This window comes from Leptosomus discolor, chromosome 3, assembly GCF_034619465.1.
Source record: "Leptosomus discolor isolate bLepDis1 chromosome 3, bLepDis1.hap2, whole genome shotgun sequence".
Taxonomy (NCBI): domain Eukaryota; kingdom Metazoa; phylum Chordata; class Aves; order Leptosomiformes; family Leptosomidae; genus Leptosomus; species Leptosomus discolor.
The window spans coordinates 21408409-21480497 of record NC_141393.1 but is presented as its reverse complement, the minus strand read 5'-3'; positions in this window follow the sequence as shown (position 1 = coordinate 21480497).

The window sequence follows — 72089 nt, the reverse complement described above, 5'->3', positions numbered from 1 at the left end:
AAGAATCACCTTGGGGAGAGTTTACAGAGGTCAGGTTTTTATTTTGAAGAATGAAGAAAAATTAAACTTTATTATATTGATTTTTTTTCTTAATTAAAAATGAGGATGAGGAGAAAGGAAAATGTATGGAGCTTCATGCACTTTTGTATGAAAAGTATTTTAATATTATTTTTACAGTTTTAATATAAATTCCAGGTTGACTGATAAAACCAGACTTTAAAATAAACAATTAACTTTTGTCAAAATTACTTCATTTATAATTAAAACCCACAATTAAAAAAAGCATAAATGTTGAAGATATATCGTAAAAATAACTTTAGTTTTATATTCTTTTAGCATCAAAACTGAATTACTAAAGTTTTGAGTAGGGGGTTAGTTTTTGTTTTCTCTTTTTTAAAAAGAACGTGGTCTGCATTTGTTACTCCCAGTTCGTGGGAGTTTATTAGGTGTTGCTGACAAATATACCAATTAATTTTATATTTTTAATAATACTTTTCTATTCAGTCTCATTTTACTTTTTATTCGACTCTGGAAGTTTTAGACAGTCTGTTACATTCTGTTGCCTTGTATCTGTTAAAATACAACTACTTGTTACCCCAAATAAGTTTTAGGTCGTGGTTTTCTTGTGAAGTGATAGATATGACAATGTACTTTATGACCAGGACTGTCCTCAAATGGCATCAGAACAGCTAATTCTAAAAAAAATAGAGCACAGCCTTATTCATGGAAATAGCATTGCTTATTGGTTCTGTTAGTGCAATAATAATTTTGCCTTTTCTTGAATCTTATTAAATATTCATAATCATTTAAAATTTCATTATGTTTAGTTAATATATCCACATAGCTGTAGTTTCGTTTTGTTCGTGGGGATTGATATTTTTTTCTTTGTAGGTTAATTGCTTATTCTAATTCTTGAAGTAACTGATGAATGTTTCTGCAAAATATCTCTTCCTGGTTTCTCTCAAGTACCAAAAGTATCACACTAGTCATGATAAAAGATATTTATTCATTCAAAGAATGTATATATTCATCTGAAAAAGTAGCTTCCAGACTTCTCTTTTGCTTTAGCATTCAATAATAGTTGTTCTTATCCTATGTGTTAAAATGTGCATATAAATATTAGTTATATTGATTTCTGTCTTTTATTTAATATCTTGTAGTAGTTGTTTACTGTAATTTGTAAGAATATGCTGTATAGGTAAGAATCATTTAAACAAAGAGTAGATAAGCTAAAAAATAATATTGTGAAAATAAATACGTCTCTCTCCTTATGCAAAACTAATCTGTTAGTCTTACCTTTGCCAGGTATTTACAATTTAGAAAGGATCTCCTCAATTAACAGAGTGTAAGAAAAGTGGTTTGAGAAGTTATTTCACAGCTAGAAATTAAAATATATAATAAGCATGCCTTTAGTCTCTTAAAAAAAATAGTAAAAAAAAAAAGAAAGGAAAAAGTTTTTGGTAAAAGCTCACAGAAATATTTCTAAAAATAATCTAATATCATAATTCTTTAAAAATTAATTTTCTATGGCTTGCATTTTATAAGGACAGGCAATATTTTACTCTTTAAGTTATTTTTGCTCTTTGGATCTAAATACTTTCAGCCCATGTGCTGAAGCTCTACAAAATTAATAGTTTTAAATTTTTTTTTCTGCAAGTATAACAAGGTTATTTGATGCCTGGACAGAGTGAAGACATGCACCTAAGGGAATATAGCCAGGTGGCTCAAATTAATTCTCATTATTGGAAGAAGATTGTGGCATGAGACGTATCTAAGAACAGTGAAAACCAGATCCAGTTCTTCCTAAAGGAAGAAGGGGAGTTTTGCCAGATGGAACTGTTTTTTAAGATGCATAGAAGATTACATTAAAATCTTGAGAGTGAGGTAATGTGCTTGAGGATAAAATAGGTATAGACAGAGGCTTTTCTATAACACCTTGGAGATGGTGGAGGAGTGAAAATAATGTGAGTGTGTGTGGGTGTAAACAAGTGTTTGTTGTTTCCCAACATTGTGTTGGGAAAAGCTTGTTATTTTATGTTTTGTGAGATGTCCTGACTGAAGAAGATTTTGAAGAAAGGGACCTGTGAGCAGGTGATGATTTTTTGCTTTATGTTGGTTTCTGATTGGTGTCAATTGTAAAGGCAATTTACTTTTACAAATTTCATTCTGGTGTTTTTTCCTCATTCCTGTGTGAGGATGTAGTATGTGATGTCTGACCATCTCTTATGTGGAAATTAATGGCAGGATGTTTTGCTAAAGACATTCAGAACTTGTTTTACTCTTCCTTGGAAAAGGTGAACTTTGAGACAAAGGTGTCTTTTAAATCTGTAATTTGGCAGCTGTTATTGGTGTCGGCACAGAAGCTTGTATTGAAAGAAGTGAAGTGATATAATTTCCTGGATTTTTTTTTTTTAATTGACATTCCACTTTAGCCAAGGTGAGAAGTAAATAAAGTAAACACTAAACTTTTTTCTTCTCTCTTGGCTGTTTACTGCCAAGTACTCCCAGAAAGCAGATGGGTTTCTTCCTTCAGAGAGGGGAAAAAGGAAAACAAAGTCTATGTATGAAATATATTGATGTAAAGTAACTGTGTTTATATATGCAACATTTAAAAGCTATGTTGTTTCCTGTTCTGATCTCAGCAGCAGGTGTCTAAGAAGTGAAATTTGAAACAAAGGTTTAAGTGTCTGATACTCCGTGCAGAAATATAATCTGTACACTTCTGAAGTACCTAAACTGGCTTCCGTCAACTGGTTTTTAAGCTCTAAGGAGGCATGTATGCATGCATCAGTGTTTTTTCCTTCCTCTCTTGTTAATTGTAGCAAATTTGCTACGATAAAGTATAGGAAAGGCAGATGTTTGTAACGAGGAAATTTTGGCCAAGATAAATACCCGTAGTTAAAATCTCTTCTTCATGACTTCACTGGAGAGATTTTAAAAAGAAAAACAAACCCACAATCTACTAAGAAAAAAAGTAAGCAAATCTTATTCTTATTTGTATTTAAATTCACCTTGAGCTTTGTCATTGCACTCACATTGTCCATATCATCAAAATGAATCCACCGCTGAGGTCTGAAGCAAATGTATTTACAGTGTCCAAAACAGTTAGTGTTTTTCTTCCCAACCCATCAAGTGTGCCAAACATTAGACCAACTCTCACATTTAAAAAGGTATAGAACTGGTTTTGTTGATGTGGATAAAACGGTAACCAGATGTGTTGTTTGTATAGTCTTTAGTTCACACGTGTCACAAATATGAGCCAGCCTATCTTTGTTATCTTTCAGAAAAAAAAGAACAATTTTCCTTTTTGCTGTGTTGTTGACTCCAACAAAACTGGCTCTTTCTGTTCTGCCAGCATGTTTAACAGGTCAGAGTTCGTAGCGGCAAGGTTATGAACATACGATTCTGTAATTGAACAGCAGAGCAGCATGCCAAGCATGTGACACGGGTGCAAGTTTTTCAAAGCAGGGAAGGCATGCCTCTCATGAATCCCTGATTTACCTCAGTGGTATAGCTATACTATCTCCCTTGGGTTTCTAGACAGCATTCCCATTATTAACTCAGCTTATACAGTCTTGTTAACATGCTTCTGCTGTTAGCTGTCACTGAATTGGTGATGTGTAAGTTGCAGAGATTTCACAGCAAATCCTAAATGTAGATGTTTATCTAAACAGTTGTTGTGGGTTTTTTCCCCTTAATATAAACACTGGTTCTCACCATGGTGTAATCATCACAGGCTCTTCTCAGACTAGATTCTAATGTCAGTGAAGGAATGACAGATTCCCCCCAGACATGCCTCTCATGAAATTTTTGTCGCCCCCACCCTGTTTGTTTACAGATAGAAAAAATGCCATTGTGTGACTGCATTTAGAGCTTGCTATAACATGTTTGTTTTGTGATGACCAGGCTGTTCTCATGTTATCATCTGTTTAATAAGGAAAAATTGTGAAGACAAGAAGCTAGCTATCTGCAACTCAGACAGTGTTAAACCATATTCTCATGGATTGTTTTGTTATTTTTACTTATGATAGGTGTGTCATGATTAAAGATATTCTCCTGAATATGTTAAAATCAACACAACTACTTAAGAATCACAGTTACAGGTGTGTGTCCCATTCCTAATTCCCAGTTCTCTATGCTTCAGAAGAAAGAACTGTAAGATAACAAAACCTGTCATTTTGATATTATGTGTGTCCTGAGAATCCACTGAAGAGGAGCAATATTTAATTAGCTTTACTTCCTCCCTCCATTTTGTTTCTATTTTGGTGTGCTTCTTATTATTCAGAACTTTGTTTCTTCAGGCTTACTTGCTAGAAAGAAACCTAAATTAATTAAACACCAGGTACCTTTAGACTTCTATCTGGACTAATAGAGCAGAATGGATTTTAAACTAAACAGGCATGCCATGTTTCCACTTGGTCAGTCACTGAGAATTTGTCTAGCAAGCTGTTAAAAGAAAACAAAAAGGCAGTCCCAGGATTTTCATTCTGTGCTGTTGGATCTTGTCCAGCATTTTCCTTTTGACTACAAAGAAAGGTCTCAGTGACCATTTCTGGTGATTCTTCTCCGTGTCACATCAGAAAAAGTTGTTCCTATCCTCAAACCTCAGAAGCTGACTATACAATTTTGCCCCTGATCTCAATAAACTTCCTGTCTCTCACTGAAGAGAAAATAATATTAGCTGTTGAAGAAATGAAGTGTCCGTAAGTAGCTGAAGCTGCTCACTTAAAAATCCTACTCCCCTTTGCAAATAAATTAAAAAAAAAAAAAAATCATATAGGAGGTAAAGCTGCTTTAGATATTAAGGCATTTTACATGTAAAAATATTGTCTTTAAGTGCTACAGTACAATAGTACAGTTTATTTCATCCCATATTTTTCTTGTGGCACTTGGCAAGTCATAAGCACTTAATGAATAATCGTCATTTCCCAACACTCATCCAAAGTAAGTCCTTAAGATTAAGCCTTCAAGATTATTGTCCAGTTATCTGCAGATAGACATCATATGTCAAACTTGGAAAACTGAACAATTTGATAGTCTGTGTAAAGATGTCTCAGCCATACGTTATATGTTTTAATCTAATGCTTGTCTCTGAAGGAGTGAGCCTTTCAGTTTTGAACTGGAGCATTTCATCAGAAGCTGCTCTGGTGGCAGCAATTCAGAAAACTATTTTGCTATGCAGAGCTGTTGATCTGACACGTTCTACAAACATGGAACTGACTTTTAAAAGCTTTTCTTAAATGGTTCAACATTTTTGTAACCTTTGAGTACTTAATATTTCACCTTTACACGTTGTACAGAAAGAAGGGTGGAGACAAGTACTGTGGGCAGATATTTGAAGCTCTCATACTGTAAGTCTTTCCACATTATTCAAAATAGTTGATGGCTAGTGATCTTTAAAGGGCCTCTTCACTACTAGTGCCTTCAGCTTGGGTGGGCTGTAGTTTTTATGTGAGACTACAACCCCTTCTACACCTGAAGAGAACAATTGAGGATGAGAAGGGGAGACTACAAATGGTGTTGAATGTTTTTTTCCTACCTGACCACCCACTGCAATTCAGCTACAGATTTTCCAAGGGTGATAAAAGAAGATTCAGAAACAGATTTAACTGCTGATGAAGAGACTACCTACACATGGGCCAGGGGATCAATTTTCTGTAATTAATATGAGGTAGATACACCTGAATAATGCAGAAGCTGTTACCTTCCCTCATAAAAGGGAATTTATTGAAAGTTTGTGTCAGCTCCTTTATGCTTTAAGTACAAACTTGAACTCTATCTGGAGAATGAATTATTTGGGGAGGATTTACTAATGGGGTTTTGTTTTTTATTTCTTCCTGCTATACATAATATAATTAAGTACCTTTTGGCTGAGGATCACTCCTGCTGTTTTTTTCTGTACAGAGTTTGGAAATCAAAAGAAGAAAAATAATCTTTCATAACTGACTTTTTATAAAGATTTCCCACATCAATTTACTAAAGGTAATCTAAACAGATTTTGATGCCTCCATTTACAGATTATTCTAACCTATGCTTATGCATCCAGGAGTTGTCAGTGCCCTGACTGTTGGTTGGCAAAACTTGTCTTATAAAAACTGATGTTTAGCATAAGAATGGAAGGGGCCACTAACAGAGCAGAGAAGGTAGCCAACACTATTACAAGATAATAATAGTCAGGAGGGCAAACTTTGGCCTGTTTAGAGGCCTGGTTAACAGAGTCCCTTGGGAGGCAGTCCTGAAGGGCAAAGGAGTCCAGGAAGACTGGGCATGCTTCAAGAAGAAAATCTTAAAGCTACAGGACCAGGCCATCCCCATGTACTGAAAGACAAGGCAGTGGGAAAGAAGACCAGCCTGGCTGAACAGAGATCTTTGGCTGGAACTTGGGGAGGGAAAAAAGAGTTTGTGACCTTTGGAAGAAGAGGCAAGCAACTCAGGAGGACTACTAGGATATCATGAGGTTATGCAGGAAAAAAATTAGAAGGGCCAAAGCTCAACTGGAGCTTAATCTGGCTACTGCTGTAAAAGGCAATATGAAATGCTTTTTATAAATTAACAACCAAACGTGGGCTAAGAAGAATCTCTATCCTTTATTTAATGTGGGGGGAAACACAGTGACAAAGGCTGAGGAAAATACCGATGTACTTAATGACTTCTTTGCCTCAGTCTTTACTAGTAAGACAAGTTCTCTGGATACCCAGCCCCCCTGAGCTGGAAGACAGGGACAGGGAGCAGAATGAAACCCCCATAATCCAAGGGGAAATGTTTTGCAACCTGCTACACTGCTTAGGCACACCCAAGTCTATGGGGCTGGATGGGATCCACCCAAGGGTACTGAGGGAGCTGGCAGAATTTCTCATGAGGCCACTTTCAATCATTTACCAGCAGTCCTGGCTAACCAGGGAGGTCCCAGTTCACTAAAAGTTAGCAAATGTGACACCCATCTACAAGAAGGGCTGGAAGGAAGATCTGGGACATACAGGCTTGTCAGTAATGGCAAAAATTCTTGGCAAAAGCACAGTCTGGACCCAAGGAGGTCTTTTGCTCCTCCTACTTCCCTTACCTTTGAAGGCAATGAACTGTTTTTGTGCTTCCAGAGGAGTGTTCTTGAAAAGCCCCCAGCACTCATTAGCTCCTTTGTTCTCCATGGAAGCTTCCCATGGAATCCCTTCCAACTGAGCTCTGAGCAAGCTGAAGTTTGCTGTTCTAAAATCTAAAACCTTTGTCTTGTTACTACCCTTCTGCATGCTCAGCAGGATACCAAACTCCACAGTATTGTGATCATTGCAGCCAAGGTTATCACTAACTGAAATATTACAAAGCAGGTTTTCCTAGTTTGTGAGTAGCAAGTCCAGGAGTGCCTCGTTCCTGGTTGGCACAACTAACGTTTGTGTAGGAAGCAGTCCTCTATGCATTCCAGGAACTTCATGGATGACATGTGAGCTGCTGTATTGTCCTTCCAACAAATGGGTAGTTGAAGTCACCCATAAGAACCAGGTTCTGTTGACCCAAACCTTCCTTAAGTGACCCAAATATTGCTTCATTGGCCTTATTGTCTTGGTTTGGAGGTCAGTAGCTGATGCCTACTCTAAGATCCCCTTTGGAGACAGACCCTCTGATCTTGACCCAGAGGTATTCAATGGGGCTTCCACAATCACCATGGTTGAATTCTATACATTCAAGGTTCTCCTTAACATAAAGCAGAACTCCTCGACATCTTCGCTTCCTGTCTATGAAACAGCCTATAGCTATCCATCGCAATCCTCCAGTCATCTGAGTTTTCCCACCATGTTTGAGTTATTCCTGTGATATTGTAGTTTTCTGACTAGGTGCAGAGCTCTAGTTCCTCCTGTTTGTTCCCCAGGATGCATGCACTGGTATACATACACTTGAGGTGTCTGATCTTTTGTTTCACATCCTGGGAGGCAGCTAAGGAATATCTGCCACTGCTCTCCTTGGCCTAGATTATTCCCCATTTTGTTGCACCAGCATAAGCGTTGCCACTTCGGACCTCGCCCCCTGAGTCATGCAGTTTAAAGCCCACCTCATCAAGTTGTGCAGCCTGCTGCCAAATATTCCCTTGCCTCTTCTAGACAGGTGGATCCCATTCCTCCCTAACAGGCTATATCATCAAAGAATGTCCTGTTGTCATAAAAGCCATGAATCCAGAAGTTGATTTGCATTATACATCTATTTCTGGCTGCACCCTTTCCTCTAACTGGTAAAATGGAAGAAACAGGAAATTGAGCACCAATGCTTGCACCACTGGGGCTTTGTGGTGGTCTTCTGCGCTGGTTCCAGCTTCTGGTGTCACTTGTGCTGACATGAAAAAGTAGCAATGGATAGTAGTCTGTGCTCTTGACAAGTTGTGGCACCCTCTCAGCAACATCTTAGATGACAGAAGACAGACTTTAGATCCCAGAAGACAGCGTATGTCTCATACCTGTCAGGCTGGTAGATGGATGCCTCAGCACCCCTCAACGGAAAGTCACCCACTACGAGCACTTGTCTTTTCTTTTTGTGGTATACACTGTGTGCTGCTGGTACAGCTTTTTCTTGCAGACCTTGCTCATGGGTGTCTACAGCTGTTAAAGCTTCATATCTGGTGTTGGTTGTAATGCTGGGGGTGCGGAGTAAAGCAGAGTCCTGCTTTTGTGAGTCACCAGGGTCCAAAGTGCCTCATTCTCTGTGGTGTCTGCCACAGGATCGTGTTGTGAAACCACTTACTTATCTCTGTCTCAGACCATCTAATACTGTGCAGCTATTTAACTCTCTCCCACAACTCAGCCACCTGATGCAATAGATCATCAACTTGTGCACATCTGTTGCAGGTACTTATCTTTTCTTCAGGAGAAGGGTCTCGGCACTCATTGCAACCTGCCAGCTGTACTGACATCTCCTTCCTTACCAGTACCGTCTGGGTGGAAGCATCAGACACCTCGGGGCTTTCTCTGTAGGAACACTGCCTTTAGCTCTGAGGTGAGTGCCCACCGTCCTAGCAGAAACCTAAAGTACTTCCCTGGGCTGCAGGCCTACGAGCAGGGTCCAGGGCCCCTCTTGTGCACCCTGCCAATGGACTGCAGCACCCTGCCAATGGACTGCAGCACCCTCCCTGTGTGCCCTCTCGATCCCTGGTTGCTGGTACTCCCCATGGCTGTTTAAAACTCCCATGCTTGCTCCTGGTTATGCCCAAGGCATGTCAGTCTCTTTCGCGAGAGCAGTTGGCTCCTGCAGGGTTCTCTGTTCTTCCTTGGGTGTCCCTGGCTCCAGCAATGTCCCCTGTATCCTCAGTCTAGTGCCCAGCAACAGGACTGACCCTTTCACTGCTGCATGCCTCGCCAGCTTACACCTTCAGCTTCATAGGCACAGTGGCACCAAAGGCTCACTTAGGCGCCTGAAATTCCATTGCCAACATTGTAGATGATTAAGACTTCAAAATTGTTGAATATTCACTCTGTGTTTTAAAACTGACAGGAGAGAAACTGCTGGGGATGAGAAGGCATTGAGTCTCTGTACAGAACCTTTAGTTTAACTCTGTGCTCAATTTTCTTTATCATGCCACTCAGTAATAGTCCTTATTAAGGTTAGAAGAAATACTGTTTTCTTCTCACGCTCCCTTTTTAGACGGTTTACACAAAGTCTGCATGAAGACCTATTGACAATAAGTCAACAGAAGAGGACAATTGAAATAATTTGTTCAGAATAGGGTTCCAAATGATTACAAAAATAGTAGAACGAATATTTCTGAAATATAATGTATAAAATACAACAGCAACAGGTCTTGAATTCTCTACTTTTTAAGTACTAAATTTTAGTACACCTCCTCCACCATGGACCTCCAGGGTCTTCACCACAGGCTGCAGGGGAATCGCTGCTCTGGCTCCTGGAACTTCTCCTCCCCCTCCTTCTTCACTGACCTGGGTGTCTGCAGAGTTATTTCTCTCACATCTCACTCCTCTCTCTGCTGCAGGTTCCCCAGCAGGCTTTTTTCCCTTCCTAAATATGTTATCACAGAGACACTACCTCTATCGCTGATGGGCTTGGCCCTGGACAGAGGCGGGTCTTACTTGGAGCTGGGGAAGCTTCTAGCAGCTTCTCAAAGGAGCCAGGAGTAGCCTCTCACCCTCTAATAAAACCCTGGCACACAAATCCAATACAACAGTGAATTCCCCAGAGAATGATCATAACTTGTGACAGTCCATTCTCAGTTCAGGGTCGCTGATACAACAAGTGTAAGACTGTGCAGACACAGTTGCTACTTTCCTATGTTAACTTTTTTATTTGTCCAAACCCAGATTACCTCGTAATTGCATTTTAGTTTCTGTATCTCTCAGCCAGACAAAGCTCTTTCACTTTTTGCCTTTGGCTTTTATTATTAAACTGGGTACTAATTTTGTATTATATACATATTTTATTTTTTTTTAAATGATTGTAACTATTAAAGTAATACCAGTATGGAATATTTTTGCACCTTGTCCTGGAGAAGTAGAATCAGTGTTAGTTCCAGACAAAAACAATTTTTATTTAATTACACATGATATCTGTACAAGTAGAGCAAACAAAATGATAAAAGCAAATGTCTTGAGTTCTTCACATATAAAGAAGTGGGAGAATGAGAAGACTTAAACTAAATTACATTAGGGTCAAGAAAAAGCTTACTTTATTAAAGACTTTCTTTGGGCCACACAGGGTGTATCCACAATGTAAATAAATACGCCATTGCATAATGAATAACTTGTAAATCTAGCTACAGAAATCTGTTTCTGTGGAACTATACTGTCAGCTTCATAGATCTCCTGCCAAGAGAGGTAAGATGGATTCAGTATATATTTACTCAGAGATTGGTTTTAGCTTAGGACTGTGTCCTGGCATTAGATACAAGAGCCAAAAAGTTTCTTCACTTTGAAAATGGTCTCTGAAAAACTCTGTGACAACTAGGGTTGCCAAATATCTCAGATAACAGATTGTCTTTTTCTGTTGCTATCTTCATATTTCTAAAGTGTCTCCTAAACCAAGGGAGGTTGTAATGTTATGTTTGCTGTGTGACTTCAATTATGGTTGTAGGCGCACAGGATCCTTTTAGGTTTCATGGTTTGCTAGATTTGTTCTGAAGGTCTCTGTACAGTAGATAGAGGAAATCAAACTTGATATGATATTATGTATGCAGCCACTTGGAGAAATCTCTAAAGTTCATCACCCTCTGGATCATGCTTAGGCATCATCATGGAGGGACAATCCTAGACATGAGCTATTAGATATCCAGCCTGCAAATTAATAGATCAGGGAGCAAAGAGGCAAGTAAAGTTATTTGCCAGTACAGACTTAATCTGTATGCTTGGTGACATATCTTACGTGAAAGGCTGATAGGATACAGCTATGCCTCTATATTCATGACAACTGCCTGTTTTAAAAATACTCTGCAACCAGTAGGAAAAATGGCAACTGTGCGTGAAGAGATAATTAGAGTCTACACAGTTGACCTGCATATGTAGGGAGCAACTTCATGTAGCACATAATTAAGCAAGCTCAGTGCCTTGGATTTCCTGGGTATACAAAAAGCTGAGCACACACAATTTATTTGTCTATAACTATCATAGATATCAACACTTAAAATGAATGCTGGTTTTTAATTGCTTATGTATGTAGCAGTCCATAATCAACAGTCATTCTCAAATAAGCGTGAAGGAGTGTGGTCATTATTACAGAATGCAGTACATCATGCACATGACAGATGACATAATCACTATGAAGGCAGATTTTATAAAGAAATAAATGCTAATTTCTTCAGGGACAGAGGAAATAATTCGTTTTATTAAATGGCTTGTTAAACCTATTCTGCCAATGCTTTCATTTTTGATTGGCTTGACAGTAAAGCATGCTAAAAACACATCTAGACAGGATTTTAAATAAGGACTGGACTTTGCTACTTTAATACATTCAAAGGAATGACTTCTATTTCAAATAGTCCTATTGTTTACATTGACTGTTTTCATGGAGAAAGTTGTTACACAACCCTCATAAGTAGATTACCATATGGCCTTAAATTAATGAACAATGTGGACTCTGATAGGAATGAGTGAAACTCAAATGTTTGGACTTGTATAAGTACCTAAATCATATAGTTAAAAGTCAAACTCCGTTCAAATATTGTCTGATTTAAATACTATAAGAATAAGATTTCTCAGTTTCCTTCTAGCCTCGAGAAGAGTAATATGTTTGTCTTTGAGCTGCATAACAAAGGAAAAACAGACAAGTAAATTTTATCTTTCTCAGGAAAAATTCCACAATTGAAGGCAATACTATGCTAAAAAAGTTACTATGCATACATAGGCAATATGAATGCTAAAATTCTATTCTATAGAGATACTGATTCATTATGTTTCAACAGTGCATACACATTCTAGTGAATATGAGCCACTGTAAAATCAACCTAGTGAAGAGTAAAGAATGTGTGAATGATCCCTAAGTATTTGTGAAAATGTTTATCAGCTTTACAGTTTGGTGGCATTGTAGATCCTTGACCAGATTTCTCATGGAGCTCTCCATTTAAAAACACAAAAACGTCAGCTTCTTTTTGAAACTGGACCTACTATACAAAGTAGCTTTAACAATCTTTGGAAAAAAATTTCTTTTTGTTTGTTTGGTTGGTTTTTTTCACATTTGGAACAGTAATCCTAAGGAGTATTGATCCACTAAGTGAGGTAACAAATTCAGTTGTGGATATAAGCACTCAGCTGGTCAGGTCTGAATCCCGCCAACAGAGTGTAGCAGTTTGCCTATCAACTTGACCATATTAAGATATCCATTTCACTCATTCTGAAACTCTTTGATGCATAAACATACAATACTCATTAACCTCAGTAACATCCCACACTATATTCCTACTTCATGCTCATCTTGAATGTGTAATTAATCACAAAATTATCCTTTGCCAGCGCAAGATAATCAGATTACACATAACAGCATCCCAGGAAACACTGCAAAGGTGAAGCTACAAATTGCAGCTAAAAATGCCATGTTAGAATTATTAATTTATAGATTTGGGGTTTGTTGAGAAATGCAATAGATTTTCACTGCAAGACCTAATTTTAAGATTCTTATTTCTCATGTCTAAAAGAGCAGAATACCTAAAAAAACTCAAACAGATTTAATGCACAGTGAATGTCAGTCCTTGATAGAAAACTGTCCTTAGACAAGCTAATCAATCTTCTAATAGGGCACCAGTGACTACAGGGTATTTCCTTGTATGTATTAATAATGATATTCAGCTTTTATGAAAAATATTGAAGTTCTTTGCAAAAGATGTTGGTGTCATTAATCCATTTTGCAGGTTAAAAAGTGCCAGCCAATACACAAGAAAAGTGACGTGCCATGGCCACACAGCAACCGCAAAGACAGGACTGGAACTTAGTCCAGTTCACCACTGCAGAGTACTGAACTCTGCCCATTTCTTGTGTTTTCACTGACCTTTCAGCTAGGAGATATGTATGTTTGTTGCACCACAGATGCTTCTAGAAGGAGACATTAGTCCAGAAGCAGAAAACATTATCCTAAAGTGGAGTGAAGATGACAGCTGTTATGCATTCTTCCCATGCACATTTCCTGGTAATCAGTTTAGCATGTGGGCATAATGTTTTTCAAAGAACTATTTATGAAGCTAGGTCTCTATGCAAGTGTTTCAAGACTAGCCCCATCAGCCCCATCAGCCAGTCGTGCCCTTCAGTGTTACTTCCAGAAATGCTGAGCCTGAACCATTGGGTTTGAAAATGGCTTATCTGGAAATTATTATTGTGAGGTGAATAGAACTAAATTAATAACATCATTGCTGCTTGGAAGGAATGTGGCAGTGCTTAATAACTGCAGTAGTGCCTTCCAAATTCTCTCACAAATTGTTCCAACCAGTAGCTGTTACTATTACTATAATTGCAAAATAGTTTCACGGTTCCATTAGTGGTATTTCAATGTCACTTTGGAATGACATGAAATGGCATAGGATAGAATGAGTCAGTAACATTATATTATTGATTTTAATACAGCCTTTTTTTCCTTACAGTCGCATAATAAAGAATTAGGAGACATTGAGTCACATCCTCTGAATTATATTTAACAGGAAAAGATTTAGAGGTTACAAACATTCTTTATATACTTCACTGTCGCTATTGAATTTCATGTGTATTTACTGACATCCTTGGAGTGAACTGAGTGAAGGTTTGACTTAAATCTATAGTATCCAACTCTGAAACAAAAAAAGACGTGGTAGAAACATCACTAGGGTACTGGGAAGGAACAGGTAAACTTCCCAGATTTGGCTTGAAGTAGTAGTGTTCACACACATCTCTCCATCAATAATAGTGTGGGAGAAAGAGAACTTCTCACAGAGGAGGGGATAGCAAGCTGAAGGTTGTTAATATCTTCAGATAGCACAGCTGTTTACAGAATGAACATCTGCCTATAGCCTTCTCTTCCAAAATTTTACAGTTGAAGAAATAGTTAAATTGCTTGTAGTGTGACGTTAGACTACAATAGGAAAAGGGACTCAAGCTTCTTTTAAAATCAGGAGCAAGACAATTTTGTTCCAGCTCAGGGAGAGCTTTTGGAAAAGGTACTGAAATGTTGCATTTACTTTTTTTAGCTGGGATGTTCACCTTTTTCACAATCCGGTTGGTTTAGCAAGTAAACCTGGACTTGTTAGTTTTCTTTCTAATTTATTTGCAGATGAGGATAATACCAACTGTAAAAATTATTTATATTTTTATCAAATTAATCTCTTTTTTAATTGCATAATACATCCTAATTTCAAAGTCTCCCAGAATAACGCAGAGTGCTTTTAGAGGGAGATTTATTTTTTTTGTGTATTCCAGCCACAGGCACATCGTGTAGCCTTTATGGGGACAAAATATATCCTGCACCTTAAAACATTTTAGTCACTTGACTAAAGAAACTGGTCTCTGGATGGAAATGTTAAAATCTTAAGAAAATTATCTACCTACAAAGTAACCAGTATCTCATGGAAAGGTAAGGTAAGTAAATGTTCATACTCAGAGGAAACGAGCATTTTGGTATTTAATCAGTCAAACAGATCTCTGGTATTTCCAAGCCTACTGAAATCAGAATAGATGAATGTTTGACTATGTCAACCTTTCATCCTACTGTTGTGAATCAAGACATTACTGCCACCTTTCACTCTCCAAAAGCTGCTGAGAAAACGTATACGTTCAAAACACATGTGACTCTATTACAACAAATATTAACAGTTGACTTTTATTTTCCTTTTTTTTCTTTTTCTTCTTTTGGGAGGAGGGGGAGGAGAATGGAGATAATTATGTCTTCTTCCTTTAAACAGATCCTTTATCTCAAAGGAGATCTAGTTCCTTCCATTCAGACCAATCTACTATCATTATGAGTTCTGGCTTTATTTGTAGTTGTAAAAAATTGCTTACTGGCTGCATTCCATCCTACAAAATAATTCTGGATTTCTTTATTAACAAAAGTCTTTTAGGACAAGATTTTTAAAAAATGCTATTGATTTTTATGTATTTTTTTAGATAATTAATTGGTGGGTTTAACTTGTAAAGGTTTTTAACTTATAAAAATACAAAAATACAAACCAGGGGCTACCTTTAAGTAACCTGCTATTAGACTTTCTTTTCCTTTGATTCAAGCATTTTACGTTAATGACGTTAGATTTACACCTACTTTGAAGAAGTCTCTGACGTTCCTAATGGAGAAGCCCTCAGAGACTCGAACTGTTGTTGTTACAAGGTCATTTTGGTGCACATTGCTCTTCTGAGGTGGGCAGAATTGGTTTTGCCATTCTGTCTGTGCCTTTTGTTTAACATTACTGTATCAGTTTCTGCATTGCTTCTCTTTTTCTTCAGTTTTGGCAAACACAGTGAAGGTTTATGGTACGCGTACAAGATCATTTATTGAGTGTTATAAGAAGCACATTCTGCTTGTAATTTGATACAGGGGCTACTATGGTAGATATATTTTGATTTTAAGAGGTAAATAAGTATGGTAAAACCCACATAACTTGTCAGTGTGTGAGTTGCTTGGGAACTAGGCAAGGATACACCCTGGGCTATTCAGTTAATTTTGTTATTGACCTGGTAAATCAGCATGTGAAAATCCACATAACCTGTCAGTGTGTAGGCTAAAATTACTTGAGAACTGGTCTATGATACACACTGGGCTATTTAAGTTATTTTTTTAAATTGTGTTGGTAATGCATAACTTTATTTTGTACACTGGAGCTGTTGACTCCTTATCCTGTTGACTTTGGCTCCTTTCCTGTCACACCACCCAGCCCAGGCTGTGTGATGAAGAAGCTAGCACACTCTCAAGGCAAATGAATCATCTAGGTACTCCCAGATTTTTCAGGTTAAATATGTTATTCAAGGCCCCATATCTGAAGTTGATGGTGACAGAAAGAAGGAACTACATCCAACTTCTTTTTGTGTAAGAAAGATTGATACCTCCATATATCTTGTTGCTGTCTTTGATCTTCTTTAGAATTTGCTTTCCACATTAAATAAATTGGTGAATATGATGTCTTCATGGTTTTCATCCCCCATCCCATCAAAATAAAAATTTTTGTCCTTATGATCATAGGATTGGACTGAATACAACATGACTGAACTTTAATTAGAGTTTTAACTACCATTAACTGGGCTTTGAGTTCTTAAGTCTGCTGAATTTTATCCTCTTATTAAGCAGCCTTTCCCCTGTATTTTCTTTTTTATTTTTCCTTTCCTGTTTTATACCAAATGCATGTTTTAGCAAAAATCCAAGATTGATAAGCCTTTGGGGAAGAAGAAGTAAGAGTGTGTACAACATAGAAGTATTAATGCATGCCTCTCCATCAGCTCTCCTATCAGAACAGCTCACACATGACCTGCTTGAGATCTCCTGAGTTACTGTGATCTCTGCTGGGACAACCAAACCCTGCTTGTTTGAAAGGCTCCTTTTTTTCAATGTGATGTATGTACAGCTTCACACCTGCAAGCTAAGCCACTGCCTCATTCAACACAGTCCACTGCACAGTCAGATTTGTTGTGGTATCAAACGACACCGACAAAAATATATGTAAGAAGGCAGCCTTTATTAAGTTACAAAAAGCCAAGATGGCCAAGAGGGCACAAGCAGAAAAAGCATACCCTTTTATAACCTTTCTTATCTGTCCACTGGTTCATGCACTAAGGCTGCTGAAATGATTCGCTCAGTAGCTCTGTCCATTCACCTCTATTCACATACTGACTGGCTGGAGCTCCTACGGTATTTCCCACTTCATCTACTGTTCTCTTGCCAAATTTCAGCTCTGTGGTATTCACTTGTTTAGTCTTTTCTTGCTCAGTCTCTTATCTCCTCCTCAAACCTGTTTACAACATTCTTCATCCACTTCTTTCATCTTCTCACGGGTATACTGGGATGATGTCGAGGACAATTTTATCTTCCTCAGTCAGGCTATCCCCGACAATTCCCCCTTTTTGTTTTTGTGAAAGAAATATTGCATGAACAGTCTTCTGCACAGGTTGACAGAAATTATGTTTAATCATTAACAACCTAGGCTAGAATTGATTAACTAACAGTGATAAGACTTTATCCCAGTCAGCTCTCTACTCCCTCACCCCAACTTTTCACCTCAAATTTTATGGAACACCTGTCTTATTTAGTTGCTTTTCTTTCACAAAGTTTCTGTATTTTTTTCCTAGCAAGTCTGGACAATATGCAGTGGATCTGCACAGATGGCAAGCATATTTTGGATATGCTGCAGTTGCTGAGTACGTGGCTCTGGACTCTACCTCACACTTGTGATGAAGTCAGAATGTCCAAGATGACCACAGAGAGTGGTCATTTCCCCATGACTTTCAGACATCTGTTGTTTTGATCGGAGCTGCTGCTACAGTTTCTGCAGGAATGCTAGTGTCCTGGTTTGGGCTAAACCAGAATTAATTCTGGTTTAGTCCTTTAACTTTTCAGTTAAGTCTCTTTTAACTAACTGCGCTTTCTGAAACCCAGCAGCATGTTTTTCCAGACAGCAACTGCTCCCAGCAGTGATAAGGCCTGATGTTTATAGTTCGTACCAAGGAATGGGATGCAGAGAGGCCCTTGCTTATACTTGTTCTTGTAGTGACCAAGGTCACTGCTAAATCTTGTACTTCGTGTTGGGGTGCCATAACTGAAAAGAGTCACAAGCACAAAAAAGGTCACACCTGCAGGGAGGAGCAAACCGGATAGGTGACCCAAAACTGACCAACAGACTATTCCATCCCTTATACGTCATATTCAGTATAAAGCTGAGGGATCATGAGGCTCAATCTCTTTGCTTCAATGGCTGACATGAGGAGAACTCTGTCTTTGATCCTGATCCGTGCGTCCCTGAATCCAGTGCCTGAGTCCAGCTCCTGCATCCCGTCCCTGTCTGCTGCCGAGTCCAGCCTGGGACTGCCCTAGTGCCAACCCTGCAGTGTGGTGGTGACGTATCGTCATCAGGGTGGGGGGAGTTTGGTTCGGTATTGGTTTGTATCTATTTGTATATATTTGTATCTATTGGTACTTATTGTAGATATTTTATTATTCCCTTATTCTTATTATTATATTTTCTTTTATTGTTGTTGTTTCATTAAAGCTGTTTTAGTTTTCTTTTCCAAACCATAAAGTCTCTCTCCCTTGTTCTCTCTCTCCTTTTCCCTTTTGGGAGGAGAGAAGGGTTAATAGAGAGTGTCTATCATTTGTTAGTGGCCGGCCTATCCTCAACCCGTGACAGCTAGATAACAGAAAACCTAGCCAAATTCACTCTTTACTAGACACACAAAACTGCCAGGCCAAAATGAGGAAAAAATTAAGATGCATGGTAATGCAGTCTGAGATGTTAGATATGAGCACAGGTCTAGCTAGCACTTTGAAGGATTCACTCAGTGCTATGTTTGCCGACAGTACCAAGCTGTGTGGTGTGGTCCACATGCTGGAAGGAAGGGAAGCCGTCCAGAGGGGACTTGACAGGCTTGAGAGGTGGGCTCATGCAAACCTCATGAAGTTCAACAAGGCCAAATGCAGGGTGCTGCATCAGGGTCAGCGCAATCCCAAGCACAAATACAAGATGGGCAATGAGTGGCTCAAGAGTAGCCCTGCGGAGAAGGACTTGGGAGTGCTGGTTGATGCGAAGCTCAACATGACCTGGCAATATGCGTTTCAGTCCAGAAAGCCAACTGTATCCTTGGCTGTATCAAAAGAAATGTGGCCAGCAGGTTGAAGGAGGTGATTCTGTCCCTCTACTCTGCTCTCACGAGACCTCACCTGGAGTACTATGTTCAGCTCTGGGGCTCCCAACATAAGAAGCACATGGACCTGTTGGAGCGAGTCCAGAGGAGGGCCACGAAGATGATCAGGGGGCTGGAGCACCAACCCTGTGAGGACAGGCTGAGAGAGTTGGGGTTGTCCATCCTGGAGAAGAGAAGGCTCCAGGGCGACCTTATAGCCTCTTCTAGTACTTAAAGGAGGCCTACAGGAAAGATGAGCAGGGACTTTTTACAAGGGCATGCAGTGACAGGACAAGAGGTATTGGCTTTAAACTGAAGGGAGGTGGATTTAGATCAGATGTAAAGAAGTTGATCTTCACTGTGAGGGTGGTGAGGCACTAGGAGAGGTTGCCCAGAGAAGCTATGGCTGCCCCCTTCCTGGAAGTGTTCAAGGCCAGGTTGGATGGGGCTTTGAGCAACCTGGTCTAGTGGACGGTGTCCCTGTCCATGGCAGGTGGGATGGAACTAGATGATCTTGAAGGTTCCTTCTAACTCAGGCAATTTATGATTCAATGAGAAAACTGCATGTTGCAGAACCAAATGTCTTCTTGATATTCTTTTCTTACTTCATCTTGTGAGAACGTTTCTGGTTTAATCATTACATAAGGTTTCCTTATCCTAGCTTTGACACCACATTGATGATGAAGTGCCTTTGATTTCCTGCTCTCCTACCCCAATATCTTTCAACATTTAAAGTCACAGTACACTCACTGTTTCCTCCTGATGTTTAAAAGTCTAGAAACAGTTTGAAAAACACTCTCTTGGTCTGTTTACAGAGCTCACACAAAATGCACTTCACTTGCTGTTGATGTTGATACCTATGAACCTTCATGTCAATTCACCTCATGGCTTCTCGTTATCTGCTGGAGATCATAGTGGTTGAGGGAGAAAAGCTAAAGCCATAGGGAAACATACACACACAGAACTACCAGTCCTCCTCTTCACAGAGAAAATACTTCTTTCCTTCTTATTTTGGTGTGCACTTGAAACAAACAAGTCATCTGTTGAATTTATTTACAGTTTGGCAAAAGCTTATCATTTCATTACATTTGCACAATCAAAATGATTCTTGGCTTAAGTTTAGTGAATCCTCTTTGGCCTGTCAAATGTGGCAAGAGTATTTAGTCATTCATTTGTTCATTCATCCATTCATTTGTGTGTATGTACCGCAGAGGGTCTTAGTCCAGAGTACTTACTATTCAAGTAAATATAAAGTAGCAGATGCTCAATCACAGAGGTAGGTTGGTTATTTTTTTTATATTACAGCACAGAGTTTGCATTAGTTCAGGTTTCTAATGTGAATGCTCTTATTTATGAATTTTTACTTTCTGCACACAGAGTTTGCTTCAAAACCTATCAATAGGAACATAATGTGCTAGGTTAATGGTTGGATTCAATTACCTTAAAGGTCTTTTTCAACCTAAACAATTCTATGATTCTGTAAAGGTTTCTCTTAATTTCAAAGAACTGTCTTGATGAGACCCCTAAATGCAACTTTTTTAAAGTCGACCTTCAGTACCTTTCCAGAACTTTTTTTCCTAAATTAACATAAATATGAGCTAGAATTTAAAAGATTTTTATTCCACAAAGCATTCAGAAATGATCCCTTATTTTTGGCACCTCATGCCTCAGAATAACTTACTTTTTTTTCATTCTATTGCAACTTTTGTGATCATTTTTATGAACAATGTATATGATATATTAACATGTCAGAGGGAGACATGAATCAGTGTGCACAAATTGCTACAAAAGGGTACAGATTTCAACTAGGTTAAACTAACATTATATAAATCAGTGGAATATTTGACTCCTAAGATTTTTTTAAAAGAACAGTTGGAACAGGAATTCCAAAGGAGAGGAATATTGGCCTAATATAAATGTTTTGTTCAATTACGTTGATATAAACATGAATGGACTTCCAGAAAACATGATTGAGGGCCAACCATCTTGACTGTTTAAGAGCACCATATGAGGATGGCTGTTCCTTTATTGTGTGCAAGTGCCCTGGGGATACTCCTGTCTTCTTTTGCATTTGGGAGCCCTAGTCATGCCAGTGCATGGGAAAAATGATTCCATGAGGTTGATGACATCCATCTCCTTTTGGATTTCTAGCTTGTATCTTCTATCACTTCTGTCATCTTAAACCAACGACATTTGGCACTTTCATTTAGCCACCCCAGTGTGACCTCAGAATCCTTGTACGTTTGTGCTGCTCTTTGTTTGTCTGGCAGCATCTCAACATGCCTGTAAAAAGGCTGAAACTTTTAAAAAAGGAGTCTTCTGTCTGATATCTAGGCCAGTGAATTTTATGTTGTTTTAATTTTTTTAACTTCAGATAGTCTCAGAATTTCTTTCCAAATGTCCAAAAATTACATAGAAGTGAAATCTTGGTCTTCTAAAATTCAAAGCTGACAGAATTGGGTAGATAATTTTGAGCCCTTCACGTTCACATGAAATTTCATCAGTTCTGCCAATTTTGTACTTGATTTGGCATTGTTTATTTATAATAGAATATAATTTTTGTATGGAACAAAATAGCATACAATCAATAGCTCATACAAATTCTTCGTTGCCCCTGTCCAATACTCTGGGGTAATCTATGCTATTTCGTTTCAGCTGTTGTAGGAGGGGGGCCCAAAGGAAAATGAGCTGCACACTAACTGGTAAATAGGACACTAGACTAGGAAGAAGTATTTGGGTACAGACTGTGTTACGAGCCTATACATTAATCTTAGTCCTTTGTTTCAGTTCCTTACCTGTTAAGTATGGAATATGTTACCTGTCACCTCTGCAAGTTGCAGAAATCTCCATATAAAATGTTTTATATTATTAGTGTGCATATAAAAATAAAAGGTTTCCACTTGTTTGGCCAAAGACAATGCCAACATTTAAAACTGGTTGACTGTATTCCTAAAAAAAATTAAGCCTTTTTTTCTCTTGTTCAGCAGAAGGGGAGGGGGAAACTCAGGCAAGACGAAGAGTGAGAAGAATGTGCTCTGCAGAATAAAAAGACCCTTACGCAGGTATTTGCAGTAAAAACTCTCCTTTATTCTCCAAGCAAAACATCAAACTCCCCATAAATATCCCTGTAGCAGCAGCCAGGTCCATTTTTCCCTCTTCTCCCATTGAGTGCTGCTCTTCCAATTTCACTCATAAAAATATTGTTATAGGAAAGTGTAAAATCAGTTCCAATTTCAAGGTCTCTAATTCCAAGGCTGAAAAAAACTCTCCGAATATTGCATGTTTCTGTTTAATCCAAAAAGTAAAGCTTGCAAATCCTCCTGGGTTTTTTGTTTCTACTGTCTGGCTGAGATTGATGAAAGCATAAAATAGGAGAATGAAAAATCAAGGAGAAAATAATAAAACTGGACTAATCTTATTATTAAATTCTCCTATGGAACGCCATGACAGGGAATAATATATACCTGTATCAGTTAGACGTTAGTAGTGTTTCTTAAAACAATTTTTGGCATACATATCAGTATTATCTATGCTAAATTTAGACTGACAAATAAAACGTACCACCACGTGAGCTTCAAACTCTAATTTCAGAAGAAAGGAGTGTAGTCATAAATTCTGAGCATAAACCTACAGGTGAAATTACAGCCTTTATACTAGTCTAGCAGTTTCTGTGCATATATGTATGCATGTGTGCATGTGCATGTATGTCTGAGTTTATAGGCGTGTATATAAACCTATACACAGCTAAAAACATATTAATCGGCTGTCATCCCCTGCTGTTGAACACACAACATTAAGAACACAGTCCTGTAGCCACACGTCATACAAATATATGATCACAGTCAGGTCATTTTAAAGTCATGAAGAGAAATCCTGATGAAAATGGTGCTAAATGGCCTTTTGGAATTCTTACAGCTAAAAATAACTCACAAAATATCACAGTAGAGGAAAAAAATTTAAAAATTAATTTTAGAGAATTCAGATGAATCTATTTCAAGAACATTACCCAGTCAAGTGGAAGAATTATGCACTTTTTAGTAGGGAAATATATTCTTTATTAAAGAAAAGAGATTTTTTTTCAAAGGTCCTTTCAAAATAATTGATGAGAGATAAAGGTCAGTGGAATTTTGTTCTGACAGATAAAACGGCAAAAACCTTCCGATCTGAACAGTAAATGAGAAATATTATACAAGAGAACATGTCTAGGGTAGGCCATTGTGTTTCTAATCTGCTAGATTAATCTTGCAATTGAAAGTTGACCATCTTGATCCAGAGGTGCCAAACAATGGCAATCTCCCTCTTACAGAGTCCTGACCTTGGCCTGACGCTAGCTTATCACCAGCTGACAGTTAAGTCCTTTAAGTGGTAGCTGAAGTTTCTCCTTTTGTTTTTACTGTAATGTTTGAGTAAAACAAGCACAAGTGTGGGGTTTTTTTCAAGGCATCCAGCATTTTATTTATAGGTAGAAATGAAACAAAACATTAAATCTTCACACTGAAAAAAAAAAAAAAAAATCAATGAACCTTGTCTGACGACTCCACAGTGTAAACATCTGAGAGAAAATGATGCCAGCACCAGACAGATATTTGACTGCAAGATCAGGTCTTGCAGAAAAAAAAAAAAATTGTCTGGAACTAAACGTGATAGTTTTAAAACAAAAAATAGGAAATGTTTTAAAGTTTCATTGTACTTTTCTGATCATATTTATTGTTTGCTCTACATGGAAATGATATGAGAGTTTGCAGCACTGAAAGTTTCTCCTATAAGTTGCACATACCCACGTGTAAATACCCTTTTTTTTTTTTATTATGAAATCCATAGAAATTGTTTGGTTTAAAAAATACTGAAACCCTAGTTGGTCACAATTATTTGTGTATACTTATATTGGCAATAGCAAAAATGAAGCAGACAGATCTATAATATTTGCTGACAAAACTAATAAAGTTTAATTCTTGGTGAGTTTTCTTATTCATAGTTTAGAAACCATTGTTTGTCATCCAAACTGGAAAAACTGAAACACTCTCTGTGAAACGGTAGCACAGTGGAAATGGCAAGAAATTGCTTCTCATTACTTGTGGCCATCAGGCCTGACATTAAGAAAGGAATCCCTGGGCAAATCTTGCTTCTCTAGGTAATCCAGATTTTGAATTTACATTTTGGCTCTAGCCTGGTCAGAAGCCATGAGCCATGGTTCATCCAAGGATCATGACAAGCTTTAAGGGGAAAGGGTCTAATTTCAGTGGCTTTAAAGAGTGACACTCATTTAAGAATAAACTGCAGACTGATGATTGCTGATTATCTTAAAGTAACTGTAATTTTGTGATTGATTGCTCTCTCTTTTGAAAAAGAGAGCTCATAAACATCCTCATGTATTAATCTGATGGTCAATCTATTTTACTGTAAATATAATAGCAAACTGGATTCTAAAATGTCTTCTGAGTTGGGCAATGTGTATAGTTTGTGGATGTGAATTCATAATAGGAATTGGGCACCTAAGGGATATTTGACCACTAACTCCAAAAAATAGTCATCATCATTATCACCGTTATCATAAAGATATCAATACACCTGTTACTATTCCTATTCTGCCTGGGTAAAGTATGGGTTTTTTTCAAAACACTAAACTGCTGTAGCCATCAAAGTGCAAATGAGACAAAAAAACCCTCCTGCTTATGTGTGAATTCACATTAAAACACTCTGTTTGTCTTTTTCTGCCACTCAGTTATTCAGTCAAGAAACAATAAGCAAAAAGAAATCTTGCAGATGAAACAAAAGGCAAATGTTTGCACCTGCTGAAATGCTGTTTTTCTAAAGGGAAAATTGGTGATTCCTTGTCCATTGAATTACCTGATAAAATAAATTCACAACCACAAATATTCATACCGTAACTACAACATTTGGGCCTCTAATTCATTTATTAAAGGGCTTTTTAGTAAATACTGTCAAATGAATCCAGACTGTTGTTTACATCTCTGAAGAGTAATAAACAGGAGACAATTAACTGCTAATTGTTTCCACCTGGTGAACTCTATTTTGAGAAGTTTTGATTAATTAACAGTGGGAATCTATCATCATCATTTGCTGGTGAGAAGGGAAAAAATAACAATCTACATCAAATTAACATTAATCTGAAGTGAGGTCTTTGTCCATTTTCTGGGTCATTGCCACTAAACTCATTATAGAAATAATTGGAAAATGCAGCCACTGTTAATCAATATAACAATATGATTTCCTTTATGAAGCTGCTGGCAATTACGAGGAAGTCTGAAAAGAAATTTTAAAGAAGGAGAAGTAGAGAAGTATTTTCTTTAACCATTAATATGGCCTTATTCTCAGCCAGTCGCAGAGTAAAGAAAACTAGCTTTTGTTTGCTTTCAAGGTGGAAAAACTCTTTTTCATTTAAAAGGAAAATTTGGGGATGTTGTTTCAGTGCCGCTTCTTTCCTCTTTTCACTTCACTGAAAAAATTCTCTGGAAAGATTTTAGGCTACAGGATTTCTCTGGTCTTTCAGATGGCATCCAAGCTGTCTCTCAGTTTCCCTGGAGCAACACCGAAAAGATAATAAATTGTGCCAGGGTTTCATCTGGCAGTGTGCAATACTTGAAGCCAGTTAGCCCTCAGTAACACAACTTACCCACCCTAAATTTTCTTCAGAACCCATCTTACGTTTCTCTTCAGGTCACAAAGAGACACAAGTCAGCCAGCCCCACAGGACATTGGTTTAGGGTCCTCAAGGGGATTTTTTTTCAGGAGGTTAATTAACATGTTTGTTGTATTTACATTGCTGAGGAATGAGGTGGTTTGAACACAAAGATAATTGACAGTAATATTAGTTAGTATTTATTTAATTATGCTGAGAGTGCCCAGGGCATTGGATGAACGTAGCAGAGCAGTAAAAATCAATATAAAAATATAGCATAAGTATAATGTGTAAAAAAAAAGCAGGGGGGGACACCTAAACTCTTTTTCCCCCCATTCTTCCCAATGTAAACATTTTCTTACGCTTTTCAGCTGTTTTTCACCTCTCAGCTTTCTGACCTTCAGCTGTACGCATGTGAAATTCACCTCTGTGTCTACTACCTTGTTTATCTGCTGCTACTATTTTAAAACATGTTTGCTCTTGAGCATATGTGGGTGCCAGACAACGCCTGTTTGCTGTTGTAACAATTAAGATTTGAGGTGATAGCATTAGATACTTCCTTCCTTATTATTTTTTGCCTTTTTTTATGTAGTTAATAAATATAGCAGAGAGCTAGTGGAGATATATGGAGGGCGGACTGTTTTTAGAACACTCTTTGTTCTGTTAAAAAAAGAGGAACTAACAACATCTTCAGAATTTTGCGAGAAATGTTTCATCATTTCCGTAGGAAATTAAGAGAATCCTGTATTTCTACTGTCTTATATTTTGCAAAAAAGTCTTTCTGCTTCAGCAAAGTAGCATCCAAAAGAAGTTATATATGATGAACTTTGCCTGAAAAGCAAATTCTACTGTCAACTGTCCTGTGGGATAACTCATTTTTTTTTTCCCCTAAGTATATTCAACTGTTTAAAATACATTTTTACTACCAAAAAAGTTCAATATTTTCTAAACATTCAATTTTGTCTTTGATAATAAAATATTCTTCAAGTATATGAAAAAGAACATAGAGGCATAAAGGATAGAATTTTTTAATCAAAAATTAAATATGAAACCTATTTTTAAACTAATGGGACAAAAATTTAAAAATCAAAACTGTCCAGTAAGTTTCTTCTAAATATTACTTTTTTTTTGTTATTTGGCATTTCTTGCTTGTTCTCATAACTGTCCACTATGGTAATGCACAGAGTGGGCAAATTTGTAATTCAGCTCTTACATTTTCCTGGAGAAAATGGTCCTTCCCAAGCTCCAAGGAACAGATTTTGGTGTTGTTGTTGAAGGAGGAAAAAAAAAAAAAAAATAAGAAAAAAAAAAAGGAGAAGAAGAAGAAGTTACAGTCTTTTCAAAGCTTGAAGCAGTATAAGAAATACAAGAAACTGGGTGCGAATGCTCAGAGTTTGGAATGAAGAGTCTGTATGAGTGAATCACTACAATAGAAAGATTAAGGAAATTTATGACATCTTGCTAATTGTTTGTTCTTTCATTATTATTTATAGAGGAGTAGTTTGGAAGTGAGACATTCTAAATAGGAGTTAGTCCTTTTCACTCTTGTTGCTGTTAAGACAAGAGTGTAATAATCATATGAAAAAACTCATATTAGAACTTTTTGCCTACATTAAAAAAATTCAAAATAATTTCCTGCGTTTACAGCTAAGAATGATTGATGTTAAGTTAATAGCTTTGTTTTGGAGAAGAAAAAGAGAAATGGAATGAGAAATTTTAATCCTTTCTTTACCACTTGCTCTTTCTTTAAAAATATAGTTTTCTTATACTCTTCACCTAGCTAACAAGGCAAATACTGCTAGTTAGGTAGGTTATTTTGTACAAAGAGATTAAGAAGCCAAGAAAAAGTAGAACAGTTTGTGCATTAACTGGATAAGCAGCAGTCAGTGTACTATAGGTTTAATTCCCACCCTGCACTCATACTAGGATAGCTAATTGTTTCCGTTGCTCTGTAAGATCTCTGATCCATTTTCAATTATTGAGCTAATGGATAATTTCAAGTTTCAAACATAATATGGAAGACTAGTTACAATAAATACATTGTCACCATTCATAACAATGCCTCCACTAACACCATTATTTTTTTATTTAATAGGTAAAATGCAAATTCTAGTTCCTAATAGGATTCAGATCAAGGAGATGCTTGCACAGTTTACTATTTGATGTCTGGAATATACAGACTTACCTGCACAGAAATGTTTCCATTTACTGTAACTTCTGGATTTGTAGCGGATGTGCCTGACCCTTTTCTCACTCTCAGTAATCTAGAAATGCAACAATCCAAATGTGACTATTCAGTAAGCTTAGTTGTGTTAATAATCAACAGAGTTCGGAACTGGGAAAATTATTAGATCTGATCATGATCTGTAATGCAAAGGAAACACAGATATTGTACAGATATTTGACTATCTATATATATTCTAAGGGAAAATAAAAAAGAAAAAAATAATTGAGACATTAATTTTTGTCCATATGGGTGTGTAACCCCCATATTTTAAAAGCAAAACAGACCGTCTGATTTGGAATCTGAAACGACTGTATTCCAGCCTCCTGAATCCAAATCAAGTAGTCTCAGTGTTTTTTGGAAGTTTGGTAAGACTCCGTGATGATTACATTACAGAAGTCATCAAATCATATTACTGTCTGTTGCCAGTTACAACTTGGGATACATTCCTTATATCAGAATATTTCCTTTGTACTACCTGATTTGCTGATGTTTTGATGAGTTACTGAAACAATTTGGAAATTTCAGCCTCGTCACAAAGGCAACTTTCTTACTTACCTTATCTGCCGTGTATTATTAAATACTTCAGGCTATGTTTTCTATCCATATTTTCTAATTTTAAAAAGAAATTAAAAAGTTTACTTGATGTACTTTTAAAAAATTAAAATGGTTATTTACATATTGAAAAAATCTAGTAGAACATAAAATACTATATCACCTCTAAATTCAGGATAGAGGATTTTGAGGGAGTAGATCAGCTTTTTCAGAGTTTTTTAATGTTTTAAAGACCTTTAAGTCCATCAAATGTAATGGTCTAAGGATTATGTTTAAGAAAAAAGGACTTTTTCACTTAGCATTCAGGATCAAGATCAGAAACTGCGAATTGAGCCCAAGTCAACCCTGTCACAAAACACATCAACTTTTGATGTGAATAATGACGTACAATCCCCCTTTATTTCGATGTATCTTTAGCCTCTATCCTGATGATATAATACCACCCATAAAAAGTGCTGATAGAGAAGCAATAAACTCTGCATAGAGTGGAGTTTGCCACAACATATATACAGCAAAGCTAACACAGAAGAGTTGGAATAGGCTCTTGCAGCTCTTTTTTGCGATTTGATAAATATGTACTCTGTTAAGATCACGTTCTTGTCACACACTGATATAGGAAAAAAAAAAAGTAGCAGTAGAGAAATGTCAGGCCTAACTTATATGACTGAGAGCTGAAGAATTAGAGAGAGAAATGTGACTGTACTTTCTGTAACCACAACCAAGATTAATTCCCCTTTGCAAGCAACAGACAGAGAAAAAGCATCTCAAAGAAAGATAAAATTGAAGAAAATGTGTATCAAAATTTTTGATTGAACTTGTATTGTTCCTTCACCACCTTCACATGCACGTGCATCCGCACGCACGCACAGACATACACACACACACAGAGTCCTTCTCTTCAGCTCAGTTATTCCGGGGAAAAGCATTCAGGGACAGATTTTCACTTTCACTTAAATCCTTTTACATGACTTTGGAAATGGAAAGCACCAAGGGAATCTGTCCCTTCGTCTTGCCTAAGACAGAAGCTTTCCCAGTGTAATAAGGCAAAATTCACACTGTGCAGCTACTGAAGAAGAAGGGATTAGGTCAGCCACGTGTTGGGTGGAATGTAGCAGCTATTTACTAAAACACAGCAACTGTATACAACATGCTAGGAAAGGAAATTAAGAAAGCTGTCTCCATCTGAAACTGCAGGGGGAATTTAGGGAAGCAGAATGTAATTAGCCTAATTGAAATTTGTCAGGGTACAGGATTTTTCCAAAGCCTTACTGTTCAGAATGCCTTTATCATGAAACAAATGAGCCACTGTCACAGACATTCACTTTTTGCAAAGCAGCATCTTTGATCTTTTGATTATATCTACGCTAAAGTCCAAAGACTGTTCATGCACTGAGCATTCAGTCCTCTGTACTGTACTGTTTGTTCTTGGCAAACAAACAATAAAATACAGTTGGTGTAACAGGACATCTTGAACAAACAGTCTATAATTGTAAACATTTTCACTAGTGACATAAATGAGAGAAACTGATTATTTTCAGGGTCTTAAAAACTGAAGATTTTGATATTGCTGCTGTAAAGTAGAGACACTGTACAGAAGACCAGAAAGAAGTCAACAATACATCACCTATACATTTTTCAAAGTTTCACTCAGCAACATTTTTACAAACTGCATTATTTTTAATATGAATAACTATGGGACAGGAAGATCACTGTAGTCACTGGCTACATTAGCTTTTGGATTTACAACATTTCCTCTTCACCTCACTCCTCTTCATTAAGAAAATAAAAGATTGGGAAAATTTTAATACACTCATTGTTAAACAGATGGATTATGGAGTTAGTGACTTCTAAAATTTATACAGCATTTCAGCAGCAGAGCTGAGAACGCTGAAGCCTGCTTTAAACACTTCCTTCGCTAGTTCCCTAGATATGCGGTACTGAACAATGCAGTCTGGATTAAAAAAAAAAAAAAAACACAAAAACCCGCAAGAAACCTGTTCTGAATTCATTAATTCATTTCAGTTGTGATTTCTCCAACCACACATGCAACTCAAAGATTTATCTACAAAATCTCCCAGGTCCATTTTCTAAGCCATATATAGAGCAATATTGTGGTTCTATTTAACACATTCTCAGTTTCGATTCCTTGCCCCAGGCTACTAGTTTTATCTTTCCCAAACTCATACTGCCTTTTCTTCTTACTGGTCTAGCTACCTTACTAAAAAACTTAAGCCTCAGTGGCTCTAGTTGCATTGTCCTTTTTTTCTTAATATATCTCTGGTCTTGGTATTACTGGAGACTATAATGTCTTAGAGGGGGAGGAAAAAAATTCCGCTATTATTGTATAATGAGAGACTCGTTTGTGTTCTGTAATGTTGCTATCCAATAAAGTGTGGTCTCTAAGGCATACAACAGAATCCTTCATGTCACACAGTGAACGAGAATGGGTAGGAAATCAGCAGTGAGGCTTGTTTTACAAAGGATTTGGAACAGGAATGCTTTTACCAGAAATTTTGCAACATGAGTTCAACTAAGCATGTCATAATGTGTAAGATGCAGATGTTAACAACATCTGTATCTTTAAAAAAGTAAGTTAATTCCTCCTAAGAATGTAAGCTACTAAATGAGAGTGGGGGAGAGGAGCAAGAGGTACTGCACTCCAGAAGGCAGCATGGAGGCAAAGGCCTCCTGCTGATCCCATGGTGACTGGGAGGGATTGTCAAAGAGTTTGGTCATTGCATGCAAAACTTTCCACAACAGGAAAAGGAAGGGAAATCTAAGAAAGAACAATGCCATCCAGCAGTTACCTCACAGTTCTGCCCATAGATGTTTCTGCAGGAATTATTCATTTGGAACTGGTATGTAGAAATATATAAAAATATACTTGGTCAACCTTGGAACTGGGAACAAACTTGAGACTATAGCTCATATTCTGTGAAGAAAGAGAACCTTTACTACTTCACTGCACTCATTGAGACTCCTTGATACACTTCTTATCTCATTAGATGGGAAACTCTACATGTGAGTATGTCCTGTGTATAAGGGGGGAGCATTCTGTTGTCTACATGGCCACAGAAAATAATAATCGAGTTCCATACAGCCTGCAAACTTCTCTGCACTTGAGGAAGGGTTGGTAGGAACGGTAAATGAAATTACTAGAAATTCTCTGAATAATTTTGAAGATCTGAACCTTACTTCACTATACCTTAATTTCTCATGTGTAAGAAAGGAAAAATAGAACTTTTTTTAAAAGGACAACTTTTCTGAGTTCCGTAATGATAAATATTACAATGTTCAAAATATTGACTAAAGAGTTCTGGAAAGTGGATGAAGATGAAGCCAGAAAATGTCACTTAAAGAGAATAATTTCATTACCAGAATAACTTACACAATTATTTTCTAATTTTCAAATTCCATTATTACAGAATAATTTGTTTTATTTCTTAAAATTCTGCTTTTTCTTTTATCTCCTGAACTAAGTCAGAGAATTTCAACAATTAATTCTGAAACAACTGAAAGGTCTTTGATATCTATTTTGCTTACACTAATTAGTCTTTTAAAAATCCTTCTCAGTTTTCATGTACACATCAATTTGTCTCTTACCTCAACTATGCTTTCCATAACGTCACTAAAGATTTTTTACAGAATTGGTTTTCTGTGTAATGTGTTCAGTAAATCCTTCCAGGCATTTCTTGCTCTTCTTAAGGCTGAGAAACCAAATTATATGTCATCAGACTGACATTTAGCTTTCTTCCTCTTTTTTTTTTTTTTTTTGTTGGCAAAGAAGTTCAAGATTCTTTTTATAAAAAGAGGAGTGAGTCTCATTAGGAATGTCAACTTTCTCTCTCAAAGTTTGATTGTTCTTTATTCCATTTCTTTTCTGGTACCACAAGTTCAATTCACGGTCAAATCTGTGGAAGACTAAGTGCTGAAAATGGACTGTCTGGTCTGTAAACACTAATACATTCTGTATGAGTGAACCAGAATGACAATAGAAATAGACAGTTCTATTATCATTCAGTGATTTTCAAACGTGTTTCTTCTATACTACCTAAATTGGTAAATGTCCAGCTGTAAATTCCCCAGCTTCTTGAAAAGTGTCTATCAAAATAGCAGTGCTTGTAGAGGCAACTATTTAATTTCAGAAACCATCTCCAAGTATTTATGAAAGCATTTTGTAACTACAGAATGCTAAAATAACTCTCATCTCAACTGCATAACAAAAGGTATTTGCATCCTCTTACATTATCCACCATAAGAGCTGACTCTGTCCCTTGACTTCTTAATGGGAAGACAGTCACCAATATCAGGTGGAAAGGTGATGGGGGAGTTAATGCTTACAAATGTATTTTAAGAATATATAGATGGAATAGGAGTATATGTGTATGCATGCTATCAAACCAAATTAGTAGTTTGGTTTATCAAACTAAAACAGTAGAGATTAACAGGTTGCAAACCTATCGAAATTAAGGAAACAACATGCTAAAGATTGTTCCAGCAACCACAACAACTTTGCTCTTTATGAGTTTGTTTGCCAGTCACGAAGTCTTCAGTAACACAATCGTCTTGTCCATTATATCCATTACAATGCCCTCATCAATGAAATTTGAAGTTTGGACCATTGATCTTCAGCGCACAGAAGTTCCCCAGATTTCTAGTACTTCTTTTAGAGTACTAATTATTAGAGTTTGCTATAAGCTGTTATCTACAGTGTACCAGCTCCTCGTCATAATGCATGGAAATAGTGGATTGCACATGCATACACATTGCAGGACAAGTTACATATTGCATTAACTTTCAGAGACATTTTCTTAGAGGCATTACAGTTAACAGAAGGTAACCTATGCCTATCATGTCAGACATTTGGGTTCTAATCATAGATTATGTGGGGATTTTGCTAAGGTATATAACTCTGATGGACAAAAATGTCAGAAAGGGCATATTATTAATATTAGTACAACATTGAATACATGGTCTTTCATGAGTTAGGAAACAGGTAGATGACAGTTGCTGAAGATGAAGTTAGCTTGTCTGTGTCTTTTCTAGAAACTCGGTTACATGCCATACAGAAGTGAGTTCTCAACATCATACTCAGTTTTTATTGACCAAAGAGTAATTTTAGCAGCACTTTTATCTAATCATGCAAAGCAAGGAGTTTAGATGATAGTTCTGATGGCTGTAAAAATCTGGGTGGATTTTATTAAGATAAAGAAAACGTTATTTCTTCCATGACCTCCTTGTCAAAATCTGAAGATACTTTAAAAGAATCAAAATACCAGGATGTTTCAAAAGTGATCAGGCAGAATAAGCAACCACAAAATAAACACTGAAAAGTAGAGAATAGACTTAGTTTCAAGGCCACTACTATGATCCAAGTAGTGCTGCAATGTTACAAGAAAACTGTATGTATAGCAAAGGTCTGCTTCAGTTTTGGAAACTACACTGTTTTAGAATTTTAACAAATACTTGTTTTTAGTAACACTTTAGTGTTGCCAGTATCTTAGTGATGAGCTAATCTGTGGAAATAAAACATCTGCTAGAGCTATAAAATTAAAAATAATAAGGTACTTAAAAGTTTCTTTTTGAAACAATATGGTTTGATTGTTTAAATCCTCTTATCACTTAAACTGTCTATTGTGTATTCAGTCTGTGAAAAGTTTATTGCTGCAAGTTTGTCAGTCATTGTGTTCCCAGATAATTCCTTAGCTAAACTTGGAGATTTGAAAGCAGTGGTATCAACTATTATTTTGTTTCACTCACAACATCCATGAATAGATATTTAGGATCTTTTCCATGTTGAGTAATAGGGCTTTCAAATTTTCCCTTTTGCTTTAGCGTATCGGTACCGTATATTGGATGCTTTTCTGCTTTACCTTCACTCATTTTCTGCATAGACGAGAACCCAGCATGTAGCTTCCTTAACAGGATCCAACAAAACACTAGTCTAATGGCAGATGAGACAAAGAATATCCAGATAAAAATATAATGTGGCTATATAACAGTATGGTTTATATGGTTATCGCATTCTAAACACAGGATACACTTGTCAAATTTTAAAAGGTATCTTCTGAGTTTAGAGATAGCAAAAGCCTGGTCAACCGAAAATCTTTTTAAAATATCAGGTATACTGTTGCTCTTCGTGTGTATGCTTCATGCTCCTCATTACTCCAGCCCTTACCTCCTCCTCTCAGCAACTCTACCATATATCAAGCTGCAGGGAAAGAATCCTCCTCGTAGCAGAAGGAGCCATTAGGACTCCATGGGATCACTGCATCCCTCACCAAAGGGGAAATTTCATTACATTTTACAGCTCTTCCCTGGAAGCTGCAAAGAACCTCCTCTCCTCTCCACAGGCATGCTGCAGTAAGGCACTGTGCTGCTTGCAGGAGTTCTTCTTGTGTTGGTTTGTTTTAGGAACAATGTTCTCACAGGACTTCTCCATTATCTTAAGGAAAGAAAAGAAAATGTAAAGTTTCATAGAACAAAAAGGTCCTTTTGGAAGAACAGGAACTAACAGAGGATGACTGAACAGCTAATTTTCCCTCTGTCCTGTTTTAAAGGACAAGGGAAAGGTAGATACATTTTCACATTTTTTCACTAGTACATCCAAGTGTCCCAAGTCAAATATTTGTGTGAGGCACATGGAACCTCCTGCTTTTGGAGGGGAAGACTGATAACCTTTCATTATTATTATATTTTTAGATTAACAGCTGATGTTGAAGTAGTTTCTAGTCTGAAAAGGTCCTGCTTGCATATATTACTTGCTTGATGTCTAACACTCTTGATGAACAGAACTGAATTGGATGAAGATGTATTGCTAGAGAGAAGAAGCACTAGTTTGTAAATGCGAAATGCTAACTCAGTAATGCTAAAGAAAGCTATTTACTCCTGCAGCTTTACAGATTACGAGATGTCATCTCCTCTGTTGTTTCTGATTGAGCCTCATAAAGAACAGAGAAACTGGGAAACAGAGAAATAAGGTTAATTTCAAATGCTTGCCCTACAGTGGGACACAACTACTTTGGTTTATGGAGGTGGAAGAAATTATCAGAAGCTGGATCCTTGTAAATTTTAGTCAAAGCTGTTATACTGTAAAATCCTGAATGGTTACTTTCAAAGATATCATTTCCTCTGTAGCTGTAACTTAATTTCAAAATATATTTCAAAATATAAGAAAACAATTGTGGGAATGGTTATTTAAATTCTATTTTTTCTTTGAGAATGTCTTAAAATGCTGCTTTTCCTCCCTATTCCAGCCTTTGAACAAAACTGGAAAATATTCTGGGAGAGCAGAAAATGAGAGCAAAGCTGATGCTTTCTGCATGCAATTACAATGCTGACAATCAAACCAGAAAAGCAGACCCCCTGTTAAAGCACAGGTTTTTGTAACGTAAGCTCAATTCAGACTTCTAATCCCCTAGAATTTTTTTCAAAATTTACTTCTGATCATAGATGAGCAACACTTGAGTCAAGAGGGATTTGCTGTTTTCTTGTTCTGTAGTTTTCTACAATTTCATCCTTGCTTAAAGTTTAAAGCCAGAAAAGACTACTAAAACCTCAGGTATGACTTTGTTTTCATTACAGCAGCCATTATATTTTAAGTCTTGCATTTAGCTAATTAGTTGACATTGGCAAAAAACATTCCCATCCTCAGAGGTTATTCTTTTTCCTGTATCTGGAGTCTGAGGTCCACTTGATCATACAAATTGACTGATACGTGATACACCCATTGACTGCACAGGGAGACGTGTTTCTATCTATTTGATGGGTTTTTCATTTATTTCTGTAGTCACTACCAAGGCTCATTGGTTTGTTTCAGGCTGTAGGACTGGAGGAAGTTTGGGTAGGATCTCCATTACTTTGACAGGCTGTTGTCAGGGTTAGTTATCTGTTCAGAAAGAAAAATGAACAAAATATGTACCTGTTATTGGAATACACATGCCTTGATATTTGCCTTTATGAATACATCTTGGGTACCTCAATATGGCCATCGAATAGAAAATCATAGTTATTTAAAAACTGGGCAAAAGGATGACACTGTAAATAAATATATGGAAGAGCTGAGGTGGATTTATCTGGGATTGTGATTTGGGGTTGCTGTCCCCTTTCCCTATGTACACTGTTAATCACCTGATAGGGAAGCACCTGCCTTCTGCCTGATCAGCTGTGTCCAGCCTTGGGAAATGTTGACTCGGATAAAAGGATGCTTATTGGTAGGTGGATGGAAACTGCTTTACACCATCTTTTGTGCCTGTACTTTTTTTCTTTTTCCCTTTGAGTTTAGTACTGAGATGTCATGCTGAGAAAGAACTAATCCCGTGTACATCCACCATTGTGACTAAAGCTGGGATAAAAATCACCTATAAAGCTGCTGATTAAAAATTAGTTCCCTCATCCTCTTGGGGTTAGATTTTCAACTTCAAAAGATATTACTTCATTCATCTGAGGATTATGTAGTTTAAGAGAAACACCCAAAAGGAGAATTAACTCATATTAAACTAATAAAGCAGGCAACAGAAATCAAATCAGTTTAAAGATCACAGTTGCTTTGGAAACAATTAGCATTAACACAGATCCCATTAAATATTATATATTACTCACCTAGAGGGTCTAAATCAGGAAAGAGAAGAAGGGAAACAAAGGGAACTTCAATGAAAATTAAGTAAATTGATTAGTTTCATAAAGAATTGTGTATATTTTTCATTACTTTTATTTTAGCATTTTTTTCAGTTCACATAAACACTGCTGTGATGTTCACACATCATGGGCTGATTCTCTTTGTTTTGCAGCAGTGTGACTTTTGCTTCAGGCCAATATACAATAATGGAGAGGATGATCCATTTTTTTGATTCGCAGTCTGGGCTCCACCACCCTCGCCCCGAACACAGTTTTGTGCTACTTCACGTATTACAAAGAATTCTAAACAGCCTCATGCTTTCATCTCTAAGCCAGACTGCCATTTGATAGTGGTGATGGCAAGCAATAGTCTTGGTTTAATCCATTCTTTGTTTATTGCTTGTTAAATAGAGGAAGTTCTTCACTGAAGTTTTCCTTTAGACCCAATATCATTGTCTGTAATATTTTAAATTCTGAAAAGAATTTTTAGGCTTCTTTTACTGCTTCCAACCACCAGACATAGACCAGGATGACAAGCTCTTCAGTCTTTCTGTCACCATCTTACTTAGCTTAAAAAACTCACTTGAGTGCATTTGCCGCCTTTTTGCCTTCCATTTGACAATGAAGGTTATCATGTTCTCTCTGGATTTATATTTTTAAAGTGTCATCTTGCAGTGATCAGTATGACAGCATGTTTCATACAGTGGCCCATAAAACCTTTGGAGAAAACCCAAGAGAGGATTAGAGCTTGTGAAAGACAAAGCTGGGGGAGGGAAGGAATTGAAGGATTCTTTTTTTTATTTCGTATTTCATACAGAAAAAAAAAAGGACAAATCCTCCTCTTCCCCCTTGGAATTTATTTGATCAGTGCTGCTTGCGGTACTTCCACAATACCCTAGGTAGCACAACTTTTCAATCAGAATGAAACATAATATCATTTTATTGCACATAAGCTTAAACACTTTAGACAGGGAGACACTGCTGCTTTGTACAGAAAAAATTTAAAGTTTAATATGAATTGCTTCATATTAATGGGATAGAAGACATTGGTAAATAACTTTATTGGAGATTAAACAGTACCAAAGCATTTTAGCTGGTAATGCGTGCTATATGATGATACAACAAGTATAATGCAGGCTAGATATTTGACACCGAGATGTATCACATCATAAAACACAGTATTTGGTGTGGTAGGTTGACCCTGGCTGGAAGACAGGTGCCCACCAAAGTCACTCTATCACTCCCCTCCTCAGCTGGATGGGGAGAGAAAATGTAATAAAAGACTCATGGGTCAAGACAAGGACAGGGAGATCACTTGCGCATTATGGTTACAGGAAAAACAGACTCAACTTGAGGTAAAATTAATTTAATGTATTACCACTCAAATCAGAGTAGGATAATAAGAAATAAAACCAGATGTTAAAAAAAGCCCTTCCCCAAACCCCACTCTTCTTCCCAGGCTTAATTTTATTCCAGATTTCTCTAACTCCTCCCCCTGAGCAGCACAGGGGGATGGGGAATGGGGGCTGCGGTCAGTTCATCACACATTGTCTCTGCCACTCCTTCCTTCTCAGGGGGAGGACTCCTCACACTCTTCCCCTGCTCCAGTGTGAGGTCCCTCCCACAGAAGACAGTCCTCCATGAACTTCTCCAATGTGAGCCCTTCCCACGGGCTGCAGCTCTTCATGAACTGCTTCAGCATGGGTCCCTTCCATGGTGCACAGTTCTTCAGGAACCAACTGCTCCAGCGTGCGTCCTCCACGGTGTCACAAGTCCTGTCAGCAAACCTGCTCCAATGTGGGCTCCTCTCTTCACAGGTCCACAGGTTCTGCCAGGATCCTGCTCTACCATGGGCTTCCCATGGGGTCACAGAGTCCTTTGGGCATCCACCTGCTCCAGCATCAAGTCCTCCACGGACTGCAGGTGGATATCTGCTCCACCATGGACCTCCATGGGCTGCAGGGGGACGGCCTGCCTCACCAGGGTCTTCATCATGCGCTGCAGTGGAATCGCTGCTCTGATGCCTGAAGCACCTCCTCCCCTTCCTAATTCACTGACCTTGGTGTCTGCAGAGCTGTTTTTTTCACGTATTCTTGCTCCCTTCTTTGGATGCCATTGCACAGGGGTTTTTTCCCCTTCTTAAATATGTTATCACAGAGACACAACCACTGCCACTGGTGGGCTTGGCCTTGGCCAGTGGTGAATCTGACTTGGAGCCAGGTGGCATTGGCTGCCACCAGACATAGGGGAAGTTTCTGGCAGCTTCTCACAAAATTCACCCCTGTAGCCCCCCGCTACCAAAACCTTGCCATGTAAAGCAATACATTTGGTTTACATAGACTACTTCAAACTCATTTATGTACTATGTGTAGATGTAATGCACTACATTATTAAAAAAAAAAAAAACATACAGTTTCTTTAATTATGGGAAACTGCAAAAAGCCTCTTGAGAAGAGTTAAAATAGTCATTGCTTTCTGACACATGGGCTTTATTTCTTTTGACCTCTGTGGGCATTACTCTGCAATGGTCACCACGGCTACTGCTTGGATCAAGCAGCCGGAGCAGATGTACAGGAATTGAATATGTATTTTCTAACACTTCAGCCTCAGTTGCAGATTTTCAGTCATTCCTTGTATCTGCATTGTAAATGTCTCCAGGTCAACTTCTGTTCTCTGTCACACCAAAGCCCATCCAGACTCAACTGGAGCCAGTGGGAAGTGAAAGGCAGAGCAGGTTAATGTAGCCTAACAAAACAGAGAAGAGAATCCTCCCTGCTACCATTAGTGATAAAGCTCATTTTACTCCTTTTGTGAGCTGGATGGAGAAGTTCGTCACATTTTACTCCTGTTTTCTAGCAAGAAGTTGTAGTCTCCCATTTTGGAATCATAGTTGAGTCAAAGAGAGAAAGGGAGCTCAAAGCATGACAAATGGTGTTATGAGGGACTGTTACTCATTTTGTCAACCTGGCTGAGTAGTAACTGCTGTGGATGAACTGACCTGGAGGACAGAATTTTGCTGATAGAATTCCAACACAAAGATACCAGAAAGAAGGGAAAAAATCCAAATCATTGGCAGTTAAGCCAGTCTCAGGAATTTCTGTAAGAAACTAGAGCTGATTGCTAAGTATCTCACATCCTGACTAACCTGAGAGGTACATCTCAAATAATACAGAATTTGTTTGGCACTTTTATATTCCCCAGTACCGTAAAACCACCTTTTGAAATAGGTGGGCTTAGTCGTAGGATAAGGTCTGCTTATTGTAAATTTAAAGAGCAAGTTCTGAAGAAATGGCTAATTTTCCAGGCATCTGAAGGAGGCAGCATGTTGGGTCATTGGGTCTCACTGCTGAAAACAGCAACAGATGTGAACAGAACAGTGATCGATGCAGAGCTCTCCCACATAAAGTATAGCTCAAATAGCTCTACCATTAAACAACTGTTAGACTCATTCTGTTTTCTGTAGGTTACGCAGGAAACTGTAGCAAATGTTTACATCCCAGTTATAGTCAGTGTTTCATAAGCAGGATTTTTACTCAATCAAAAAATAAAGTTTTCTTCATCTAACAGTGTTACAGTACTGAGCCCATTTGGGCTTTGTCAATTTAGTGTCACAGCAGTTCACAAGGGAATTTGCCTTCATATGAGGGAAATAGTTGTATTTTATTTTTAGTGGGAAGGCAATGAGGGACAGAGTAATTACAGGAGAAAACCAATGAAAGAAAATACTGTTCATTTTTTCTGCATGTGTATATTACAGAATGTCAGAGACATTCATATTGTACCTTACTTTTCTGTTTAGTCTCTTATAAAGGTGACATCTCTATAAAAATCTGTTTCTAGTCCTGCATCAGATTTTACCAGTGAAAAGGGTAACCATTTATTAATTCTTATGGAATAATATAGTGGAAAATTCAGGATACAGAAGAAAGCCCTGGGGTGTGACCATCTGTTTTGAGGAATATTAGCCTCTTATGCCTGCAAGTGATGGCTTCCCTTAGATATCGTCACATATTTGTCTTTCAAAATTGAAAACTTCCAGGCATTTTGAGAAATGCTTAAAGAAAACTATCTCTGAATAAAGAAGCATTGCTCTGTAATGTGTGGAACCAGCAATCTTTTCAAGAAGGCTTAAGAGCTTTTCAGTTTTGCATATGCTCTTCCACTTTTTTTGATAGATTCATTAAAAACTTCAATGGGAATAGTGTGAAATGGAAAATATGAAGTAATGCATTACTTTTCAAAGATGCCTCTTCCCCTAGCATGGTACTTGAATAGTTCCAGGTCAACTGATGAGGACAATTTAATTGCTCAATTCTTCTTTGAAATGATCAGCACAGGAGCAATAAAGGAAGCACTCTTGCAAATGCAGTTTGCACAGCTTATTGTTTACTGTATATCTTTATGATTAGTCCTTTTGTATGAAAAAGAACTGTCTATTTGGCATAGCAGATGGCTTGTGTTATCAGCTAAAAAGAAATTAATAAAATAGTTTGAAATTCTATGTTGAACGCATGAAGGGTGCATAAAATTATCTGTGATCCAATGACAAAATCTCCTAGATTCAAGGCTTAGGTGGTTTACCTCCCAGCAAATGGTTTAAGTATTATGTAATCACATCATGACATCTTTCTTTGGGATTATAAAAATGTACATTTTATATATTTCAGCCTTTTAAGGGGTCTTCCACCATTTGCTCACAACACAAAATTTAACCATCTTCTACTGAAACGCTCATAAACATATTTCAGTTTTATGTAGTGTAATTTGAACTAGAAAGAACTGAAAGAAATGATCAATGAGCTCCTGTGTCTATTTCTGGCTGCAATAAAGCCACTTTAATATTGCAGACTTGCACAATACATCACATAATAGAAATGTGATCACCTAACGAGGAATGAACACACCAGCAATTTTAACACTTCAGGGAAGGGCAGTGAAAATTATTAGATTCAAGGGATGCTACACATGTGGGGAATTTTCTCATGAGAACAGATTAAAGCCAGGGCATCCTCGAAAGGAAATAACTTTGCACATGAGGAAACATGGTGTAGTGCTTGAAATGAAAAGAGCTACTGCTGTAGAAAAGAGCTCACAGTTCCTCTTCATACAAAAGGACTAAAGTGATGGACTCCCTGTTTTAAATGAAGGTACTTAGTTCTTTCACTTAGTTCTTTTAATTCTGTGAATTAAAAACTCCTGGTTTTAATTCACAGGAGTTTGCAACTGACATGAGTGCAAAGGATTTGTCTTCTCTGGCTACACAGAGGTGAAGCAACTAAATTGTCCTTTTTCTGTCATTGCGGAATGAATTTGCAAGTGATTTGCTTTTTCCTTACTGTGAGTGTTGTCCAGTCAATTTTTTCCAAGACTGTAGGGCTTCTAGTAGGTGGAAATCTTGCTTTAGAGAAAATACTGCTTTGATATCTGTGTTATGACCCTATGTAATGTAAAACCTAGTAGGCAGATCCAATAATAGTGTTTGGAACTAGATTCTTAAGAAGCAGGAAATCTGCCATCATCTTCCTCCTAAAAAAGGGCCTCTGTAAGTGAAAGACAACTGATGGCCATGATGAAGAAGAGTCTCCCTGAACACCAAGATGACACAAAATAAGTTTAGATTTTTAAATAAATCTCCAGTGTAAACTAATCTCTTTTTATGTTTTAATCTGTCTTTTGCTGGGTTTTAATTGTGAAATAAGCATTATTAAAATACGTTCCTTGACTGTGAGGTTATTTCCTTTTTGAGAAATTTGGTCAGAGCAAAATTTTTTCCATGCTATTTAATTTCTTAGAAAATCACTTTCCATGGAATTGTTTGGCTTAGACATTTGTCTGATGCAAAGTTAAAAAATAATTCATGAGTAATACACATCCTGAGATAGAATACTAATAAAACTTTCCTGTGAAACTTTCAATGACTGCCTGATGTGGAAGGAAACAGTCTGTTTAGTTTCTGATAATATTTTCCTGTATTATTAACATTAACAGCTTAATTCCATCTGTGAAATAACAAATAGATTTTATATTTACGTATACAAAGGTTTATATTTACGTATACAATGGTTTACATTTTAATCTCCTGTATCACCCCTGCAGAGATTCTTTTCCCAGTATATAAACTTGATCATGTCAACGGCCCTATAGTATCAAAGCTTTTATGTACATAGTACACTGAAATGTTTCTGTAAGATGTTCTGTTAATGGGTTTTTATGCAAACTTTTCTGTTGGAAGTGTTCCTCCATTATAGCTCAGACTTTCCTGCAACTATAACTATTTCCACAGTGTTTTCCTCAGGAAAAGACTGTTGAACAGAAATTCTGTTCAAAGAGGAATTCATGCAGCCTGTTCATCTGCACCCTCCTCTTCAAAATACACAGATGCATAAATACACCTATAAAGCCACCTGTATCTCTGTCCTGTAAAAATGCCATTTACTAGTTATGGTAATTATCTTTTCTTAAAACAATGATTTAAGATTCAAGTTCATCCTCCAGTAGTATATATACTACATGAATATTCTGAGCGGTCTCATTTTTCAGAAGCCTTCCTTCTTCTTCTCTCTTTTCTTCTTCTTCCTCTTTACCTCCACCACCATAAAAACACCACACTGAGAAAAAACATTCCCTGAAGAACTGCTTTAAAAAGTGTGCTTTGTTTGGATGTATAGCTGGGAAATAGTTTGGAATCTTTACTATTATTGAAGAATACATAATTTTGTGGATTGCACTGGTTGTTGTGCTTTCTCCTGAATGTACAAGCCTGCCAAGATTTGTGTGCATATTTGACAAGTTTTTATGGGTTATCAAGGAAGAACAGAGCCCGGGGCAGTTCAAACTAGTTCAGTGGAAGAGTGTGCTTAAAACATGGCTGAGGAAATTAGGCGACTAGCTTCATATAAAGGGAAAGTCTCCAGCTTCCATTCCACCTTAGACAACATTATGAATGAACAAAACAAATCAACTTTCACAATTGAAGAATAAAAATATTATCTGTGTTTCAAAGCTAATCCGTATTTGTGAAACTGTAATGAACTGGACATCGGAATTAATTATTCTGACATAAGTCACATTATTCCTTACAATACCCATTGCTTCATTTAGATAGCTACATTTGTTGTAGACATTGTGAAACTTTTTTTGTTTGCTTGTTCGGTTTGAGTTTGGTTTTTTCGGGGGGGGGTTGGGGGGTGGGGGGTGGGGGGTGGAGTTGTGGTTGTTTTATTGAGGGAGACTTTTTCTTCCAGGAAAGTCATTCCCAGACAGACAGGCAAATTCTGCTTTGTGCTTTTCTGCTTAAAAGTGAGATAATTTTATTTCAGCTCCCTCAAACTACTTCGGTTGTCTCATTGCACAATTCCTACAATGAAAGTATCAAATATTTAAAAATAAAAATTATTAAGGACTGCAGCTTTAAGTCTTCTAAGTAAGTCATGTTGCTGCTGCACTAGGTCCACCTTTTTGAAACTTTTGCAGTTGTATTTGTGTTCATGCATATGATCTCATGAATGGGACTCGGTAAGTCACACATCACTCACTACATAAATCTTAAATAATTACTCTTATGTCCTGTGGAGCAATTATGAATCCGTACCTGCTAAGTCGAGACCACAATTAGATCCAGTTCTGGGGAATACATCCTGCAGCCAGATAGTCCATCTGAAGATTAACAGAACCCTAACTAATAAAATAAGATTAATAGTGAGGAAATTATTTTGTAGCACACTCTTCCAAGTCTCACTGAAAATTAGAATACTTTGGCTATAGTTTTCCTATATTTCTCTTCTCAGCAGCACTGTGATCATTTCACTCAGTTTAATTTTATTCTCTTTAAGATAAAACATTCAGGTTCCTTTGAAGTTTTCCCTGGAAGAAGCTCAAAATTAGTGGTTCCACTGACAGCCCGTAGAAGAAATCTGTGCCAGCAATGCTTTCCCTCTAGCTCGCTGTGTCTTTCTTACAAGCAGGCCGTTGTGCAAGATGCACTGGGGGCCACCGCCATAGACAGAAAAGCAGGATACCCGTACAGCCTATGTCTAACGAGGTCCCCTCATTCATCTATGCACCTGACCCTGCTCTGTTCGTATTGTTTTAGTCTAAGTCAGCAAAGGAGCTGTAGGAGAAAACCAAGAAGGTCTATCTATACCTCTATGTCTGTCTGTTTTTGGTAGGTATTGGCATCAATTTAAAGTATTCTGTCCACTGCAACAGAAATGCTCCTGCTGATTTCTGGCCTTGTGGCCATATGGATTTACCTGGTTTTCAAAGGGAAATATGTATTGCCAGCACCATGAAACATTTCACCACGTCTGCACAGGAGAACTAGCACAAAGTTGCTGGACTGCTTCACTCCTGACCCCACTCAGTAGCTGTGGCTCAGAGGGGCAGTAAATCAGAGAGAACCTCTTCCTCCTACCATGAGACACTTCTGCAGGCAGCGGAATAGGAATGTCCCCTATTCTTCCACTCAAAGTGGCAACTTAACTTTGGATGACTTTTAGTTAAGACCTTTTTCAACAGTCTTTGAACAATGTAAAGGAGATTGTTATATTCCATGAAAGACAGAATATGTGTTCTTAGGCATGCATGCCCACTGTAAACCTGGGTTAATGTTTGAACTTTTATGTGTGTCACTGGCATCTGATTTCAATTTCACGCATGTGAGGTAGCCACTCTTTCTGCCTACCAAAGATCAAATCTGTTGCCAGTCTTCAGGATCTCAGCCTTTTGCATTCTAGAGCACCAACTGCACAGGATGCAGCTACTGTCATTTCCTCACAGCTGTCTCTCTAACCAGGAATGTCTGATAGAGATTTTGGGGAACACCTCTCAGCTCATTCATCTATGATAAAAAAAAAAATCCAAAACACAAGTTTTTCTTTTTCTGTGGAAAGGTATGTGTTTTAACCAAGTAAGTAGAATACAAGGTTCTTAGATGTAGGAAGGATTTTTTTCCCGGTAGTATTAGAGATTTTCTAATAGTCAGTATCCTGGTGGTTAAAGCGCGGTCCCAAGATGTGGGAACCCTCAGTCAGATAGTTAGCAAAAGGACTGGAATCCCACCTCTCCGCAGCCAGGCAGGGTGCCCTGACTACTGCTACTGGGTTGCTTCATGCCAGCACCATCTAGTCAGAAAATGCAGTTGCAAAATAAAGTTTTTGGTTTCTGACAAGTACACAACCAATCCCCTTTCCCAGTTCATCTAATTAAATAAAGGTTTTCTTTGTCACTTCAAATAAGCATTAACTGGATGTTTTACACTCTCCCCTGCACTCTTGCTCTTGGAAGTGGAAAAATCAGTCAACTGCCTTGTGTGGATGTACTTCATAGAAATCGAGAAATAGAGTAAAGGCCTTCTGACAAGTTTGTAATGGAAGTAATCATGTTTTAATAGTCTCTGAACCTGGGAAAAATTTCCCAGTCATGAATGTAGTTTGTAAGTGCGGACAGGAGCTTGTTGGTTTCCAAATGCTCTATTTTTCAAGTCTCGTGCTTCTTAGTCAAAATATTCAGAAGTCTCTGTTATTTGATAAAATTAAAGCTATTTTGCTTTTAGGTGCTGAACTTTGATTTTAGCTCACTTTACTTCCAGAAAAATAAAAAAGCTGTCCAGCTTTGTATCTTATATTAACTTCTTTAACCTGGAAAAATATCTTCGTTGAAACAAATCCTCCTCTTATTCTTTCTCTGTATTATCTGTCAGTGACCAACCCTCTTGGGTGGCTATCTAATGAAGTGAATGTTGCTATTTTCTTCTTTTTCATGGAACTAATTGCTTTATCAAAGCTCCAAGAGATGGATTGTCTTCGCTTTATTTGACTTGTTGCTTGCCCACCTTTCAAGAGAACTTTACACATCATAGTCATTCCAACAATGAAATAATAAAGTTATCTTAGATTCTGCCAACTAGCTGACTAACTAGCTTTAACTAATTCATTGTTATGTTTAAGAAGGCACAAAAGCACGTTGTGTAGATTTTTGCTATGATTTTATTCTATTTGCTTAATTTCTTTCAAGGACGATAAGGAGCTATTCTTCCATTATAGAAGAGATTTTGATTGTCTGTTTGCTATTAAAATAAGTAAGAATATGAATACGAAAATAGATGTAATCAAAATGAAAAGTTGAATATAAAGAGATTGAGACTAAGCTGTATTTGTGGTAACGTGATCAATGCCATTGACATTTTTAGATTAAAAAATAGTAAACTTTATCTTCTAGTTTATAATTAATAGCATATGCATATGAATTTTATACAATATACAGAAATATACTACTTTATTATAAATGTTAATGTTTCAGTATTGTTTATTTTTCAACACATCTTGATTTAACACAGTAATTTTGCATTATCATCTAAAGCAAATTAGACATGTTAACAATTCAAAACAGTACCAAAAAGTCCATTTTGAGATCACAAATGAAATACAGCTTTGTATTAAGGTATGCCTGGAAAAATGACAGAAAGAGTCAGTATTCCTTCTCTCATTTTTAGTACATTTTTTTTTGTTTAGGTGAAGAATAGACAAAGAAGCGCATGTATTAGAGTTGGTCTAGCTCTTTGTCCATTACTTGACCTTGAACACACTCTCACTTAACTTTCTTCCTCATTACAAGCTACGTTTTTTTTCTCTCTCTTGTCTTGATCACTACTGTGACAAAAAGTAGATCTTTTGATATAAAATAACAGTAATTCATTATGAGCATTTTTATATTAATAAAATGCAAATAGAGTCAGGAATCTGTTTTGCTAAACTTTATTCTCTTAAATTCTTAAGTTCTTGATTCCAAATCAAGGAAATCCAGAAAGTCTGTCTAAGCTTTGACTAAACTTATTGCTCTGAAATACATCTGCCTTTTGTTATATAACTTTTCAGGTTTGTCCCATGCCTTTTTGATGCTTCACAGGTCATGAAACCTGGTGAAGATGCTATCTACCTTCTCTGAAAGGTTAAGCTATGAGAAGGAAGGAAGTGCTAGAAGAAGGATTTTATAACTCTTTAATCCTTAATTTTTATTCTGTTTTGAAGTCCTTTTTAAAACTTTAATAATTCCATTATTGAATCCAGATTATTAATGACAGTCCATAAAAAATAACCAGTTTATAAAACTTGTCACTGGAACTCTGATCTGCAAAGAAGTACTTTTCTTCCTGCATTTTTACTGGAGTAGACAGTGGAATGATATAATAAGGACAGGAAAGACATGATCCTCATAACTTAACAGTATTTGTTGTTACTTAACAATATGCTGCTCAAAGTCTCCCCACAGTATATATCAAAACTTGTTTCATCTACAGGCCTCTGTTAATATCTTGCGGAGACAGGAGTTGGAGAATCCACAAAAGACTCAATATGAGTTATATCAGGAAACTCGTTTTATTGTGCAGATGCACTTTCTTATATAGCATAATTTTCCAAAGTCATCATGACTTGCGGTTTTTCATAAACTCTAGTTGTGCTATACATACATCAGTCATCTGCTTCTACCTATCACTTTACTATTAATACTAATGCATTCCGCCTCATACGGATGTTAGCTTCTAATTCTTCTATTCTGACCCTCAAGGCCGAAGCGTCCTTGAGGCCTACTATATTAGTTTAGACAAACTGTTCAACAGAGTTTTCCCTGTGCAGGCCCTCTAGCATTCCATGCCTGTTTTCAGCGAGCTATGCTCCCACAATATCTGTATTGGATGTTATAATGTGAAAATGACATTTTCAGCATCCTATTTTACTTATTTCTCTTTAGCTCTGTCAGTTGAATAAAGTAAGCTAGTGTAACCCTTTCATCTTAATGAAATTGTGAATGTCAAATAATTTGCTCTAAAAAAAAATAATTAAAACCAAATGAAAATGGAATATCTACTGATATTAAGAATTGGATGAGACTTTACTAATATATTGTAATGTATAGTTGATCTGTTCATTATTTTGGATTTTTCTTCTAAAACAACTAAGGATAATATGGCAGTATTTCTGAATTCCTGGTTTTTCAATGTTAAGACTGCCACACAAATGTTAATTGGTGTGGTTTTACGTATTTTTGTATATTTGATGGCTAATCAATACATTTGTAAATTTTTTTCACTATATCTCTTCATTCTTTAACTGAGAGCAAATTTAGTCCCAACTTCTTAGACTTGTCTTCATTTGCACACATTCCTGGTTATCTAGGGCTGTTGTGTTGTTTACTCTTTAAAAGTGCTCTCTGACTCCTTAAGCTTGATGAAATTAGTGTCTGATCTCCACAGGTCTGTTTCTTTGCAGTCCTGAGCACTCCAGCTCCACTAGAGACTGCAGCTAAGAACTGATATCAGTTTGCAGGGACATGGAAGGTCCTGGCCCATGTTGTATATTATCCTTTCTATAGGAATTTTACTCCTGAAAAGAGGACTAGTGCCAGGAATTCTGCACTGTGTGAAAACTTAAGTGAAGCTTAGCAAAGTTTCCTAGTATGTAAAACAAAAATTGAGAAAGAAATTGCCTTTGTTTAAAGCATAATTTGTCTTATTAAAATGCATATTGTGTTTAGAGGACAAAAGAAGAAAGATTCTGTGTTGCTTTTGGTAAGGTATTATAGCACTTTTAATCTTTAGTGTGCAGTAATTTTTTTTTCGGTGCGAATTTATGTGGCTTTATTTTCCAGCAATGGGGAAATATCTTTACCACCACCTTCCCATGAATGTAAACTTACTATCTGATCCACTAACATCTCAGTTCCTTTTCAGTGTTTCATTACAATTAATTTTCTCTAGAATTTGATTAATTTTTTAATTTCTTCCTGCACCATCTGAAAGTTTTTGACATCCTTTTAAAACCTGAGAGTCAGAATTAGAGATTCCAGTCTGGTTTTCACAAAATTCTGTATACAGAATTAAATCATGGTCTCACTCAGAACCTTCCTGATATACACAAGGTTTGCATTAGCACCTTTTAGCTACTGTATTGTCTGGGTATTATTGCTCTTTTGATAAATAGAGCACAAAATCTGTCCAAGGTGACTTCTTCCTAGGATAGAGATGGTCATGAGAAAATTATTAACTGGATTTTTACCTTTTAGTTATAAGATCGTGCTTCAGTTGTGTTAAAATACAGTTTGTCTGACTTAGATAACTGTATCATATAGACTATGTAGTACGACTTCCTTTCTGTTCCTGTTTTTCGCCTCAGACAGCCTGTATTTATTCAGTTGACTATGTGTTCTAGTCATAGTGTATCATAACTTTTTAATAAAAATGCTGTACTAAATCTAGCTCTAATTCAACATCCTAGTACAACTGATTATATTTATAATTTAAACTTTTATCCCCAGAACAGCATGAAATCAGAACTCTTTGAATACATTAAATCCTTAGAAAGAACATATTAATTATCATTAACTATGTTACTGTACTTTGCTATATTGCATTTTTTATTATTTTGCCTCAATTTTATTTCTGGTCTTCCCTGTGAGTACTCTGTTCAGACTCTGCAAACAGGAGCTTACATTTATTCTGAGATTTTGACTATGATAATCTGTCTTCTTCAGGATGCTCCTAAGATCAGCTTAAGGCAAGCACTTTTCATGGTCTGGAAGGATTGCATAAAACAAACAGTAAATACAGCTGGTCTTGGAGGCACTCTGCTGTGTTTCAATAACTAATAGAAGTTGCCCAAGTGTGATGAGTTAAGCATGTGTATCGTTGGTAGGTATTTGAACCTGTCTCAGTTAACAGAGGACAGGGAGAAATTTCTTCATCTTCACATAACTAAAAATGAAAGAAAAACTATCCGTCAAATGTGCCTTTCTGTCCTGAAATATAAATGCCTAACAATGTTAACATTTTAGCTTCAGTTTGTAGTAAAGGTCTGCTCCATTGCTGAATTTTCTCTTGTTCTTTTCTTCTTTGCTGTCTTTTGAATGGCCATGCACAGATCTTTTTTTTCTATTGGATACTATTACCTTCTCTTATTTATTTTCTGTGTAACCTCCGTATTTTATGTTTAATATTTCTGTTGAATTGTTTTCTGGTTCTGGCTGTTCAGTGATCATCTTTCACTGAATCTGGATCAGTTTAAAACAAAAAATGGCTCCTTTTCCTGATGGGCTCGGCCTTGGCCAGTGGTGGGTTTGTCTTGGAGCTGGCTGGCATTGCCTCCATCAGACATAGAGGAAGTTCCTAGAAGCTTCTCACAGAAACCACCCTGTAACCTGTCCACTACCAAAACCTTGCCATGCAAACCCATTACATATGGCTTTGGTCATCTAACAGTTCTCTCTGTATTTTATTTACTTTTCCTACATGATGAGTTTTGTTCATAATCCCATCTGGCTCTGAGATTTTGCACCTTGAAGTAATAAAATAAAAGTATTAAAACATTTGCTGACCTCTTTTATTTTTTCATTTTTAATATAATTTGTTCTTTAGTTATCATTGTTTCCTCTTTCTAGACCCGCACTGACTGATTTTACTACTAATAAGATCCAAAATAGAATTACATATTATCAGGGTTTTTTTGAGTATAAAAATTATTAGAAGATCAAGTAACACTTAATTACTAGTTACAGAGGCATCTTTCTTCCATTTTTCAAATTTCAAATAACATCTTTGGATTTTTTGTTTACTTACACTATTTGTTTATAGATTATTTATTGTTTATAGACCATTTATTTCTTCCTACTTCTTAATGACCAAAATTAAACTGTTAAAATTCTTATGACTGATCCTGTTTGCACATATGGCAGCATAAAGTAGGAGTAATTCAACTATAGCAGTAAAATCACCACGATAGAAAATGTAAGAATTTGAATCAGATCTTTTTACACTAACTAGGGAATAAAGGAGCTAAGAAGGACACATAATTATCAATATTCTGTATTGTTTATCTGTTGTTTTATATAACTTAGACTATAACTTCTTCTGGACAAAGACTTTGTTTATTCTTTAAATATTATGCATATCTCTATTCCTTTCTGCCCTTATAGATTTACAGTATTTCCTGTAGGCAGTTAGTGGTACCCTGTAATAAACAAGAAAAGGAAATACTCTTGTGAAAGAGCAGTGACTTAATAATTTAAAGCACCTTAAACTATGTGCCCTTAAAAACATTCTAAATAGTAAGTTAGCTACATCTACTTAAGAAAATAATTAGTTTCGAGGTTTTTTCAGACTAACAATTGCTGGTAAGGGAAATGTAAATGTACTTTTACGGTAATATACCGTGAAATAAGTAAATAGGAAGATAAGCAGGTCACACATAGTCATTAGAGGATTTGTAAATATTTGCAAGTAAATAATAATTAGAATCAGAAACAGACAACATGAAACATGAAAGAAAGTTTTTTATCCAAGTTAGGTCATGCTTTTGTATAGTGTGTAGATCCAGGAGAAGGGGACCCTCCTGGCTCTGTGTTCAGATGAAGCCGGAGATTTGCACAGCTGAAGCACATGCATACAGTGTTAAAAACTAAAGGACTGCTGAAGAGCTGATATGTACTTGTTATCATTATTTAAGAGCAGGAGTATTTAAATGATCTGTATTGGCCTACAGCGATTTGCCATGAGGGCCTGTGCTGGACCACCATAACAGAACTACTGCTCCTATTTTGTTGAAGTACCCACGGTAATAGATGACAAATGCAGCTCAGTAAAGATTAAAGGAAAATAACTTGTCTCCAACAAGTAATAAAATGAGTTGCTGCTAAATGGAAAAGTGCTGAAGCATAATGACCCCAAAACAGATTCAAGAAATATTGCCCTCAAAACATCTCTGAAGAATTCAGTGAAAATTGAAGTTGCTTTGAAGAAAGAAAATAAGATAGAAGAAGGACACATTTCTAGAGCAGTGATCAACAATTTAGATGTAAGCAAATGTACTAAAATACACAGAATGATTAGTTTTCAAACTAGAATACACAGTATTGCAAAACAGATGATGATGACATGTCAGACAGCATGCAATTAGAGCCAATGGCTAAGAAAATAGATATCAGCTTCAAAGACAGTGGTCTCAGGTGGGAAAGAAAAAGCTCCTATTCTCAAAATATATATATATTTTTTTTTTTAAGTACCATCTGACACTGCAACAGCTGACAATCAGCAATGTCACACACGGAGGGAAATGTTTGCCTGTATTGAGCAGTGGCTAAGATTAGCTGCAAAGACAAGTCCCAAGAGCAGGGACTAGAGCTTGAGGGGAAAGGAACATCAAATGGCACAACACTGTTCACTGATCACCACCATTTGTCCACCATTAGGTGGATCAAGCAAGGGGTGTCACACAGACACACACACTCACACACACAGAATTTCTGAACAGGTTAGGTAGTTGAAGAGAAGGCTTTCTCCTTCCTCCTTGCCTCTCCCACATACACAGACACATAGACTATGGCTACAGCAGTATTTTGTAAGGATCATCATCTATTAATGAAGCGTAGGCATGTGTGAGTGCACCTTAACCGGTGAAGACAGACGAAGAAAAGGAGTTTCCAAATACAGGTTAGATTTTGGCACACCAAGCTGCTAAAACTGGTGACATATAGAAGTACCCAGTGAGCTGTGCTAAATGCTACACATGTGTAGAAGCAGTCAGGTAAGATGTTTCCTAGGGAGTATAGGAGCTCTGGGCGTTGAACAGAAGCTGGATATATATTACCAGATTACATTTTATGATTTAGATACCTAAAATCCTGCTTTGTCTGGCTAGATCCTTTGACTGAGACAGAAGGCGTTAAGGCTACTGATAACTCCAATTTGCAGGGTTTTTTCTCTTGTAGTTGGAGGGCCTTCACAAAGACATGTATTCCCACTTCAGCCTCAACAGCAAGATGCTCGAACACATGTTTATCTTTCAAGTGGTCATTGACTTCATTAAGGAGTACTCTCATCATTAAAACAAATAATTTATTTACTTGCTAAACTCAAAAAGAAAAAAAGGCTTGTCAATCAGTGGATGCTAGATTGAGTGTCTATCCTTCTTTCTGCTAAAATCTGGAAGTTATCTTCTCCTATATGCTCACACATGTTTAAAAGTAGTCAGATCCTGCTTTGGTTTCTCCAGTACTGACTCATACTACATTTATTCATTCTGGTGCGGAGTAGCTTTGCCAGCTGAAAAAATAATAGGGTGTGTTTGTTGGTTTTTTTTTATGTAGAGAAAGTAAGAGCTGGAATTTGAGGGAAGCCTGTTAAAAAACCATCAGGTTAATTAAAAAAATCAGATTTTTTTTTTTTCCCAGAAGAATCTATGACAAACATTTCTGACTTTTCATAAGTATACAAATTTATTTTACTATTTTATCCTTGTTAAAACATACCTACTAAAACTGTTAGATAATCTATCCTGGATGGTTTAAAGCATTTTTTAAATGAGACTTATTAAAACACTCTGGTAGAGCTTTGGTAGGACAAGTACTTCATGCTTACAAATATTGTTCAGTGTAGATATGCTAGTGCTAAATTGTATCATTCAGATTTTCTTCAAACAGAAATGCTCTGTGAGATACATACCAACATTTAAAGGATTTCAGTAAAGATTGGAAAATTACTTTGAGGAGAATAATGTCTCAAAAGGGGTAGATACCCCTACCTTATGCACTTTTATGAAGGTTATGAGTGATTTTGAAATATTTTTAATTGCTCTTTAAAATATCTCCAAATTCTTCAGGCAAGTTGAAGACTTGCTCCCAGATAAGTTTCCAGATCCACTGCAAGTCATAGATGTCATGCACGGTTGCCAACAGCTCCAGGGGGCTGGTGAGTACAGTGTGAAGGACTATTCATTTCTCTCAAGGGAGATATGCCAATAACCTTCCCTTCTTTCTCCGCCTTTGTAACCTCATTTGAAGCATTATGGTTAGAAAATTACTTAAGGCCATCAGTATTAATACACTGACAAAGGATAGGGTACTCAGCTTCTCTTGTTATGAACAGGTCTTCGTGCCCTCACAGACTTAACCTTCTTACAGCTTTAGGGCAAAGGATTGTCTTGATTTCCTTTGTGGTGCAAACAGATTCCAACTTCAGAAGCAGCTGGAGGCCATATCCTTCCCAATGTCTTTTTCCTTGTAAATTGTCCATGGGGATGAGGCGCCTTGCAGACTGCTGATGAGGGAGTCCCTTCTGAAAGCCTTGCATCTCTGCACCTCCTCCCTCCCACCCCACACAGCACATGGAGGCTTGACTTGTAAGTCAAAGGGAGATAGAAAGAGAGAGAGAAAAACACTACCCAGCAACACGCTCCCCTTAATTCTTCTCCCTTATTCAATGATCAGCTTCTTTTCCCTCCACCTACATCCATGGATACAAAAGTTTCCAAAAAATAACTGTGAATAAAACAGGTTTTCCTCAAATTTCAAAATTCAGTTTGTCTCCTCTTTAGAGAAGCATATAGTGAGCTCTGCTTGTTTTCAAAGAGTGCTTTACAATTGATCAACAGCCTTATTTACATAAGTGTCTCACAGGTTTCATATAGGAATGTTATCCTGCAGCTGAAAGATATACAATCTGAATCTAAAAGTTTGTTTATTCTGAAGTACAACAGTGAACCGTTTCTCAGTGGAAAGCATAAATCTATGAATCCTGTCTGCATATCTATCTTGTTCAGACATCCTTGGAAAAACTATTTTTCCATGTTCAAGTAGTTCCATGTTTAGGTAATTGACTGGGACATGGAGAATTCAGATCACTCCAATTAATCTTCCTAAAGGCTTCAGAGGATGGAAGGACATGAGTCTATAAAAACTTGAGCTGTTCATTTTGAGTTTGGCATTCTGCATCACTGAAATAAGGTTTGTTTCAGGAGACAATGGAATAAAAAGTACCTAAAAAACAATATATTGAACTGAACACAGAAGAGAGGGAAAGCATGCTTCAATGGTAAGAAAAATAGTGGGTAAATGTTCTTTGAGTAACAGTGATGTTTAATTCAATCATCTCCTTATTAAGATCTACTGTCCCTATCCTTCCTTCCCAGAGATACTGCCTTATATTGGTTCACAGGGCTATCACTTCCAATATATCTAACATCCTTTTTACTAAAATTCCCATTAACAGATTTTCTGTTGAAAACCAAGTGGTCACTTACAAGGAAAATTATATATTCCTGAATCACTTTATTGATGATCAGCTGAGATCAGCTCTAAAGGCAAATAATGGTAAAGAAACCCAGGTAATAAAAACCGTAGGACTTTCTAAAACAAAGACACACAGTATCTCCCCTGAAATATTCTGTTAAAGATGACTGATGCAATTTGGTTGGTAGATGAGAATCATAGAATTGTAGAATCATTCAGGTTAGAAAAGACCTTTGAGATCATCAAGTCCAACCATCAACACTACTATACCAAGTCCACCTCTAAACCTTATCTCCAAGCACCACCAAAATGGAAAACGGTGGTATTCCTGAAGTTTTCACATTCTTCCCATGTTTCAGTATCCCTACTTTTAGAAAAGCTAACTGTGGTGGGTTGCCCTAACTGGCAGCCAAGCACCCCCACTGCTGCTCATTCCCTCCTTACTCAACACCCCCACAGGATTGGGAGGAAGGAGGAGCAGGAGTGAGACATAAAGATGGATAAAGTCGAGATAAAGATAGCTGAATTCAAGGTAAAGACAAGGAGATTGCTTGCCAGAACAAAGGGATTTGTCTTGGGGAAGATAACTTATTACCAATTCATATGTGTGTGTGTATATATATATATATATATATGTATATATATATATATATAAAAATATACACACACAAACTTGGGTATTAGGAAACAAAACCAAAATAGAAACAGACATTTATACACTTGCGAAAAATACCTTTCTTCTGCTTGTCCAGGCTCAACTTCACTCCAATCACCTCTTGTCCTGCCCTGTTATCGCTGCAGCTCTCACTCAGTCCCTTCGGTGCAGCAACGAGCAGTGCACGGGTTGGGGTCAGCATACAGTGGTTTCTCTCTGCCACTCCTTCCTTCTCACTCTTTTTTGCTCCAGTATGGGTCCTCTGTGGGTCACAGTCCCTTTGGGAATATCTGCTCCATTATGGAGCACCTCCTCCTCCTCTGAACTTGGTGTTCCCTCTGCTTTTTCTCACACTTTTTTTCCCCTTCTCTGCCAGTCCGGCTTTTCTCTCTTTCTTAAATACGTATTACCAGAGGCACCACCAGCTTGGCTGATGGGCTCGGCAGTGTCCTGTGGTGGGTCCATTAGAGCCATCTGAAACCAGCAGTGTATGTCATGAGGCAGCCCCCCAACTCTTCTCGTGGAGGTCACCCTGTAGCCACACCACTGCCTGTACCTTGACACCTACAGACCATACATTAACTTATTTCTTCCTCCTCCTTTCAGTTTTAAATCTTCTACTGCTTATCCTGTGTGACAAGCCTGGGTAAGAGACGCTTTCTGTCACTTTTCAACAGCCCTCTCAAGTGGCTGAAGGCTACTATCATTCCCTTCTTCATCCTCTTTCTTTAATTTAGCAAGAACAATTAAAGTTTTTAATTTAGCAAGAACAATTAAAGTTTTTTTGACGATTCTTTTGTGGTTTTAGTCATTTTTTATTTAGTCTTTAACCATGGTATCCCAAACTGGACGTAGTACTCCAGACAACATATTAGGAAATCTAAAATGAAGGCATAATTTTTTTATATTATGTATATTATTATATACATTATTTTGTGAATATGTCCTTCAAATCTATTACAAAGGGCTGTGTTAAAAGGCTCTTCAAGGAGTGGAAATACCATGAAATAGAGCTTGTGTCTTCTTGGACTTACCTACCTAAACGACCTAATCAAACAGCAGATGCAAATGCTTGGTTTTAACATGGGAAGGAGATCATTGTAGGCTGTAACAACCTGTGTTATTCAACTTTTACACCATCCAAAACAAAGGATAAATAGTGAAATTACAAGGTTTGCTGCTGATTAAAAATCAGAATTTTTTCAGGATAGTTAAAACTGTAGTTGACTGCCAGTTCCAGAATGTTCTCTCAATTTTAAGTAGAACTCATTTTATCACAGTCAGTATTGATAAACACAAAATAATTCACATGTAATAAAATATATTTTTACAGAAATCTGAATTAGTTGTTTGGAGAAAATCTTAAAATTATTGTAGGCAGATTTTTGCTTAAGTCAAAACAGAAAGGTAAATAAAAAGTTGAGACTCATTAGAAATGAAATGAAAGCACATTATGGAGTATTATTGCATGATTCCATAGCATCTATACTGAAAATTGTGTGCAGCTGTATTGAAAACATTTTAGAAAAACAAAACTGGAATGAATGCAAAAAAGACCAATGGGATGGTTGAAGAATAAACAAAATGGGCAGGACTTTTGAGTCTCAAAGATACGGTTGAGAGGAACATAGCAAAGCCTTAATACCATTAGCTGTCGGGAAAAAAAAGAGCATTTATTCTGTTTTTCCATAAAACAAAACCATAAAATTATCACAAAGGGCATTTCAACAAAAAGTAATATTTTTTTCCATGCCATACACATTTCACTCATAGCAATTGTTTCTCCAGTGTCTTTCAGCATATACCTATGTTCAGAAAGAAATTGACTGAGGTTGCTATTTGACTTGCATATTTTTAGTCCTGTCTTTGGCTGTGTCCCACCACTGTAATACTTTCTGTTGTGGGTAATGCTGTACTGCAATTTCATATCTGACTCTCATTCTAACTTTTTGTTTGTCTTATAATAATTTGACTTTATATTTAACGTTTCAGTTATTTCTATTACCTTCATAGTTATGGTATATTTTCCCTTTAATACAACTGTTTCTAATCCACAACAGTAATGTTAGTTTCATGAATTTTCACTTAACAGCAATGTGTAAGGTGTATGAACTATAAAAAATGCATAATTTTAACAATATCTGTGTAGTGAAGACACATCTTTTAGCTCCCTTCTTGACAGTGCTGTTAGTTCTGATCTATTTCCTAGATACATAATACACAATACTGCTACATTTCAACATTTTATATTGTCAATTTTGCCAGTATAACAACTTCATTTTATCACGTATTTGTCAGTGCGAGTTAACAAAAAATTTTCTAGAACAACTGTCATTGCAATTAAAATGTCAGTGATGTTGTTTTTATACATTAGATAATTAAACTCTTCCGTCCTATTAAGTAGTTAAAGAGCATTCAAAATTAAGGAAATAATTAAAAGATGGCAATTCCTTAATCCCTTCCCTTATATTTTGCTTGAGATAATATTTTGTTTTCCACATATTCTTACAACACAGCATAACATTTCTGCAGTTATCTTATAAGTGACTTGTATGCTTTTATTTCTTTATATATAAAACTCCCCTTCAAATGTATCCAGGCTCAATGGAGAGAATAAATATTTTTAGAAACTCATTTTCTTTTTCCCTACTGACTTTGGAACCTGAGTATGTAATCAATGCCACTTCAGACTGATGTGAAACAGTAATGTTACTCATTTAACAATAATTTTCATTGTGGTTTTGCCCATACTGCCACCAAAAAAAAAAAAAAAGTTCTGTCTCATTTGGATTGCTGCTGTCTTCATTCTCTAAGATGTGTATTACCACTGCTTTCAGTCAGCTGATGTACCTTACATATACCTTCCTGAAAACTGAAACTTTCTTAAGTCTGCTTGGATTTCATAATTTAGCCGTTTTACAGACATTTTTTACAGCAACTGTCCCATTTTAAATGCACTGTTATTCTTTCTCTTTCTTCTTCTGTAGCAGTGATTTCAATGAGTGTGCCCAATGTTATATGCCTGTAGTGCAGGCTGGCGTTCATCAGTCTGTCAAAGGGTTCTCTCCATATTGCAGTGCCCCCTTCACATTTATGGACAGAAAAGGTAATTTTGCAGTTAAAGGGAACAGTCCTTTTATCTTCCTGGGAGAAATGAAACATTTAGAGCAGGAGTGGGTAAACACACAGAGTTATAACGGCCCCTGAACTATATGGAAACATTAAAATGATGCAGGGAAAGAAGGTGTTTTTGAAAGGAATCTTTCAGGGTCACTTTTCCTTTACATGTTATGCTTAGCTGAGTTTAATGTGATCTCAGGCATGGAACCAGTGTGGTACAAAGGGATAAGTGGCAGACTTTAAGCAGTGAAAATATTCACATAGGCAGTTACTATGATCAGTTTTTGACGAGGCGTTCTTTTGAGCTCATACCTGTGAGATGTAAGGGGTGGTTAGTCTTGCACATCTAGCAGTCTTTCCTTGTTGAAACCTTCCAGTGAACTTGGACTTGCCTCAGACTTTTTAACTCATGGATCTGTTAGATACACAAATTTAAAGGAGCTATGCTTGTATACAAAAATATATTGATATTCTTCTGCTTAAAGAAGTGATTGAGGAAAAATGTACCATTTGCTAAGAAATACTTTAGAAACATATCCTCTTCCATACTTATTTTTTCCATTTTAAAGCAAAATTGCTACACGGCTCTCACTTCACAACTACAGATGCTAAGAGTGCCTCAAGTCAGTCATGGATATGTCTGATATGATTCCAATAGATCGGTGAACGTATGCTGCAGATTGAGGATTGATGAGTTATACATAGAGTGAAAACCTGGTGTACCTGACTAAAGGTAATGCAAGAGTCTTTAAAGGGTTTTCTTGCAGAAAAGAGTTTCCAGATAAAAAGAATGTATCAGCTGAGCAATATAATTAGTATTGTAATCTCTGAAATTAGATTTGTAGCATTTGCAAGTCTCCTGTGAGAAAACTTGCAAAGAATACAATTGGAGGCAGGAGACAATCAATGGAAAATCACCACATCCATGTATGACAAAAATCCAGAAACTGTGTTTCTGCTGAATAAATAAACTGCAGAGGAGCTTAAAATACTAGCATAACAGAGGGCAATGTTTTATCAAAGCTGTGTACTGCAAACTATCCTGAAGGAGAAGATAAATATAATGCTAAATATAGTGTTCCTGCTGTCCCCCCTAAAATGAGAGAGATGAGAAAATGATGCAAGAAAGAAGAAACCATTGGATGCAAGATATTTGTAATCAATTGATTAACCCTTCCTTTGCTATAAGATAACTTGGCCAAACATACAAGCTACTAAACTCTAAAGTAGACTTGGGTACATCTTTTCTACTTCCTTTCCACCTTCCATAGGCGTTACCACTGCATGCATTTCACAAGATACGGCACTAAAGCAGGTCCTATTTTTAGAACAGAACAAATGTGTTGCTACAGATATGTGGGTTTGGCTGTTGATCTACTCAGGAAAATAAGACAGGTTGTAGGAGAAAGGTATACAGTCTATTAATGTCAACCAGCATTTATACAATAGTATGAGTTGCAGTTCAAAAGGTACATTGCCACTTATTTCTAACCCCCTGGACTGGAGAATGGAGAACTGTAGCTGAAACAAAGAGTGGCTTATTGACTTTGGCAGACAGCTGAAAGTCTTATAAAAATCCATCTATGGACAAGGACAGCAGAAAAGAGAAAAACAGAACAATAAAAGGAAATATAATTGTAAACTGAACTCAAATGAAGACTTTGTTTTGTTTCGGCTTGGTTTTTTTACGTCATCAAATAAGACCTTCCTTTCACAATTGTCATAAAAGAATTTGTGCTTATTTTATATAACTTCTTTTGTATTTAGCTTCATTAGAATTACATGACTTGCAAGGAGTAAGGTTTATTTAAACTCACACATTACAAAGCTTCACAAAAACAATTAATATAGTAGAGTAAAATTTGCCCCTACTACTGGGCATCTATTTAATAAAACAGGTGAGAGAAACAATGGGAATTACAAATGTGTCATGAAAATCCCTATTTTTTCACCTCTGGGGATGGTTCTGTGACATTTGATGACATAATGCTGATAGGTATTGTTTTACTAGCAATATCCCGTTCCTTGTGAGAAGGAACAGGATATCACTCTCGTTTAGAAGAGGGAGATGAGCTACCTATTTGAAAAGGACAGATGTGGGACTTAGGTAGCTAGTGCTAGTCAAACTATGAGGAAGCATCTATTCTTTCCACCTACAATTGCTGGCATGATGGAAAGAGGACCTGAGCAGGGTGTAATGCTTATCTAGCTCCATCTGCTGGAGCAACCATCACCAGGGCATAAAACACACTTTGTCTCTCCTTTGGGAGTATAGCTGGCTGCATAAGGCTAGCTGGTGGGAAGATGCATTGTGAGGAAAGAGCTGGAAGAAAGGGCTCCCTTCTCCTTTGCTTGGGAGCTTCGATTAAGCTCTCAGTCCTCTCCTCAGTCACACTACAGCTGCATTAATGTCATGTCCATGCCTTGGCTTCTATCACATTGACCTAGGTGCTCGCCCAGAGCCCTGTGTTTATATAATGAAGAGAGAGACACTGAGCTCTGGACAAACAACACTACACAGCCTGTGCTGGATGTACAAGACAGGTTCTGTGCCTGATTGGTGACCTGATGGTGGCAAGATAAAAAGTGATATGTTCTTCTCCTAGAGTGCAAGTCGGCTGTGATGCAAAAGGATTCATGAATTAAAACTACAAGATGTTCTCAGGAGCTAGTTTCTTTCAGCACACTCTAGTGTAAATGTGAATGATCTACAGGTGCAACCACAAAAACATGAATCGCAATAAATTTAAAAGAGTATCTATTTTCGGAGACGCCTTTTGCTTTATTCAGAGAAAAAATATTTCACCAAATTATTCAGAAAAGAAAGATTTCTTAGTAATCTTAGTCAGCTGAAGGCCCCAAAGTGGAGGAAGGAGTGAGACACATTAACAACCTTAATTTCTTGACTAAATTTTTGCCTCACGTGATTCTTAGTAATGAAAGTTCCTAATCATAGCCTTCCTTCTCCCACTTCTCTCCATCATTTCACTCCTGCTTCCAGATACTAAAGAGAAAAAAAAAAAAAAAAGAAGTATATCAATCTTCCAAGACTTGGAAATCAGATCTAAAACCTGAAATCAACACATGTATATTTGGGTGTATATTCCTAACCATGTGAGATTTCTCCTTCTTCAGTAATAATATTTATTTTTTAATCATAAAATACGCTTAACAACTGTGCTATAAAAAAATCAGGGTGGAGAAGAAGACTATTAAAGGGGAGGGCATTCTTTAGAAGAGCGTAAAAAAATGAACTGTGTAATCTGCTATGGAAAGACATTAATCTGTGAGCTCTGAATTGGCTCCTCGTCTTACAGAATATGCTCTGAGCCAAAACAACAGTTCTTTTTAAACATTTTTAAGCATGGAAGTTTCAGAGTTGTCTAATATGAGGACTTGCTGTGAGTTCTGTTTTTGATAGCTTCAGAAGAGTGCCATTTAGATTGGCTTTTAACGTGTTCTTAAATTGCTGTTTTATTACACTTGCTGACGTTCCAGAGGCATGAAATTACCAAATCACTTTAAGAAGACAGTAGGTGGGGGGAGGAAGCTAGTTAAATAACACCAGACAGGCCAAAAAATTGAGGAGTCATGTTTCAAGGACATGTTTATTTAAAAAAAGAAAATTCCTGATAGATTTTTTTAAACATTGTGAGTGCAAATAACTGCAGATTCCTTTATGATAAGACTGATCTTGATTTGAAGTTTTTGTTTTCTTCTTTGTGGATATATTTCTGTACATAAATCTATGCATATATGAAAAATATATAACAAAAACTTTACTCACATAGTAATTTTATAGTTACACAAATATCGTTGCTAAAGAGAGTGGTTCATTTGAACACGCTCAACACTGGTATAAAGCTTTACCCTCCGAATTTCACAAGCATATTCTCAATAACTGAAATGAGAGAATTTCTCGTATTTTATGGAAACTTTAGCTGCATAACAAACGCAGAAATAGATATTGTGATCTATTACATGAAAATAAATCATTAAGTCATGGTGGCTCAAGTCCTTATTCTGTAACGTGACTCGACTCTCAAGTTTGTTGGTTTTAAGTAATTTCAAGAAAATCTATTACTGAGTCAAACTAGATAATGGGTTAGAAAAAATAATCTATGAAGTAAGTTGCAGGAAAGAATTGTAAAATCATAGAATGGTTTGGGTTAGAAGGGACCTTCAAAGATGGTCTAGGCCAAATCCCCTGCCATAAGCAGGGACATCTTTCACTAGATCAGGTTCCTCAAAGCCCTGTCCAACCTGGCCTTGAACACTTCCAATAATGAGACATGCACAACTTCTCTGGACAACCTTTTCCGGTGCCTCAACAGTCTCATATCATACAAAATTTCTTTAGAGAAATCCTAGATGGAATGATAATAGAATTTGTATCCAAATATCAGATTATTTTACAAGGTATCAAATGCAGTAATGGTCGACATTCATGTGCCTGGAAGTGCAGTAAGTCACTACGTATTTGCTTAAATCTATTTTAAAGACTCAGCAACTGATAAGTATCAGGGAAGTTCAAGATGAGTCATGGGTAGTATATGCTTGACAATGTGCTGTAACCACAAGTTTTCTTACTCCTGAATTTATGGGGCTCTACTCAAGTTCTAGTTCAATCAAAAACACATATCTCTTTCTCTTTTTCACCTCCATCGATGCAAATGACAGTCGTTATCATCCTAACCTGCTATAAGGGAGCTAAATTGTTGGGTTTTAAATATAAATTATTTTCATAGAAGAGCACATACAATGCAATAACTTACAACTCAGTCAGCTCTTGCTACTCTAAAAGAATTACACTGCTCACCTCTTTTTAGCAGCTTGTGTACCACTTTTCCCAGATAAAATCAGTATCTCCTTTTAAAGGCACTTTCAGCATGCTTCAAGTTTCCACAATAAACCTGGATTAATCAATAGAAACTGCCAGTATGTTACTAAATCTGTAGTTACAATATAATGAATTTTGAATGAGAAATGATTTATTCTACGTGTTGCTGAGTGTTACATTCACTCTGTGCAAGGGTACGTATAATAAACACTCATCTCCAAGTTCTGGACCTTGACTTGTCTCCTCAGGTTTACTAGGTTTTGTTAATGTAAATTTATTACACCTTTATTGCACATTCTGTTCAAGAAAGACTTACCTCTTACAAGCTACAATGTTGTTGAGCAAAGAGCAAGAGAGACTCACCAGATGGTGAAGAAGAGATATAAAATGGCTGAAATATATAAACTGATAATGAAGCATAAAAGTATTTTTTTCTGTTATATTTCTTTCTGCCTTTTTATGGTGGTTTAAGTAAATTGTACATAGAAGGGCATTAAAGATCATGCTGAACATCAAATTGCCTTGTTTCTGGAGAAACATCTTCATTTTCTTGGGGAGGGTGAGTGCTTGCAAAGATAACAGTATCTCACCTAGTGATAGAATAAACCATAAAAAAAGATGGAAGTACCTTATGCTGGGTCCTGTCTTTGGAGTGAAGAGAGGCATAAAAGACTTCTTTACGGATTGCATGTACACCGTTAACAAGGAGAGATTCTGACTGGGGTACTTTATTGAACTGCATATTGAGTTTTGCAATATGTTTAGAGAACTAAATTATCAACAGAAGATAATTTTCTAAGATTTCTAAGGTTTTGTGACTATAAGTATGGAGTATCATGTAGTTTATATCCACCAAAATTTCCTGTTTCTCAGGGTCTCCATACACCAAGCAACCAGCATTTATTCAGCCCAGTTTACTGTCTGTATAACTTCCAATTTTCAAGGTATTATACCTGGATATAAAACACAACCACTCTTTATGTAAAACTTTATAAATGTAGAAGAAATTATTTGTGATGAATGGATGTTTACATGCAAGTCTCAATTTTTCAGTCCTAATGCAAGGTAATTAATACGGGAACATAGACAACCATGTCTCTTCTACATCGACTGTTCAGACGCCAAATTAAATCTCAACTTTCTATTAATAGCCTTTCCAGCTATATAGCTGTTCAAGAAAATGTTTTTATAATAATAGACCAATATTTTTACAACAAAAAAAATGATATCTTTTTAATCCTCATCATTTGCAAAAATGGCTGGACCATTTGCATGAAGTCTTTCCATATAAATTCAGATTTGGTCAAGAGCCCTGGGGGCAAAAGATACAACCAAGTAAAATAAAGAATGTTTACAATCAAAGCTATTATGAATTTTTAATTAAATGCAGCTGCTGCCTTTTCCTTCACTAATAATGACGTTGTGCAGATCTTCATTTAGGCTTACCCTGATGGGAAACACTCAAAGACTCATCAGCTAAATGTTAAAGTAAGCTGGCTAGTGATCATCTACAGATTCTGTAAATTATTCTCCACCGTACTTTTAAAAGATGATGATGTCATGTATCAGTGTCAAAGAGGTAGCCATTACCTGCATTCAGAAACACATGCTTAAAGCAGTCACGCCTTGAAGTTCAGATCTAAGACAGAAGTGCCAGAGGGCTAGATGCTGTACAGAGACACACTAAAATCCAGTCCCCAGAAATCTGTGTCCGTGGAAGGGAGCTACTCACTCCCTGCGTCTGTGTTTGGAAATGAAGAGGCAGAGCTAAGAATACCTCTTTACTCTTAGTTTAATACTGCATTTATACTACTACAGTATCCTACATGTGGTGCATCTTGATATACTTGGAAAAAAAGCAAAAACTATTTAAAAGTTGGAAGGTTACATCAGTGGGAGGAGAGCATAGTTAAGCAGTGACTATTTGATTATTGAGCAGCAACTTAATTTCATAGGTGTTCCCTGAGGCTGTAGCTGGTGTCAAACAGACTCAGCAGAGGTGTGTGCTCTGGTTGAATCACTGTGTTACCAGGTGAGGGATGTGGTGAGCATAAGAGGAATGAATGGGAGATTTTTTGCAAATACTCGGGGTGGGGGAGGCAGAGGAGGAACCAAAGCTCCACGTCCCACAAGAACAGGGACTGCCAGAAGCTACAGTCAAGATAGGTGGATTTCCTCAGTGGTGGAAGCTGAAAGATGGTAGGTTCTGGCCACCAGAAGACTCCTTCTCCACCTGCCATGCTACAGGCATGTAACATTGGGCACTGGAAAGATCAGTCCAGAGAAATTATGAAATCTTCCTCCTTGGAGACCCTCAAAATTTGTCTGTAGAAAAACCTGAGCAAGCCGGTTGAAACTTGAAGTTAGCACTGCTTTGAGCAGGAGGTTTGACTACTTCACCTCCAAAGGCCTCTTCCAAATTCTCATTTTTCTGTCTCTGCAAAAAATGGCTGTTTGTAACAGTGACTGTGTGTTGACAGGGAAGCACTCGAAACACAGCGTTTCTTTTCAATCCTGTTGAAGCACTCCTAGAATATAATAAACTGCAGTTAGGGGCAAACTAGTGATGCCTGAACTCTTTATTACCTGATTTCATAATACTACAGTCACTCCTCAAAAAAGTGGACTCATCAGTCAAACAATAATGTTTACCAGTGCATAGCATGCTGTTGAGCTCTAATGGTCTTTAAGTATCAAATCAAAAAAGCCATAAGGGTTAGTATACCTATAATCATTGAGGCACACTATTGCAAGGGGCTGCATTATTGAGAGGTGAATGTAGGCTTCCTTTTTATAGCTTCCCTGGATATAAACTGATGCAATCTATCACAATTTAAATGAATAATTTCAAAATTTAGTGGCCTCTAAATGATTTAAAGTCAATGAGCTAGTAGTGGAATCGACTTGGTGCTCACATTTGCGCACAGTCTATGGTCTGCTTGCTGCACACACAACTGTGCTTATGTTGCTCTTTAGCCACTGGCATTACACTAAGAACACTGAAACAGAAGTCCCCAGCAATACAGGTTCGAAGAACGAAGAGCGATTAGCCAGCTTTTTTTTGACTGCTGAACAATTGGAAATCCCAACAAAAACTGAGAACTCCCTTCTTTTTTTTTTTTTTTTTTTGGACCAATTGCAGGACAATAAAACTCCTTAACCACTCCTCAGTTGCATTGTACTGAACCAACACACGTCACTCTGACATTTGCTTCCTCCCAGAAGAAAGAAAAATCAAAACTTTTTTTTTTGGTGCAGCTAAATACAGTTCATCTGGCCAAAGCAAAGGCCTGCACAAGCTTTTATTCCTTTCTTTGTTTTGGTGGGTATTTTTCTTCATTTGGGGGCAAATTGAGGTTTTTTTTTTTTTTTTATTCCCAACATTTTCTTCCCTTCTCTGTTAGAAACAGCTACAACTAAAAAATTACTTTTTTCCTCTTTCCCTCAACTCTTTTGTGGTTTTGTGTTTGTGTGTGTGTTTGGACATGCACAAATTTATTCTTAAATAGAAAATCACTAGCTTTTGTCTTAATTGGTTTTCCCCATCCCTCCTGCCCATCAATCAAATCTTGCATTTTTATTCCCTTGTTATTGTTTCTCTCTCTGTTTCTTTGCAATTAGAAAGGAATTGATTAATTGTTTGGGTCCTACCAAGTGCTTTTGTTTTGCCTAAATGCTTAGATAATATGAAAATCAAAGACAAGTCTATTGCAGATTCTGGGAGTGTTTTAGAACTGCATCACTTTTTTGAAAAACAAAAGTTGAATAAGTTCAGTCAGTGGTTCAAACCAAATTCTAACACAAACAAAAACAGTGAACGAAAGTATTTCAAAACGATAAAAATTTATAAATGCGGTCACCCAGTAAGTATTCAGTGTTGAAAGGAAGACAGAAAAAGAGCATATGAAGCATGGATCAGGGTTATTTTTAAACAAACAGCAAGGGAAGGTGTTGTGGGGACATTTAAATTTATTTGTTTCTGTTTATATCTTTTTCTAAGGTAGTTATGAACCTATCACTTCATTTCAGACAGGCACAAGCAGTTGTCTACTGTCATTCCTGTCTACTGTCCTGTCCTGTCCTGTCAATTCACACTATTGGCAGTACAGAACTGATGTTATTTTCTGTTCTCTCAAGATCTTTAATCTAGGCTCTCTGTTTGCAGGCAAAGTACAGGAGCTTTACTCTCTTTCTGTAAACTTCCATGGCATGAATTCTCAACAGCCACAGTTCTCCAGCCAGACAGTAAATCTTCAGACCTCACTTAAAGAAAGACTATGATGAACAATAACTAAATGGCGAGATTAGACGCTTATCCTTTCATCACCTCTAGCACTGTATTTTTCTAGTACCTTAATTAGTAGTCAAAATTTCTAGGAAAAAAAATCTTCCAGAAGTTAATGTATTTTTCCATAGTCAGTTGCCCTGAATTACATGTACAATGTGTACTGAGATTTGTACTTCCTTGAACTCTGATACATATAGACACAGCTATAGAAATTATTTTCCCTGTTATTGAAAAAATACTAACAGGTTTTGTTTCATGACCAGATGGAATAGTGTTCACTATGTTTACTTAATCTAATATTGGCTTTGAATCCATCGCTATCAAGCAACAAGTTTCAAATATTAGTATTTTTGTGTGCTGTTTCCAGAAAGAAAAACAGTTCCTTACTCATCACTGCTATTAAAAGACAGAAGTAGATCTTGGAAACTCTTTCCTTTCACAGTTTCCTAAGGATATTTAATGCTTTGCTAGTTGGCATTGTCCATGGGAAATTCTCAAATCAACATTAATTTTAATTAAAAGAATCTGAAAGAATGGAAAGAATGTCTGTAGAATAAAACGAAGGTTTGTTCAATTATTCCAGATTTACCCATTTCACAAATTTACTAGAGAAAGGGTCCTCATATCAGTTATAGAAAATAGATGACATTCTTGCCAAAACCCAGCCTCTTTCATCCACAGAGAAATGAGCTGGTTGAAAAGAATTTACGAAATTCCTGAAAATAGTTGTTCTGCCCATCTCCTTTAGTAGCTTTCACAAAGGCCTAAACTGCTCCATTCTAAAATAATTCAGTAATAGAAAAGCCTGTTCACTTTAGCGAAGAATTTAGTGGTACAGACTACAGATCGTAAGGACTACTTCAACATTTACTAAGCAAATGACAGGAAAAGAGGAAAGAGAGAGATTAAAAAATAATTTAATCTATGAACTCTCATGAAAGCCCATGCACTTCGAAGAGGACTTCTTGTCTCTCACCAAACACCTGATTGACTAATAAGCATGTGATTGATGTATTTCAGACCAAATATAGTAACAATGTCACCTTTAAAAGAAAGAGGCATAGGACTTTTTTCACAACTATTTCAGTTCCTATTCCTAACTGCTTTCTGTACTGACCTGAACTCCCAGCATTTCATCAGTGTAAGAAGACCTTCAGGTTCTCTTTCTTTGTGAACCTATTGAAATTTTTAAGATCTCGATTTTTTCTTTCTTTCTGAGAACTGGTTAAAAAAAAGAAAAATTAACGCACCAGTATATAAGGAAATTAAGACCGAGACACAGATCTTGAGAAAGTTGACTTCCTGGAATCAGAAAGTGCAGCTCAACAAATTACTTTTTAAAGACTATTCTCACTTCCAAAGGTGTTCCTGAGTCACCAGTTTGTAAATATTTCACTTATTCACTTGCATAAATGCATCAAGAAGACTCGTTATGAAAACTTTATTTAATCTCTGTTTCTCTCCCCCTTCTCCATCCTGCTGTTTTCTCATGCAGTACAGGCCTTGACCCCAAAGAACTTGACAGAATAAGGTAGAATAAAGAGATGTATTTCGTTCCATGAAGATAGCCCTCCCAAAAGGAACAGAAAGCACATATTTAATCCTATGTCTTACAAAAATTTGTGATTATTTGCATCTCTTTTAGAAATTGGTCCTTTAGCCTGAGAATAAAAAATGATAGATTCAACTGATGTTAACTAAATGTTTCTAAGTTATAGCATATATATAAGTTTCAGAGGACTTCAGCAGATACAGCTGTCTCTAGCATGCTAGGTGTAAAAAAGAACTTATTCCTCATCTATGTACAGGTTCTGATACCTGTGCTGAGGATCACTGAAAGAATCCAATATATAACAGTTGGCTATGGAAACAATAATATTGGTCGATCAGAAGCTTGTAAAAAATTACTCACAAATTTCAACCATGTTACACAGAAAATAGAATAAAAATCAGAAAAAAAAAATTAATTGCTAAGAGATTGAGTCAAAAAGGTAGCTCTGGTTAGCAACTCCTTTGATGCTTAGCATTATCCATGTTCTCTAATTGGGATCAGTAGAAAGGACAGCCAACTGTTAGTGTCATTCTACCCCTAGGAATCTTTAAAATACTTTTAATTTTTTCAAATATTGACAGCATGACTTAATTTATTACAAATTCTTTCAACTTTTTTATCTAGTTAATTGTCCGTTGCCCCCAAAGGAGTTTTAGCTGGACTAGGCCATTGATATGCAGACAGTGACTTTTATCTTGTATAGCTTTTTAGTGTTGTTTAAGTATGCATTGCACTACCAGCCTCTCAATGACACGTGGCAAGAACCATGAAACTTTATTCTACTTGTAATTTAATTTGCCAGTTTCTTCAGCAGTTTGAAGATTCTCCAGACATTTCATTAACATCTTGAAGTTTTACTTACATTTGGATTTAAAAAAAAAAAAAAAATCGATTTCTGGGTTTTTTTGATTGTCTAAGGATCGGACTGGCTTGGTATACATAAGTTGGGGGTTTTTTTCTTTGTATTTACATTCTTTATCTTAGATCAGGCCCAGTGTGAGATGTCTTTCTTTTTTCTGTATGTTTCATAAGGACAAGACTGGAATGATTTTTTTTTAAAGGCTATTCTTGTTTCATACCTATGTTCTTGATCTTTGATCAGGCTCAGTATGAGATGTATTTCTTCTCTGGTTCTTGTACTAATACCCATCTCCTGCAATAGCCTATTTTCCATCTACACTGGTAAGATCTTGTCAAACAAGCCAACAGGAGGCTGCAATAGCTGCAGGCACCCTCATCTCATCCTGTCTTTCTCCATTTTTCTTTAAGCAGAAGAAGCAAATTCTCTGA